At 43.8% G+C, this 72,089-nt stretch overlaps 3 protein-coding genes across 3 annotated transcripts; 1 reads left to right on the forward strand and 2 right to left on the reverse strand.

Annotated features, from left to right (window-relative positions):
- Positions 1-1,936: 1,936 nt before the first annotated feature.
- LOC128708605 (uncharacterized) lies at positions 1,937-37,648 on the reverse strand. Its single transcript, XM_053803585.1, has 6 exons — positions 37,499-37,648; positions 5,662-5,864; positions 5,185-5,590; positions 4,992-5,095; positions 2,136-2,580; positions 1,937-2,065 (listed from the first exon to the last, which is right to left on the reverse strand). Exons 1-6 carry the CDS (start codon positions 37,646-37,648, stop codon positions 1,937-1,939), a joined length of 1,437 nt encoding a protein of 478 aa, XP_053659560.1.
- On the forward strand, positions 16,144-31,709 carry LOC128708608 (pancreatic triacylglycerol lipase). The gene is made up of 4 exons (XM_053803587.1): positions 16,144-16,198; positions 27,908-28,007; positions 28,102-28,514; positions 31,198-31,709. Exons 1-4 carry the CDS (start codon positions 16,144-16,146, stop codon positions 31,707-31,709), a joined length of 1,080 nt encoding a protein of 359 aa, XP_053659562.1.
- Positions 37,649-53,534: 15,886 nt separating the features above from the next.
- LOC128710100 (NAD kinase-like) lies at positions 53,535-60,518 on the reverse strand. The gene is made up of 6 exons (XM_053805140.1): positions 59,875-60,518; positions 54,939-55,022; positions 54,305-54,848; positions 53,978-54,235; positions 53,820-53,902; positions 53,535-53,745 (listed from the first exon to the last, which is right to left on the reverse strand). The coding sequence occupies exons 1-6, from the start codon at positions 60,516-60,518 to the stop codon at positions 53,535-53,537; spliced, it is 1,824 nt and encodes a 607-aa protein (XP_053661115.1).
- Between the last annotated feature and the right edge of the window lie 11,571 nt (positions 60,519-72,089).

Genomic DNA, 72,089 nt, shown 5'->3' on the forward strand with positions numbered 1-72,089 from the left:
TCGCTACGCACTAACTTCAAGGATCGGAAAACATTATTGCTGTTATTGGGACGTTTGTATTCATCTATCACCTACTGGAAACATTTACTCTACTCGTGTACGTGTACGTGTACCTGAAGACTTTTTAGAACATTCTTAGTACCTTAGTATCCATTCCGCATCTGTCACAACTACTCCCACTAGCGGAGGAGTGGTAGAATGGATTTCTTTTACTCTTGTGGTAGCAAAATCTAAAATGCATTACATGCGGAAACGATCGGACCCCCATTTCCGGTCACACTAGATTGCGCGGTTTTTGTTAGTGGTTTTAAAATTCTATAACAACAATTTTCTTTTCTTTTCGCTCCGTTTCGGTTTTACATGCTTCAACTACGTTGCTGTTGTGTGTGTGTGTTTTTTTTTTTTATTGTTGTGTTCTTCTCTTTTGTTTTGCTTTTGTTTTGGCTACATAACAGACACCAACCAGCATTGCTTTAACATTCATGCATCGGTTTTACTCAACACGTTTAACTACTTACAGGTTTTTTTTTAACTTTTTTTTTGTTTTTTCTTTCTTATTTCTTTTTGTTTAACGATTATTACGAGATGCCTTTACGTTTCGTTAGGATTAGATCTTTTTTCTTCCATTTTTTTTCTCTTTTGTTGTTTTCAATCGTCTATCCGATCCTCCATCCGCGGACAAACTTCAACCTATCACAGTGAGCTTTGTGTATTCGCGAATGTGATCGTATGCGACGAGGAATCGGAATCCCGTGGGTGGTATAAAAAATGCTAGCGCGAGTGCAGTAAAAGTTCGCTGATTATGTACGTAGCGAGAGGGGGGAGGGGGTCACGGTTATGATTCGCATTACGCAGGACCCTCAGGACCGTGAGCCACAAGAAGGGAACGGTATAATTGAATTGGTGGAAGGGATTGCCTGAACCTAGCGAATGCCTCTGGAATGGTGGGAATCGTTCTACTGCGGGAAGAAACATGAGCTTAGGTAGAAAACAATAGATAAAAAAACAATAACTTCCTCAACGGCGCGATGTGTACCGACCGTTCCTGGTTGGGGTGCCACAGACTGGGTGACGATCGTTTATCGTTGTGTGTTGCTATGTACAATAACCTTTCCTTTTCTGGTATAGGAACATAGATTTTACCGCTTATTGCCATGAACAAAACCCACTACGGATGCTACGCGTTGCTGCTTACTGTTGCTACTAACGCTAAACAACGCCGTTGATAGTGAATAGTGAAAAGGAGCGAACTAATCATCTAACACCTGTCCTGGTTGATTGATAGCTTTGCTTTTTGACTGGTTTCTTTCCAGTGTTCTCTATGCCCTTCCGTTAGCTACTGTGGGATGAATGTGATATGTGGGTGTGTTTGTTTTGTTTTTGTCTACAGTTTTGCTCTTTCCAAAATGCCCATCGGTTTTGATGACTTTTGTTTGCTTTACCTTCCTTAACTTCACAGCAAAGTATTATTATCATTTACAGCTAGAGCTTACAATTTGCATTTTATACAGAAAAAAAAATCCCATAATCAAATTATATCGCTGTTATAACAATATGTACCACCGGTCGGTCACGTAAAATAGTTTTGCAAAATGAAAACTCCAACACAGCAGAAATTATTTCCACTAAATGAATCAATATGATCCAAACAGCTCTGAAAGTACGGAGTTAGTCAACAGGCAACGAACAGAGAACAAGGCCAGTCGATAAACCGATTGTTGCTGCGATGTTTAGATCGTTCACTAAAAGGTTCTTCTTACCCGCGCTAAGCAGCTCTAAACAAGCTGCTTGAATACCTTGAAACCACGTTTCACTTCTTTGCCGCTTGCTGCTTGACCGGCTCTCGTCGTTTCTCGTTTTTGATGCTTTGGAAGCTAGAATTATTGTGTGTTTGTATGTGTGTGGTTTTCGTTAATTATTTCACCACCATTTGCCTTTACTTGAGTCCACTGCCGCCTTCGTGCGCTAGCAGTGATTCCTTTGCCTCTCGCTTGCCACGCTTTTTCTCCTCCTTTGCCAGCATTTTCGCGAGCTTTTCCTCCTCTTTGGCAATGCGTTTTTCCTCCTAAAATAAATAACATTAGTTAGAGAAACAAAACACCCATTTCCGCTTTCCCACGATGAAGCTCACTCACCTTTCGGGCCTCCTTTTCCGCCTTCTGTTTGGCTTTCTCTTCCTTCTTTTTCTTCTCGATCGTTTCGTTCTTTTTATTGTCGTACTTTTCGTCCTGCTTGGTGGACAGCGAGCTACTGCTGCAGCCCATACCGCCGCTACTATCGCCACACCCTGCCCTACTGCCACCGCCCAGCCCGGATGGGCCGGCGGAACCGGCGGACGCGGCAGACAGCACGCGTGCCTTCGGTGTGGAACTGTTGACGGCCGTTATCAGCGACGTGGTGACCGGTTTGCCCGTTGCCATGTTCGTTTTGTTGATGGGTGACTTCGAGGCGACCGGTGCAATTTTTGCGTTCAGGCCGAGCTTCGAGGGGCCCGACTTGCCCGGGCCGCCTATCTTTTCCACCGTCATCAGCGGTATCGATTCGACCGGGTTCGCCGGTTTGCCTGGCTGGGTGTAGTATCTGCAATCAAGCATGGAGCATAGAATATTTTCCGTTAATTGGAGGTTTTTGATAGTCCATTAAACCCTCTTTTAATAAATACTTCTATGCATGAGTGTTTAGTACAAGGAGTACAAGAAGGACCCTGAACTCGAAACATTGAAGACACTGATATGGAAGATGCTGAGAAAAATGAAATCGAAGAACAACTCGTTGATGTATTTTTGACGTTGGTCACAAGTTTAGGACTAGGAGTTGAAACCTTTGATATTGAAGAGCTTCTGAAGAAAGAGCACCTCGAAGAATTCCTTCTTGAAGAGTTGCTGATGCCAAGAAAAAAGTGTCAGAAGCAGACGATGGAACTAATCCTCGTTCTGCCAAAGATATTCTAAAAGTGTCGTAGTCGTGGGGTGTTGTTTACTCGTAAGTTAGCCAACATCATATTAACGATGCAGTTGCTCTGTAAGAGAATATCGTTATTCCTCAGTGTATAGAAAACTCTCAGGGTCCTTTGCTACCTCCAGGAGTCTGCACGAAGAAGATGGGCTAATTAGTGTACTCTTCAACCTAGCCCTTGGTCGTCTAACCATCTGCGACATACATGTCCAACTTCTACAAGTCGCAAGCTGATGACATATACATCATTGTTTTACGACCCTTCTACCTAGCGAATTAATATCAGAGAATCGAGCAGGAGGCGAAAACCCTGGGATAGGAGATCTACGAAGTGATTCTTAAATTGATAGTGGCTCCCCCATGGAAAGATACGGTTACGAATGAAGCTGGGACTTCATACAACTTATATAGTTCCAGTACTCACATACGACTCTGCATCATGGACTTTGTTTAAAACTGATGAAACCCTCTAAGCCGTAGTCGAGAAAAAGATGCTCAGAAAGATTTTTGGACCATTATCTGTGATTATTTACGATCTCTGTGATCTCTCTTCTATATCTTGCAATATATTATATCTCTCTAGACTCTAGACTCTAGTTGGCTCTAGAAAGACTCTAGTTGGCTGGTTATGTCATGAGAGTGACACCGGACGACCCATTCCGTAAAATCCTTTCACTTCATCCATATGGACAGAAGAGGCGTACTAGGAACAAATAGAGATGGCGTGATGGCATTGGCCAGAAAAAAACCGGGGTATTTCAATGACAGACCGGAAGTGGTTTAGAGATCTCCTGTAGCAGACCAAGACCGCAAAGCAGTTGTAACACCCGGTTAAGCAAGCAAGTAATTATCAAAATTATACAGCAAAGGACCTCCCGGAGAAGAAGTTTTTCGTTTGACGGCTTAAACCCTCGAACGGAATAAACTTATTATAGGAGGATTGACTGTACATTTAGCATTCTTTGTGCTTCAATATGCATTATTTAGAGTCGATGAAGCTAACGAAAAAGATCTAAAATATTTACTCTAACGCTTTGCACTCATATTGCATACATTTGGGCTCAATATTGTCATTGTCACAGTGGGCAAATTAGGGTCATTTTATAATGTTTTTATTAAAATTTTTAATTTTAATAACACGCTTTTAATGTTCATAAAAAATCATAAAAAATCATAAAAGATTTATAAAAAAAATGTATAACTTAGGTTTCACTGAAATAGTATAGCAAATGAAGTAAAACAAACAAACAAAATAATCTTCACGATCACACACCAAACAAACCTAATTTCAAACCGTCACCGTACGGCATCGGGGCCATCAACGCTGTTTGGTCTAATAAGATTTAAAAATCATTCCCCATTTTCCGTATGCAAAATACACCGATTCGAGCTTTCCACATTGCTCCGCGGTGGTGAGGAAAAACAAAACTTACCACATGGTTGCCAAAGTGTTTTTTGCTTCAGCTCCACACAGAATTATGGCAAACTTTGTTGGCCACAGGCCAGGCGGGGGGAAACCGTTGGCCCTTGTTCCTTTAGACAACCACATTACCAGCTCCAACTGTCTACCGGCGTGCAGAAAGATGAACACAAATTGGTACAAAACAAATGTGCAGCCAACTGCCGCTGGAGAAGACCACTCTTGGTGGCGTCCCGGAAGAAAGGCTACCGCGCACCACAGCTTTACACTTTCTGGTCTTTTGTTCAAAAACCCAAACAAAGAAACCAGTACGCGAATGCAATGCCGAAAAGCTTCCAGCTTCAGGTGGAAGTAAAACAAGGAAGCTAAGGAGTGTTTCGGGTGATATTTTTGGCATTCAAAGTATGGAAGTTTTGGGAAGGCAAAACAACAAAAAAAAAAAGCAAAAAACTGGCGGATGGGACGGAAACACTTTGTAATACTCTTGTGCTTGGCCACTCGCCAACATCGCGTGATAATGCTACGTTGCATAATTTGTTGCCTTAAAAAATAAATTTTCCACGCCTAGAGCCTGGAAACCTGGAGTTTCCCCCTCCCATCTCCCAACCACACTTACTTGAACCGAGCGCCCGGATTGGCGGGAGAAGGTGTTCTGTGGCGTGTTGGACTTTTGAACTCAATGATCGGTGGCAACCGATTTGGCATCTCCGGAATACGATTCTGTTTTAGAGGGATGGGAAAGAAAACGAACGGTTTGCAGCGTGGTACACCAATGCCTTACAGGTGACACAGTTCCGCCGACGGCCTACCTTCATGTAGTATTGTCCCTTTTTGTGGTAATGCTGGTAGGATGGGTTGCGCGGTATGGCACCGAGGCAGCCGCTCGTGCTGCAACTGCTGGTGCATCCGCCCGCACCGTGCCGGTGACTGTGGCCGTGCAGCGAACCATCCGTCATACCGCTGGTCGACGACGTGGAAGACATACCGGACGTACCGGACGTGCCGGAGCAGCTGGACATGTTCGAGATGCCGGACACGCACGACGAACCCGAACTCATCGAGTACAGGCTGGCGGATTGGGTGACCCGGGCATCAACGCTGTACGAACTAGCCGACCCCGGCACGCTCCAACTCTTGCTTCCCATCGAGTACGTGCTGGCCGAACCTTGCAACCGCCACGAGGTGGAACCCGACGTAAGACGATTTATTCTTGCCCTGTGCAGAAGGAGGAAGGAGCCGTGAAGGTGTAGCAATTCCTTGGTGTGCACCGTAGAAAGTTTGCTTACCTGCAGATGACACACCGCAGCGGAAGCAACCGTTGCGCCACAGCACTTTGGATGGTTTTGACGAAGCACCGGCGGCATACGACCCGATGGCCGCACGGTGACGTCTGCATAGTTGCGCGTGCATTGATGCAGATGACGCACTCATCTTCCTGCGATGTCGGCGGTTCCAGTTCGCTTTCCTCCAGCTTGCTGAGCAGCTTTTCCTGCAAAGGAATCGATGGGGACACAAGTCGTCGATTAGTGAAAATAACGTCTCGTGAAGCGGTTTTACTCAGCAGAGCTTTATTGAGAAGAATTTTATGCTAGTGATGTAGCTTATTCCATTATTAATTTACAATCATTCTTTCAATGAATATCTGAGACCCTTAGGATAGTCTTAAATATAGTCTTAATATACATTGGCCATTTTAGCTAAGTTTCTAATGCTACTTTAAGTTAGTTTATTTCGACATGGATATGAGAATGGAGTTTAAAATCCCTAGACATTGCAGGTTAAGTCATCTCTAGATCCATAGCTAGTGTGACTCCAAGAAATTCCGACCAATGGACGAGATCTCAGGAGAATTGTTGGAGTGTATACATCAAGTCGTTATATTAAAAATGGACAATAGTTTTATGCTAGGTGGCCAAGGAAATAGTTGGCATGAGATGTCTTTGCTATGTAAACTCTAACCTATTCGTTCCAGTCGACAGAAATACGCGGACTTTAGTGAAATCGGATCTTTGAAGTCGTCATACATGTGTTCGGGCAAAACAGACTCCCCAGTAGTTTAATGCCCCGATTATTGAGATGTTTAATGTGCCATCGTGAACAAACAACCACATGTGCATGCCGTCTAGCGATAAAGGATTTGCCATCCAACATTGTTCGTCTATCGTGGGGGCTATCGCAGGAAATAAAACGCTTCCGCCACGACGATAAGCATTAAAGCCTACCAACATACACCAACACATTCTTCTAGTCTGTAAACACGAGCAAGTCTACATGCATCTGAATAACCTTCCACGGGCACGCCGGCAAGTCTAACAAACCCCCGACCAGAAGGCAATTGATTCTTCTACTTCACCGAACGACTAATTATGACCGTCGGCCAACCGCACATGAGCTTCCAACTACTTTCCTGCTGGGAAACTACTACTTCCGATTGGTGCAACACTCGACGTACACGTGGAGGATCTTTTTTTTTAGTCCCCCGTGCTGCGATTTGGCACCATGCGCCAACACCACACAGGACAGGTTGTGGGCTGGGTCAGGAAGTCGTCTGTCGTAAACTATCGTTCTTCGTACGGTCTTCGAGTGCAATAGCACTGACCCGGCCGGTTAGAAAGGTATGTCCGTTTACGTACGGTAGACCACAACGCTACGAGCGACTCCGGTTCTGGGGTTAAGACAAGACTCCCCGCCCCCGACAAACAATACGTCAAACCTAGACGGAAACAATTATTAGTGCATTTGCCACCTTTTCTCTGCAGCTCTTTGCTCAATGTTTTTTTTTTTTTAACGCACTTCACTTGTCGCAAAGTGGATACGGTTTCTAGCGTCTTTACGCGACCCACGTTGACCTATGACGGCTTACGCCGTGCGCTGCGCTGCACGCAAATATTAATTCCTTGGGGGTCGGGGGTTTTTTTTTTGGGCAATACATCTCCAACAGTGTATGGTACAACGGGGTTGAAGACCCTACAGTTCCACAAACAGCAGTTTCAAAGCCCCCCCCCCCCCCCCCTCGTTTATGCGCAACATTGTGAGACATTTGCAAAACCGTCCGGGCAGGTTCAAGGCAGAGCAAACCAGGGGCGTATGATGACATTCGTGTTTGCTGTTGGACGAATCCGTTGTAGCGGGCTTTAAGTGGATAAATGGCGGCAGAGATTAGACGTATGATTAGACGTGCCTGAAAGTGAGACGAAGTGAACAGGCAAATGTCAGGTGAAACCGTTGCACGTGCAGCAAAGAAGCGATCGGTACCGGTTTAACAGCCAGAGTCCGGAAGCTATGTGTGCAAGAGTTGACGTGCGGAATCGTGTTTTTGACTAATTGATTCCTCAATAGCGACCTTTTAATGTGACCTCCTTTAATGTCGCTTGCTAGAAATTTGAATTCTAGCTAGATCTTTAAGTACTTGTACGCAAGAGTTCGAGTTAATGATCACTTTGATAGAACATATACGGATATCAGGAACTAATTAAAAGTTACCTCCTTATTGGCCGTACCATACCAGGAGTTTCAAGACTCCTCAATAGAGACCTCAGCTAATACCTGATGTTCACCAACAAATTAATTGGGTTTGACTAATTAAGCTGTTACAGCAGATATTGAGGATCACTCACATCTTCACGGTACAATTTTCCTCGCACTTCCAACTGACCGTGAATTATTAATTCTTCACCTTTTGTATCGCCAACAGTTACAGATGATGGTGTTGAAAGTGATCCACCAACACCTCGCTCATTACCATCGCACGATACCGTTCGTTTTGAGAAAGGGTTTGAACCGGTTTTTCTTGCGATTTGAAGGAGCCGTAGGGCTGCGTAGGCTATTCGACCCTGAAGCAGTTCGTCTAACAAACGTCGATGCGGAGCATCGACTTGGACGAGCTGCAAGCGAGAAACCCTCCAAAGCAGCGGTAATTTGAAGCACAGCGTGACACGAGTGTGAAAAAGGGTGTATTGTGTGCCTCGTTTGAGAAGCCCTAAGGGACAAATAACTACAAAATGGAACAGCTTTTGCTGTGATCGTCAAAGTCGAAAGAAAACGAAGGTTTAATGTTGATAAATGAGCGGATCGTTTGTCTAAACAAATTTGTTGAATTGTCGTTCGAACATTAAAAGGAAATTCGGTGTTGGTCAATCGAAAACAAACGTTTTCTTTTGGGATCGCTTCCAGATCGTTCCATTGGAGCCTTAGCTGGTACAAAACAAAGAGTGACACAGAATGAAATAGGCGCACCTCGATTGCCTCGCAATGGCTTATTTATCGAAGCAGAGCTGTCAGTTTCTTTTACATCTAGTAATCATCCCCTTGAGAATTCTCGCTCACTCTCACTTTCTCACGTCGAACCGCACAGTGGTTCCAAAAAGCTTCCGTCAATAGCACTACTTATTTCGGTAATGGGAGATAACCTTCGGCCGCACCGTCCGAGTAACGAATCGTAGCGGACGCTGTTGCCGGCGATCGGCGATCTAATCCAATCCTTGGCTAAGGTCAAGTTCGATGGCACGGTAATTGAAATTGTTCCACAGTATCGTGTGACACAGCAGCTTGAAAGAGAGAAGCAAACGAACAAAACTATCTCGATCAAGCACCGTGTGTTGCCGGGCGGGCAAGTGCGCTTCGTGTTTTGGGTAAACGATAGACACACGGTGGTCCCAAACAGACGGTAGGAACGCCTCGATGCTCGACACATTACGCATAGCAAACGCAATGCATGCGGATGGGTATGCACACAGCCGTGTCATTGTGTGAGCCGTGTCGAGACTTTGAACAGTTCGAAACCTTCGAAACCATGTTGGATGCTAGCATGGACGTGTTGGAGGATATGGTAACGTGTACAAATATGCTGCTCATCTTACTACTCACCACAATTTATAGAATGTTAAGCGATTTGAAAGAAAAAAACATGATTAAATTCCAACAGCCTCGATTGTGAAACATTTTGTTCGATACATGTTACGCACCAATCATTCATACACCGAACTCAAACAGGAAGCAAACACCGTTATGGTTCTATTGTTCGATCGCTCATAAGTTTTTTTTGTTGTTCTTTTCCTGACGAAAATCAAATAAATCCTTTCGCAAATAAAAACAAAAACTTTTTCTGTAAATGAATATAAATGTGCTTTAATGTTTCTGCTTCGGCTTAAGCAATACCGAGCGAAACGGAAATAACGTTAGGTTTTAGTGGTTTCTAGTTCATTTGCATACTGAATGTTCGCAACTTGACAAATCAGAAGCTTCCAGAATGCGAGAGGCTCGTCTTGGATTCCACTGCGCTTTTGTGAAATCGTAGATCTTTTTTTTTTGCCACAATGTGACAACATTTTTGTCAAGGACGTCAGCGCAACTTTTGCGTTACGGAACCAGTTTCGGAGCAAGCTAAAGGAAGTATTTTATAGCCAAACCCGCCTGAAATAAAATATTCGTATCTTTGTTCTGTTACGTTACTAATATCCTATTCCGCTACTCGATTGAAAGCCAAACTCCTTCTCAAGAAAGGCAGTACTACGGGAAATAAAACCGTTATTGGATGATAATAAATCATCCCTTAGCAAAAAGGCACGTCCAAATCTTCAATCACGAAAATCACAACATAAAACCAGTTGCAATCGAATAATTGATAGTTAAACGGTTGCCTTTCCTTTCGACCCATCAGCAGTTGCATCATTTACCCATGTAAACATTGCCAAAACTCCTGCCCACTCCCACCCCCCCAAAAAAAAACATTGAACTACTACATCCACTACTCGGAAGTTCCTTGGACTTGCTCCTTGCGCTGACCGACCCAAACAGAAGGACTTAATTAGCTCATTTGCATGCGGCCCACTGATAGCATGCGACACCAACGCCCAACCATCAACGTCAACGTCTGCGTGCTCGTGCGCTGGGTAGCGTGCGTAAAGCGTGTGTCTCCGATCGATCGATTACGTCCTGTGCGTTTACCGATGTACCGATGGTTGGGGCACGTGCTGCTGGTAATGGCAATGAAGACATGAGCAAACGTTGCAAAAACACCTCGCCCTGGTCTCGGTTGGGTCGGTGTTGGTGGTTCGTCAGCATTTTGGCGTCAATTTCTTGAAGTTTCTGCTGACCAAAAATTGTATCCCTCAATCCTTTGCATCCAAAGCCTTGGCATCCGGCTTGGAGGGTTTCTTAAGGGCAAATCATGGGGATATCCTTTTACTGGATGAGTTTATGCGATGAGTCAGTAGAGCCATTGAGAGAGCAGATAAATGTCTTAATTAGAAGGCATAATGTTTGTGTTGCACATACTTGAAATTTAATTTATCGGAAGGCATTTACAGCAAACATTGAACCATATCTAACAGGGAACCGAAGGTTTTCGGTTCTTATACACTTCGAAACATAAATATAGGACCATCTGTCCTCAGTCATGTTTTACGAATAAAAATCCCCAAAGTAGAAACATATTTAGAATCCAAAAACAAAAATTGATTCCTAATAATTCAAGTTTTTTACACTTTAAAACTATTTGAAACTGTTAAAAATAAATAATTATTTATATTATATATTTACAACGGTTCTATTACAATTATTCATTTTGATACAAACAATTTTTCGTGAGAAATCTTTAAAAATGTTACATGGAGCTATGTTGTATTTAGCAAAAAATAAACCACTATGTATATGGAACACCGTATTGTTAAAATAATATTTATAGTTAAAATAATCATATAAAAATTGATAATAAACGAATAAAAACAAATATAAACAACGAAATTAATAAATGAATGCATACAGAAATAAATAAAATTATTATTCCTCTACACATTCCCTATCAAACTTAACTACTCTTGGTCGTGTAGTTAGTTAGCGTCGTATATATTACATGTAACAATACTTTTGAATTGCTCAAGGTCGTTTATTTTAACTTAGTTTTTGACCAATTTCTAAAATAACAAATGTTCCTCAAAATAAAAAAAAAAGTGTTTCTTTACTTATTTTCATGACTGTTTTCTACCTTTCCTTTGATCCGGTCTAACAAATGATCGTATAATTATACATGGCACTGTACAATAAGGAAATAAAAGTTCAATAAAAGGATATTACAGCTTTCTTGCTGTTTTTATAATTTGTCTTAAACTGACCACTGACCACCCAATGTCTAAACGTTCCAATACACACTCTCCAAGCAGCTCCAATGGGCACACCCCATTGCATACAGAATAAAACATGTATCATCGTCTAGACGGCAGCGTCATGATTGTCCCATCACAAAGCCAGCCTGCGGAAAGCATTGTTTTAAATTATGCTAATTGATATTAGTTCCAGCTAGTCGATCACCTATCGTTACGCCCGGCTATTGGCTGTAAAACGGTAGCGCCACATGGGAACTCCATGCCATGTCCTGTTTTTCGCCCCCATCAAATTTGTTGCACTACGAATCCTGCCCATTTGCCTAGTCATTGCCGCTTCCCTCCCGGTAATCTGTTCACTCTTTTCCGTTGAAATTGTTCCTGTTTTTTTTTTTCCTGTTGTAAAATATGATGCCTTTCATTCGTTCGTTCGGTTAGCTTTACATGCGGTCCTCCCTCGGGGGAGCCAACTGTTCCGTTGAATATGGATTTTTGCTACCCACGAAGCAGCACGGAGGAACGAACCGTCAGGGAATGAGTAAAACGCAAACCGACCGGAAGTGATTCACTGACTGGGTGGAACGAGAATCGCAACGGACTGCAAATTGGCCTGTGGCTGGCTGGGAGGGATGCTTAATAACGTTGCACACTACCGGCAATGATGATGGTGATGAGCTTTCGCGAAATGTACGTGCTAAATTAGACGGGATAACTTCGTTGCGGATGGTGGATGATATGCTTTCGCGCACCATTGTGCCACAGTGCGGGAAGCGAAGCTAGTGGAATTAAATTTGACACACCCTAATGATCGATTAGTTTTTGGGTAAGGATAAAGCTGTTTATGACTTTAATTGCATTTATTCAGACACAGTCTCTTCCCGAGTTAATAATGGTGCAACTTTTGATAAAGTTGCATTCCATTATTAATTTAAAACTTCTTCTAATTAAACAATAGTAGCAGGATAAACTTATAATATTGAATAATATTATTCAGCTGCCTTAATATTCTATTGGGCAAGTTTAAATTAATTCCCAGCAGACTCCTTTAGGCACTGATCAAACGATGATTAAGTTAAAGTCTTCTAATCGCAACCACGTTTAAATTAAGCCTTTTTGCTTCACACCAAAAACCGAACGAACCGTCCCGATAACCGCTGTAAATAATCGATTTATAACCGTTGACACATCGTTTTTTTTTTCACAATCGTAATCAAACAACCGTGAAAAAGCATCTGCCCTGAACGCAGCTGGCGCAGGGTCGACTGGGATGTGTCCCCTCCGTGCGTGGCTTATCGGTCAACAGTCACATTAGACGAGCTTTGCACAAGATTTAACAGGTTCCCTAATCCCACCGTTTAATCTGTGAGCCTAGATGCACAAACAGAGCACCACCACACTGCACCAGAAAGCCAGATTTAATTTGGGAGCGTTCGGTCACTTCCTCGCGCAGCGTACGCTTTCGAGAAGCGCAACGTTTATCACCGGTGACCGTGAAAATCTAGCGCTGGTTCGATCGGTGCTGCCACCACCATGATCGGTTCGATGAGCCGCGCGGCCACTGGGACCGTAGCGACTGCGCCGTTAGATGCCGTTCAGTTTCGCGTTGATCGTCGCGCGCTAATGATCGTTTGCATCGAACGCTTGGCGTAGTAGCGTGTTGCGGTGCGTAACGCGAAAACCCTCCCTCCGTGGAAGTGTTGTATTGTTGCGAGTTGTGGTGGTTGCAAGTGAGTGATCTGTGGCTAAACGAATTTACAATTTTGTGACCAGTGCAGAGCAGTTGAGAGATTATTATTTATAACGTACGATCACATTCAAACATTGTGCCGCTATATCGAACAAATCGCATCACTCCCGCAGAGGTTCGTCACTTGCCAAATCATACCGCCCGTTGAAGTCTTTCGTTTTCTTCTCGGTTATAAAACCAACAAAATCAATCCATTTCAAATGTAAACATAATCTTGATACTATGCTACCGCTGCTTACGACAGGTGTATCGCGGGTGTGTGTGGCGAAATAACGGCCGGGGCCGAAAATGGAACCGTATTTCGAATGTTAAAAATGTCGATCGCACGGAGAAGCTTCTCGGTTGCCCGAGCGTGGTGGGGTTGAATCGACGAACTTGGCACAGGTTCCGGCGATATTGAGCTAATTTCATCAGCTGTTGGTGGTGTTGAAAAATCGAAAAACAGAGACCCAAATGCAACGTAAAACATGCGTTGAAATTCTGCTGCTCTGTTGATTATGTTTAGTCGCTTCGTGGAGTGTGGATGTGAAATTGGTTGGAAATTTTTGGAACATCACAGCAACACCACGCACGCCACACCAAAACGGTGACCATAAAACACTGCAGTTAATGATTGTGCATCTGATTGGGCAGGGGTGCGCCAGTTTGTTGAAGTTCATTGTTTTGCCGTGCCGTGAGCGACCGAGATGCCGAACCTGACCCCAATGAGATCCATTTCTCAGCGGTGTGTTTCTAGCTGCAGCGGGTTGTTAAAAGAGCGCCAGCGACGAAACCAGTGTCAAGTGTGGTGCGCTCTTAACAAAGTGCACCAAACGCTACAAGATGCAAGTTCGATGTCAGACCTGTGGGGTCGAGGTTTGGTCGGAAAGATTGGTTTCATCCGTCCGGCTCAGAAACAGACAGCACCACAAGCAGTCGATTAGCGATGCACAAAAGTGTGGCCCACAAACAAAGCATGGGTCGTTGCGACAGGTACGAGCCCAAAAAAAAAGGCGTCCCCTAAGCCCCGCGAGGGATCGTCCGGATCGCGCTAATCGATGTCACACGATTGGGACGGCCGACATTGAATCTTCAGCAGCTGGTGGACACGGTGAAGAACAGTGCGCGCCGGCGTACAATGTGCGTACGGTCGTGACACTGACTGGTAAACGGTTTTGAGGGTTTTGTTTTTTGTGTTTTGTTTTTTTTTAACTCTTCTGCACGATGCGGCATAATGCTTGTGAACGATGTGTTGATTGGCTGGTTTCGGTTGCTTGCCTTCACGGTGACTCCACGACATTCAGTGTCACCGAAGTTAGCGGTTATTGTTTTGTTTTGATTTCTTTTTCTCCAAGTCCTGAGTTTTTTGCGCCGTTACCATTAGCTTTAAGCGTACTGGTAATGGAGTTGGATGGAAACGTTGCACCGTTTAAAGTGCCGTTGGAAATAATGAGGTACAGAACAAGTGATCAAGACTGAAGTTGAGTACAAATCTTTTGACGAATTACACGATCTAATTCATATCATCTCAGGCAAACAACAGAAAAGCAGAGCAATACCATTTCCTAGCAGATTTTGGCCAGAATACGCCAGCGAAATGATTGGTTTCGCCAGTAAAGCCAGGAAATGGATAACCATTTTGATAAAACATTGCGCTCCCCAATTAAAGTTCACCGCGTGCCATCAGCAAGGGTCAGGCATGCGTGACGTTTGATTCCGTTGTTCCGTAACGACCCATGTTTTTTTTGTTTTGTTTTGTTTGTTCAATTCTTGCGCAAAACATGTCCGAATCAATATCAGCAAGGTTCGCTATTTCCACTTGATAAATGGAGACCCTTGCAAACGCCATCCCCATAAATCCATTATTATCGCCCGCTATCAAAATAAAAGCACTTAATGCATCAAAAATTGGTCGATCATTTGCAAAACAGCGATCATTCCGGTAGATTAGGGTGGTGGATTACACAAAAAAAACACCCATAAAACGTTGTAAGTGAGCCTCGGGTATGTGTGTGAGCCATCTAATGCGGCTTTGTATTGTTTGGCTGATAAGCGAACCGAGTCCTGCCTTCCGGTTGAACTGGTGCATGGCAGACGGTTCATACCCATAAATCTCTTGCACAAAATCCACCTCACACATCCGGCTCATAATTTCGGTACGCTTCAAACGCTCGCGAAACAAGCGCTGTCAGAAGGAACGCGCAAAAACGCCCTGGGATTTATTGCGGAAAATATTTGAAATTGCACCCAAAGTGCACCAATGCAAGAGGGGGGAGCGGCAAGGGTCGATTGTTTTCTATTTTTTGAACTCCCTTTTTCTACGTTTGTTTGTTCGCGTGATCAGCTGTTCCGTGCAGTGCCATCGGTTCAGGTGCACTACTGTCTATCCACGTCCGTCGCAAAACTGACTGACGACCGGCTGATTGCAGTCAAAGGGGTTTGGATGGGCAACACACATTTGCTGCATTTGCTGCCACACAATGCCAGCCAAGCCCGTACGAAAGAAATTTATTGGCCCGACGCCGTAAAGACGCACCAGCGCCTGCCCGCGGGTGTATTGATTTTGGGAAGCTTCTGCTTCCCTCTCTGATGTTTAATTTTGTTTCTCCCCGTGTCCAAAACGCAGCAGTAAGGTAACGAACGCGAACGGGCGTACCGGTAACAAACTTGACCCCACCACCGGCCCGGAGCGGGCTTTGTGTGCAGGCGACATCAGCCAGTGCATCCTGCAAGTGAAGTGTCCTGAATTAGTTTTTCCCTTCCAAAAGCGGTCCGGTTGGTTTTGTATTTTTTTTTACTCGTTCGTTTGTTGAGCGGAAGCGGGAGTCAATCGAAACGACGTCCTTCAACGTACCAGGAATCGGGTGCGTTTCCGTGTTATCGTCAATTTTCCACGCCCGAAAAGCAGCTGGCACCAACAGCGGACCAACAGCAGGGCGACGATGGTGCTTAGCGAAGGACAGCTGGCACTGTGTACGGTGTTCACCCTCTGGTTGGGTAAGTTACAGCTTCGGTTCCATTTTCAAATTTATGTGTTTTCGTTTTCGTGATGGGCGTAAGTGTAAAGCGGAATTCAACCTTTACCAATCGAACGCCAAAAGGTTGAATCGTGACGGATGGCTATAAATGGTTCGCGTTCGAATGCATCATTGTGCATCGGGTTTTAGATACATTACTAAACAGAATCGATTTGTTGGTAAAACACATTCTTCATTTTTTGAGGTTGTTGAACTCCGGGAAGACATTTTCTTGTTAGACTCTTTTGCAATAAATCTTTTTCTGCTGGTTTTTTGTTTTTTGTTTCGCGACAATCGGAAACACCTATTCCCGGTACCACCGGTACACCATTGTCTCGTCCATCTCAAGAGGACGTCAAACGATCGTTGACCCAACCCTCCGGTTACGTTGGCGTTCGTTGACGTTGGATAGTCGGTGGCCTTAAGTTGGGCAAACATTACGTTACCTCGGCAGCACGACATGTACCGGCTAGCACCCGTATATCGATGGCTCGTACTTCTGCCGCCGTTACAACAGTGCGCGAAACACAGCCCCGGCCGATAAAACTGTGTCAACAGATATGTCAACGGGAAAGGGTGTCCTGCCAAAGGTGCGTTTTCGCGAATGAAAAATCGGTACCGTATGTTTGTGTTTACCTTCAACTACACAACTTGTCCACTCGTTCGTTTGAAGGTGGGCTAAGACGTTCAGGGTGTAGTTGTGTTAGTTGTGGTACAAATCTTCACCGTGCGGCAGACAGTGGACCAAGTGGTGAAGCAGTAATTCCAGCTCTACAACGATTTTTTAACGATGTAATAGTCAGTGTGCCATAATTTCCAGAAAAACTGTCCAGTATTTAATCTCTTAGTGAAAATCTTGATAAGAATTCAGTATTGCCTTATAAAACAACTAGCAAACAATTCAATACCGCCTCGTAGCTTTACCACAACTCTAAGATCATCAATTGTCTTTCGATTTATTGATGTTGTCTTCAGTAAAATATGTCTAAACATCGTGTTATAACTTACCAAGTTTGTAACTTACTAAGTTAACGTCAGTTGAATTTGATGAATTGCAGTCTCTCAGAGATCTTAAATATATCTAAATATCTTAGACATTGAGTGGGTTCGTATATCTCCTCTAAGTCTCACGCTAGAAAGAGTCTTCCGAGAATTGGGGACGGTAAGTATTGGCACAATCTGTACAATAATACAACGTTTATATAGAGATCTTCTATGTATTAAAGGCTCATTTTAGCAGTGAACTTCGAAACTTCTAGCGAACAAGATGGAGCCAAGGTTGTTCAGATTGATTTTCGGTCAGAATCGACCAAGAATTGGACTTAGTCTATTTGAGCGATGTTTTATTATGCGTGAAAGGTTTTTGCAACCAACAGGACATAAGAAAGCTCAACAGAAAGTTCTGGACGTTGAGGCTTTTCTATGTCATCACACACATTAACCTGGAATAGAACAAAATTAATGGAGTGACTAGAATGAGAGGAATAAGAGTTGTACGTTTATCGCACTATCGTTGGACGATTCAAATCGCTTTGTTTCGATAGGTTAGGTATGTCATTAGAACGATACCGGACAACCCACCCCTTATAGTCTTTTATAAGTCGTTTACAACATGTTGAGGGCGATTAATGTGACATTAATGACATTAATGTGTCTAAAGTTTCCTTTGCATAACCCCTTGGCAGAGTTGTAGACAAGATCTACTAGATAGATTTAAATAAAATGTAGAGTTCAAGGAAGACTAAAATGTGCAAAGAATTGCGATTGAACTGAAGCATTGTTAATCACCACAAGTCCTTTCATTGCAACCACGGTTTGATCTCTAACGTTTCTCTCGTTCATCATTCAAACGCCACAACCTTGATAGCGTTGGCTTGCCGTGTTCCGACTTCGTTCGCTCACATAAAGCACGGCACAGACGCGATCTTGACCATCGCCAATTGCCCAGTCACGAATGTACGAAAGCCATTCCCCGTGCGACCCTGATCGTCGGAAAATCGCTCTTCCAAACGCGCGATCGGTGCATCCGACTTCCTGCCTGTTTTGTACCGGGTACGGTACCAAAGCATCTTTGGACCCACGGTGAAAAGCGGTGCGAACACAATTTGCTCACCGTCATGCACACGCACACGTAAAGGGGTAAAGCCTGGTAAACAAACGCGACCCTGACCCCTTTATGCCGAGTGCGGCGTACCGGGCGCCCGTGTTGGAGTGCTGTCAATCTGTGCACCCAGCTGACTCCAGCGTCCGCAAACGAGAAACGATGCGGTGAAAAGTTGCGGCAAAAACCGGACTGTGGAGAAGCACTATTACGTTAGCGCCTTCTCAAACGACACAACCACACACACTCACACCCATCTTCACACGCAGACGCAGCCACGGCAGACGACCGAAATTCCCTCCGCTCACATCTTACGCCGGCCGGCGGAAGACACTAATTGGTGATTATCAAATTACTAATTCAATAAGTAGTACGGTGCCACTCCGGGGCCGGTGCCTGGAAATGGATGGATGGTAAGCATTTTGCGCATAACACGTTATGCCGATGCCCAACCTACCGCATTGGCCGAGCGGTGCTTGATGATTGTGGTCTTTTCGGCCTGTCTGGCAGTGAGGACGTACGATAACCCTCGCAAAAGTATAATAATTTCGAGCGCATCTGAAAGGTTAACTGTTTTTATGCAAAATCATCTAACCGCCAAAGCAGTAAGCCGGCTGGAGAGACATACAGATGATAGTGTGCTATTAAGTCTTTTAGTTTTGATGATAATTTAATAGCTGTCGCGTATTCCCATGAGAAAGATTGCATTGATTTAATAACAATTAGACAGCATAAGAAAAGAACGGCTATTAAATAAAATTTCCCTTGCACCACCTTTGCTGACATTGAAGACTCCCAGGTGCCTCACCAGCCAGGGTTCCCATCCCGACACCTCAACAACCTGTAGCATCTGCTGGGTGTGATTTAAACGGGCTAATTAACAAACAACAAAACCTCAACAATTCCCACTATTTCACGGCGATAACGGGGCAACATGTGTCATTACTGTCCTTACTCGATCACCCCGCAGACGCAGAGGAGTCGTGAACCTTAACTGATTAGCCAAACACTGCCAAAACTTCAGCTTCTATTAAAGAGCGAAATAAAATATAACTAGACCTAGACCCCACGGGTAAAAAAAAAAACTACTTCGGTTCGGCTTGGCAAAATCACGCCATTGCTACGCACGCCATTCCTTCGAGCGATAGCACCCATTTGGCACCCGCGACCGTTCGGGCGAAAAGGCTACTCTCCGCCTTGTTTATGGTGCCATTTTTACCTCGCAGGAATCCTCCTTCGCTCGCTTCGGAAAATGTTTCGTCGGCACGCGACATACCGAGCAGGGAGCAGAGCAGGTGTTACGGCACCTCCGGTGGCCGACCAGGAGACCGACTGTGGTGGTTGTAATTACTTACGGGTACGGGTGTGTTGTAGTAGGGCTAAATATGTTATCGTTTTTCGATTTCATGCCGGCTTGCGTTGGTGGGTTAGCGTAAAGCAGTCTGCCTAACAGTGCGGCTTAGGGGTAGGCGCGTTACTTGGCAAGTGTGTGAAAGTGTGTACAAAGTGATGACATCGGTAATGTTCGCATGTCACTTGTCAGTTTAACCGATGGACAGCGTGTTAACGAAACACACATACACACACACACCGGATTGTGTGTGAAGCTGTTGGTTAAGCTTCCCCTTACACTGTGCTACAATGGTGATCTATTCTCATGTAATGCAATTAGCGAGAGATTTGGCAACGAGCAAGCAACGAAACTGGCTCAATATCAGTGGACCATTGAAATCACTGCTAACTCACCTTATTAAACTTAATTAAAAAATAGAACAATCCAAAACTAAATAAAAAACCCTCATTTAGATCATCTCATCCTTTACGAAATCGTGCTGTGCTTTATGAAGCACACTTGGCAACAACCCTCCCCAGTTAGCGAAACAGTGATTTCATGATGAAATGCCATGCCCGCCGGTTAGCATGAAGTTCAATGTCAAGTACCGAGTCCCTGATCGCGTTAGTGCAACCGGCCAGCACCAGCTGAGACAAAAGACCGCTTCCGATTAAGCGAGAGCGCGAACTGCGCACCGCAAATGCATGCTCACCGACCTTCGCGGGCCTACCGGGGGCCTGCTTATGCTGCACGCTTCAAGCACATTCACACTTTACTAGGTCGTTGTATATATTTCCCCATACCGGTCCATTCGCTGCCCCGTCATGGGGTAGCACAACGAAGCCTACCAACGGAAACACGTGTTGGAGGAGGATTAAAATAAGTGCTAACAAGCATGTTGAAATGAATGCTGTGCCTTTAATTGATTGTACAGCAATTCTTATGCTAAGTAGCAGAATGACACGGACCAAAATAGAAACCTTTAGAGGCAGATACCAATCAGCGGTCTCGATGATGCATGACTCACATCACGGGAATAGAGGTCGCGTTCGGGTTGGGATTCCGAGATGAAGTCGTTCGATACAATTAACAACTATTGAGCACAGAAAACATGACTTAATAAGTGTTTAAAGGCAGTGATAAATCATATCGTACAGATAGAGCCTTCAAGCTAGCTGTCTATCACTCGTAGGTCAGTAGGACTGATCAATCGATTCCGCATTAACTACGCACTGAGTCATTAGTAATGGATCAACCCACAATCGAATCAGTGCACAGGCTGTTAGATACTTAACAATTTGTTCTTGAAATTCGTCCAATTTGCAATGCAATTTTTAAGGTTCACTCTAAAAATAGACCCGCTTTTAGCATTCCAACACCGTGTCTGTGATTAGTGTTTTGTGCCAGCAACGAGCTCACACTGCAAACGTGGCCGGTGCCGGAAAGCCATTACGGTTGTCTAACGCACCCAACGCAGAAGGACATCCAAGCCTCAATCAGCGTACACCGATAGGAAAGGTTCAGCGCCCTGCTGTACTGTTTAGTGCCAACTGTCAACCACATTTAACCTGCCTTGCCTTGCCGTTCCACTCCGGTCAAGTAGCAGTCAAACGGTTTTTCTTCTGCCAGCGTCACCACGTCTATTAGCAACGGCACGTGTGCATACGCGTGATGGACTGTCGGTTAAATAACTTGATTGATTACATTAATTGAACGCCAAACTAATGGTGTGACGGTGGCGTTTGTCGATGACTGGTGTTCGTTAGCGCACGAGATTCCTCCACAGAAGGCAGGACAATATGGTGTTCCTAAGGTTTTGTTGTTGTTTTGGTTCGAGGCCCGTTATGATGATGGAATTGAAAAATGCTACGACAAGCCAAGTTCTCAAGGACGTACAAGGAACTTTAATCAATCAGACTTATAGTTTATGAAGAAGTAAGAATTACTGTACTTCCTTGAGTTTTGTTATTTCCCCAAACAGAATTTAGTTAATGTAAAAATGCCTCAGATATTGAACGAAAACATAAAGAACCTCTGACATTTGACAACTTCTAAAAGTCAAATCAAGTTCCCAACGACATGCGGGAATCTTTATCAACCTAACTAATATTTTATGAAGAAGTTAAAATTACTATAAATTCTTGAATTCTGTTGTTTTGTTATGAATGAGTTAAGTTGATACAAAACTGCCAAAAAAAAGGTCAAGATATTTGACCTTTGGCAGCCGTTCTCGTAAACTTTTCAAATTCAAACCAAATTTTCAAGGACATAAGGGCATCTTTATTAAATATGGTTAATAGTTTGTGAAGAAGTTACAATTACTACCAATTTTTGAATTTTGTTATATCCTTAAAATGAATCAAGTTGATAGAAATCTACCACCGATATTGAGAGTCGAAATATTGTACCTTGGACATTTGTTTTCGTAAACACCTCAACTTAGCAAAGAAGCAACAGTACTACCAGCGCCATAATTCATCCTAGACGTAGACTTAATTTCCATTTGTAAAGAGATGTAATCTCGATTATTTCACCCCTATTCTGAGCACTGCCTTCCACCATCTTGATTACTTATCGACTTTAAGACGGGTCAGCTCGACATTAGTTTTGCTCCAAACACTGCCATAGACGCTGTGTGTGCGTGTGTTTGTGTGAGTATGTGAATGTACCTATGCACACTAAAAATGCTCATTGTAATGCTAAAGAAATCGATCGGCCTCATTCTCGGTTACCTAATGCTTTATATAATACATCCAACATCCCATGCTGGAAGGAAGAGCGCCAAAAATCCGGCAACTTCGTTTACCTTTAGTTTAGTCAACCATTTACCATCCGTTTGCCCACCAAGGGGGACTGACTAAGGAAACTGATACGTTGCTTTTTGCTTTCCCTGCTTTTTTATCATTATCATCTTTCTTGAAGAAGCCAGTTCCAAGGTCGTCCGGATTGGAGGAAATTCGACGGTATGTTTTTCCGTGCGGTTTTCCTTCAGTCAGCTACAACTACCATCAACCTCCTGTGGGAATATTTTGGCCCGGGGGCTTTCCTTTTGCGATCAAACCTTGAACGTATCGATTGACGGATACGACGGAGTGTCGTAATTTTTCTTATCGTAAATCTTCGCCAAAGTTGACCTTTGGCAGTGTACGGTCCCCATGAACGGTATCCTTCATTACTGATTAGAACTGAGGTTTTGCCCCTGCTGATTAGCTTCTGCTCTCTCGGCCCGTGGCACGAAATTGCCGGCCCTTTGTCCGAAAATTTTCACCGACCAGCACAGTCGCAGAGCAGCAGCAGAGCATGATTGCGACATGGCGTGTTTGATAAACATTTCGCCACTGGGCAGTGGAATGTACCGGAAAAAAATGTACCCACAAAGACACTCTCGTTTTGGAGGCACCGGTCGGTCCTTCAAGAAGCTTTTGCCTTTTAGAAGAGCTGTTTGACTGATGCCGAAAAATGGTACGAATGAGCTTACATTTCTGACCCCTCGTTTGCTTGGGCATCAAAACTTTCTACCACAACCGCGAAGCCCAAAACCAGACTTCAAATTAATGATCAAACTTTCCAGCCATTCCAAAGCAGTGGCCGGAAGGGATCATTCACCACACGTGCGGAAGTAATTTGGAAATGGACGTGAAAGTGTCCATTTCCTGGTATGTCCCAGTTCGTACACTGGCCAAATGGACTATTGGCAGTACAGTTTTCTTGCGTAGTGTTGTCCGAAAGAATCGGGTTAACTGTCACCGTGACACTCAATCCAACGACACCCATTTCTAAAGCTTTAAATGGCGATAATGGACCATTGAATTTCCGTGCCGATCGTACGGATCGGAGGGGAAAAAGGACGGGAACACGTACCCGGCGACGGGAAGATGGGACACGGTTAACGTCATAATGTCATAATTAGCGGTAAATCCTGAACACTAGACCCAGAAGAAGCTACCCACGGGATGGGACGTGCACGTCCGTGAAAAGAACGGGTTTCGCCAACATCGATGACTAAACCCGTCCGACCGTTCGGTAGATTGCGGTTGGGTTGAAATTGAAGACGATTACTCTAAATTGCGTCCAACACACAAACGAATGTGCAAAACGTGCCCAAGGAAGGTGGGTTTAGCAAATATTTGCACACGGTGCAACTTGCTTGTTTGCTTTCGAAATGGATCAACCGGTCAAATGACAGTAAGCCAGCGTTGCTTTTATATGTGTAAGCAACCATTTAGATACGATACTAACTTCATTGACTAATTCCATCCGGTGAGCGGTTAGCTTACAATGATAAACTAAATGCTTTTTACAAAAAAAAAAATGTAGATTTCTTACATATGAGGCGTTACAACAGCTTAGTAGTCTTGACCTTGTACAGGAATTCCTTGAATCACTCGCGGTTCTAGTTCGTCTCTCTGCGATTCATTAATCCTGGACAACTTATTGGACGTATCAACATCATGGTTTCATTTCAATTGTTACCTGATGCCCATGTACAAATCTTAAAAAGATTTCACTTAGTTGAGACTCTAAGTCTAAGTGGTTCATATCATAAGACATGCTCAGCGGACCTGTCAGATTTAATACATTGCAGAATCGTTGTGAATCGTTTAAGAAACAGAGCTAATTTTTAAAAGTCCAATGCCATTTAACATACATTGCTTACCATATTTATCTCACTACTTTCTGGTCTTCCAACGAACGGACCGGACCAAAATCCCAACCAGACCAATCCCCCGTACGCAGGACTGACTATCCAGCTAAGGGTAAATAAAGTTAAAAAAAAGTCAGAACTGACAGGTTTGGACCTCTTGAGATTGTTGTGCCGTTAAAGAAGAAGACTTACTGCTAACTGCCGGCCACGTAGGACAATCTACTCTGTGTTTGGGATGGACAATTGAAGAGCTTTTTGCTGCAATCAATTCTTATACATTATTATTATGCAGAGATAGACAGGTCTGAAATATGGTTGATATTCCGACACTGGGATGTTCTTTGACAGAACTAACAGAACTATCTCTTTTGGCACATGTCGGACTTAAAGTAGTAGTATTTAAACCCTCTCTTAAACCTCTCTCTTTAAAACTTTCTCGAATAAATTACGTCAAGACGCAAGACATCTATTTGTTCTCCAAAATTGCAATAACAATTTAATTTAATTCTAATGTTTGAATGTTACACCTCCATTATGATGAGTGCCACAACATAGTCAATACTATGTTGGACTTAAATATCTTGTTCCTCTTCAATGAGGAACGGTCTGTATTGCCAACATAGCTGCTTACTGTAATTGACTCTTATTCACTTTAGTGTTTTGAGCTAATTTAAAACCATTTGGAAACCCTTTAGATGTTTACTTGCAGAAAATTGCCAACCACAATTTGGCAACACTGCTCTAAGGAATCATCATCACGCTTTATTATGCACAATTTCGAACTGGTACTGCAGTTCGCCAGCGATTTTATCGACGAAGGACGATTTCCGTCGCAATACATTACTGTAAAAATGGCATATCCCACGGTTGACGGCACCCCTGCCCATTCACAACGAACCTCCCCCCGTGTACATGGTACAGTGTTGCCAGCAAACGGTGCCAGCATTGGCGTCGGCCGTCCGGCCAGACAGCCGAAAAATATGGTCCGACACAAAAAGTATACACGGGAGACACGTGATTTCCGGTTGTGCAGTTCGTGCCAACTCGTGATTGAGGATGTCCGTAACCGGTTTACCGGTCCGGTGTTGTCCATCCAATGCCACCCGGTGCTTTCTTTTTCACGTGTTTTCCCCCATCCGGGGCAGAGTAAACGTTTGTCCGAACGCAATGAACCGAACCGAGCGAGAAAATTGACCACCGAAGCCACCCAACCCCAGGCGCGACCGGCTCGGCTTTCGGCGGACCAGGGCTGGGCTTGGAGCGGGTTACAAAATGACTAATTTCAAACGGCCGACAAAACGGTACGAGATTCACCTTGACGCTCCGGTCGGTTCCCGGCCGCCACGACGGGGATGAACGACGGTGTAAAATTAATTTGCATATCGGAAATCGTTAAGCTTCACGCCAAAACGCTACCTCGCTCGCGTTTGGTGGTGCAAGCAGACTGGAAGGACGGCGAAGGAAATGCGCCTCTTTCCGAGGAAATGCGCTAGTTGTTTTTCATGAGCTGTGCATTTAGTGACAGACGAGTATATTGAACTCGTTTCGTGTAGCGTAGCGAATGCGAATAGTATTTGCTTTATATTTAGAACCACTTACAGCACAAATAGAATGGTTCGCTGGTGAATGGTGCTAGAAGTTATTCAAACTGTCCCAACAGGAACAGTAAAAATTGGAACGAAACTAGAATTCTATTTGACCAATACGACCTAATTGTGCTATTTGTTCACACAAAAAAAACATCACAAAGGACGAATAAAATAAAGACATAAAAACGATTTCTGCATCACCGAACCAAAAGACAAACGAACAAATGCTCGTTCGCCGGTATGCACTAATGCACAAAGCTAACTGAAAATCCAACAAAAAAAATCATACATCCAAAGGCAAACAGAACATCCAAACATGATCTATCTATCGCTCCCTTTGGTTCCCGTTTTTTTTCTCTTCCACGTACCACGAAACTAATGAAATGCAGCGACGCCAAACGACAGAATTCACTCCGGTTTTGCAAGAACCTCGGTTGCGCTCTATTTGCTTCGGTGCTTCCTACCGAGCGGCCGAGGAACATTGTCGAGAAGCTGAGTAAAATCTAGGTTAAGAATTCATCTCTGTGGGGCAGAACAAAAACCACCGTACCTTCAAAACCCGACGACTTCCATCTGGCAGCAAGCCACACGTACGGGCGGGGGGTGTTCTCTCTCCTTTGTCCCGGTGACTTTCAAGTACCGCAAGCACCTCAAACTGCATATTCTATACATCCGCCCCTCCCAAAACACCCTTCTTCTGGGCACCTCACCTCACGAAAAATGGATGTCCCCCTGTTGTTATTATGACAAGTCTTTGACAGCCATTTCGTGTCCGTGGGGTTTTGTTTTCCTCTCTCTTTCTCTTTCGCCTATCCCTTTATTAAGCATATTTTTCGTGATGGCTGCTTTTGCATCACTTCACTCTAAACCGTCACTGTGCAGAGAGTACCCTCGGGAGACGTTCGGTTGTCCACATATTTCCGTAATGCATTTTCCATCAGGCAACTCGAACACAAAAAAAACCACCAACAGTGCCCTGTCGGTTGTGGTGTTTTCTTTTGCCCGGGGTGTCTACCTGGGACGATCCCCATTTCCGTCCGGTGGCACACTTCCGGTGACAAACAAAACGATGTCACCTACCGAGGGGGGGGGGGGGGGGACGGTTTGGTTGGTGTCACGTTGGTGACATGTTTTCGATAGATTGTGACGTTTCGACAATTGCTGTCAAAAATGGAGGGGATAGTTGCCACTGTAGCATGGAGTTGCATTTAGTGATGAATACGCAAGCTTTCAATCGATCAATTAATTATGTTACACCATCCCGCAGTATGCCATGGAGTTTTTAAAGCTTACGTTTGTTTGCATCCCATCCGATGAGCACGATATCATTAGAAAGGTTATTTTTAGCCGAATGCCTGATTACTAAGCATTTTATGATAAGAAAACGAAATTAAAGGTCACGTAATTACTTTATCGCATCAATTGAAAACATAATAAGAAAAGCTTTCGTACACACCGGACGGAATCATATTTCCACACCGGGCAAGATTCTTCGCTCCAGTTTTCCCAACTCCAGGTGGAAACGAATGACAAAAAAAAACGGGTCCGTAACTCATCGCTTGCGTTTCGGACGCGTTCATTCTCATTAGCTAATGGAACAGAATGATATTTTGCCTTTTTTGTCCCGTCATAAATGAGATGGGCGTGGGGACGGGACCATAAAAATCGGCAAAAACAGACCTTCCCGAAAGGAAAAAAAACATAAACTAAGAGAAAAACACAGACGAAACGGTTTAAAAAATTACCCAAAATCACACAGCACAACACAGCACAAAACAACTGATTTAGCAATGATTTTGTGAACGATTTCACGCACATCTGATTCGCTAATGATGAGACTGTATGGAGGTATTGAGGAAAATCTACTCCAGCCAAATGTTTGTTTGTAATTGCACCACAGGAATGAGAGCAGACAATCATTATATTATTATAAGTCCATTACAATCTTGAATTTAAACAGAAACCAAATTTTGGACTAATTAAAGACACTTTTTTTATAATTCACTGTTTCCCTGTTTCAGGTGGTCTACCTTTGATGTACTCACCGGCTCCCAGAGGTGACTGTGATAATTGCTGTCCCATAAGAGAACCAAAGGATATACAGTTTTTCCTTTTCACAAGGTAGGTGACTCGGGCCGAAATTCGCCTGCACCGCTGTCCAGTAAGATTTTAAGCCGACAGTAATAACCATTAAACCGTGCGGTTTCGCTTGCAGAGAAAATCCGGACAACGGTGACACTTTGTTCGTGTCGGACAAGAAGCACCTCCGTGCGTCCCACCTGAACCGTACCAATCCGCTCGTGATCTATCTGCATGGATTTTCCGAGCGTGCACCGGGCGGTACCGGCGAGAGCAGCAAACAGATGAAGGATGCACTGCTCGAAGCGGACGACTACAATGTGGTGCTGGTTGACTGGAGCCCGCTCACAGCCCTGCCGTGGTACGTCAACTCCGTCCAGAATGGTCCCCGTGTTGGGCGGTATATTGCGCGTTTCGTGCGGTTTCTGGTGCTGTCCGAGTTTCCGCTCGAGAAGATTCATCTGATCGGGTTCAGTCTGGGTGCCGAGGTGGCCGGTTTTGCCGGCAAAACGCTGAACGAGTGGGGTCTGAAGCTGCCACGCATTACCGGTAAGTAGCAGGAGGGACGGGATCAACGACAAAGGGACCAACTTCACCAAAGTCCGCTACACCGGGTGGAAATGGTTCTGTGCACAAACGCTCAAACAATGAAATCCAGCAGACATGCACGGAAAGAAAGGAAATATAAAGCCACTATGCTTTGGGACCGGGGTTCATTATGCAAAAGTTCCGACAGTGGGCAAACTTTAGAGGTTGCCACAAAAAATAGGGGAAAAAAAACTTTAAATCTTCTGCTTCGGTGTTACAGCTTGTTAAACAAAGTTCATCCGGTTCGCAATATTGCAGCAAACCGGAGCAAACAAGAGGGTTTAGTGATGGGGTGTTTTCCCCACTGCGGACCATAGAAAACTTGTTGTACATAAATAGGCCCGCTTAATAAAGTAGAAGAGCGCCCCTCCCCCAAAGATAATTCTTTCATCAATGTTACAAGGAAGAGAATGAAGATGGTTCGTTAGTATATTAATGCTTTTTAAATGCAAAAACTTTAAAAACGACAAATTAAACTAAACATGTTGCTAACAAGCATTTATCACAATTATAATTTTATTACAGTAAATAAGACGTCGAGATAAAAATAATAGTGCGTAACATAACTATACGAGTAGGGGATTTTCTCTTTAGATTGCATTTGACACAATTTAATCTCTATGTTTATTATATTACTTTAAATAATTTAAAAAAAATCATGATGTATTCTTCTGCTTTTTGGATAAACAATCTCATAAGCCATGTATGCCATACAATAAGTTATTAGACTTATTTTAACGACGTAACCGGATAGTAAGTCCATCATATATGCGAACAGTTTAAATGACTTTAATTCTTTTCTGTTCTGTGGGCTATCATGAAGGAACCTTTGTGGAGTAAATGTCATTAATACTAAACTTTACAAGTAATGTTCAAGTAATACATTTTTATTCTAATTTTTATATTACGTTTCTGACAAATACTACAATATTATAAAAAATATTGTAAATACACGAAATATCCTACATAAGCCTCTACGAGGATCAATAAGGATTAATGAACTTTCTTAAAAGTAATCCAATATTGAATTTATTTAACTTCAAATTATTTTTAAGTTACTTATGCCATATGTAGGATATTAAAATCCACAAAAAACGATATTTATTTATATTTTAAATACACGAAAAATCCTACAGAAGCCGCAACGAGGATCAATAAGGATTATTGAACTTTCATAAAAGTAATCCAATATTACATTTATTGAACTTCGAATTACTTTAAGGCTACTTATGTCATATGTAGAAAATTAAAATACATAAAAATCGATATTTGTAGTGTTATATCAAATGGAGAGAATCGCTCTATGATGATTAAAAATGAGTAGTGGGTTTTTTTGGACAATCGCATTTCAGTTTAAATTTCTCACAAGTTGCTAAAACATTCTTTAAACAGATCTCTTAAGTATCTACATCTAGCGTGTTAATTTTCGTATAAAATTTTGTAAAGTTATGTTACTCACTGTAGATTTCAGTAATTCTCATTTTCATATTTAAATAATTAAAGACATAATAAAATATATCAAAACGCTTACGGCTGCAGCGAACGAATAGTTCCACATTTTGCGTGAAACGCATTTAGAAGGACGCCCAAACATGCTCCTATCAATATCATGTTAAATCGATCAATCATTAGAATATTCAAACTATTCCCATTCGTATCATGCCCAGGCCTGTTCATCAGAACCAAAATAGTTGCTATCGTTGGACAAAAAAGCAAGCCCAGAGACTGTTCTAGCAAAGGGTCCCGACCACAGACCAACCACACTATATCATTGCTCTTTCCGTGGCCTGTGTTTCCCTGAGACTATGCCACCGTCCCGCCGAACGAAGGAATGAACATTCATTTCCTGCGAGGGAAATGACGATAAAAATTTATACGCTATTTATTTATTGCTCGCATTTCTGCTTCTGCTCCGGTTGGAGAGCTCGTCAGTAGAGCGACATTTAGTAATTCTTATCCTCCAAGCCCAAACTAACGCCACCGCAGTCCATCACGAACGAAAATTCGATTGGTTCGTCGGCCAAGTGGCGTCGACGTCGTCGGTGGCACTTGGCTATAGTTTTCTTCTGATGTGGTTGACCATTTTTCTCCTCCCCTAGTCGGGCACCTTTTTCGGAACCTTCCCGGGCAGAGTTGCGGCTTAAGTTGATTCTACTCGATATTGATTCTACGCGCTTTACTCCTGCCGAGGCAATAAAAATACCAAAGCTCTCAAAGAGTCGGCATGCAGCCCATAAAAGTGAGCTTCTTCATCATTGGACGCAAGAAAAAAAAAATCATTTGGCGCGGCTCTCCCGGTGGAAGACGCTTTGCGGGCGATGGTTGGCGCTATTCCGATCAGGGAAAAACCCCGTTTGGCCCATCAAAACTTTTGCCGGAGCAATAAATCAATGCAAAGCATGACGGGGGAAGATCCTTGGAACATGTGTCCCTCGCCGGGTCACTCGCCAAACTATAACCATAAGCTTACCGGATAAAACAATAATGGGCCGGTACCGGGTGGCGGGCGTTGCTCACATGGTACCCAGGCCCCGGTGCCCTATGAAGGTTTGATTAATTGCATTACGACCGATTGTCCTTGAAGAACACCGCTCGACACGTCCTTGAGGCACGTGGAATAATTCTCTCTCTTCTCGCTCCACAGGTCTGGATCCGGCATTCCCACTGTACGTCTTCGAGAAAGCTTCCCAGCGTCTCAGCCCGAAGGATGCGGAGTTCGTGGACGTCATCCACACGGACGGTGGTTTGCTGGGCTACCCGTGGCCGCTCGGACACGTGGACTTTTATCCGAACGGGGGTGTCCCGTTGCAGCCCGGCTGTGCACAGCAGGAGCTGGCCAAGAACCGTTGGCTGGGTGTATTCATCGGCTGTAGCCATGCCCGGGCCTGGCAATACTTTGCCGAGTCGCTGACGCGTCCCCAAGCTTTCCTGTGCGAGCGTTGCGAACCGCGCGAAACGACCGGCGGTACGGGACGATCATCTCGCGACACCGGCAACTGCACCATGACCGGGGACGTATTCATGGGCATGTACACCGACCGAACGATGCGGGGCAAATTCTACCTGAGCACGAACCCGCAGCCACCGTTCGGCCGGAATCGTACGCCCCAAGAGATGCAGCAACAGAAGCGACAGTTGCAGCAACGAAAATCCTAAAATGCCAAACCTGCGCCCAGCTTCCCGGGGAGGGGGGTACATGTGGTGGAAGCCGGCGCGCACGATAGTGTGTAGGTAGGTTTTATGCAAATTAATAATAAATTCAAATTTTAAAACAACCTCAACAACCACCCGGTCCCCGGGCGAACAAAGGTCTATTTATCGCGCGGAAGAACGAAACACAAATCAGGCGGTAACCTTCTTTTTTATCAGCTTCCTTGCATCTATTAAAAATGTATCGTGCCCCGCAGACGGTGGTACCTCGGAAAAGACGAAAAAGAACGGAAAATGGTTTCGAAAACCTCAAGCAACACCACATAACCACATCATAATGTACGCGAGCACGATGGGCATTTTCCCCTTCGCGAAACATTAACAAGGTGCTCGACAGTTTTCCTCGACGTTTCTTCCTGCGTACGACTCCGGCTGCTGATCATTAAATTCTCAACGAGTTCTGTCTGCTGCCCGTAGTTTGTAGTTTTGGGGTTGTTTTTCTCCCTTATTTTGAGAACAATTTTCAGCACCATCTTTACCGAAGTACCGAAGCACCTTTCCGTTGAATGGTTTGCTTCTTAGCGTGGAACATGTCCTCGTTACAGCCCTGTTAACCCGTTTGTTTCATTATTTATTACCAACCAATCAGTGGGATGGCACATGTGCCATACAAGCGAACGTCTATTGCCGGAATACGGAAATGAGGTGTTGATAGGCGTTCAAGTTATTTTTTTTCCCCGTCGACTAATAGGAAATTTATGGAAACATTACAAGTCGGTTTGATCGTTACAGATACGAACCTGAAGTATTAGCATGAAATTGAGGAAATTGAGATGCTTTATTGTCTATTTTCTTCACGATGATCAATGGCGCAAGAAAACATTTTATTCTTTATTTTGCTATTCGCCGTGTAAAATTTATAGCTTCTAAATGAAGAGCCAATCATTTCGTCGAAAGATGCTGATAAGTCGTGCAACAAAGGGGTAGATCATACCTTCCGCTAGTTTAGAAAGGAAAGAAATGTTTCGATCATTTTACAGCATCGGGTTGAATCCTTGATTTGACGTTAGCCAATGATTAAACCTTAAATCAAACACTTGTTCAAACTTTTAAAATAAATATTTTTTAAAGTTTTAGTTACAAATGCTCAGTGATGAGATTGTCTAACATTTAGATCTTCGCTTCTCTACAATCTCTTTGTATCTTTTAAGAAGAAAAAACATTTTATAACAAGCTTTGGATAATCTTTTATAATGCTTTAAGTACTACATGAGATCAAAATACTCTAGAATATTTTTAAACATACTTTGCACATGTCTTTGTGTTTCAGATGGCTTTAATGATAATATTATAATTGAAGATCCATATTATATTTACATATTATAATACATGGATTGAATTGAACTTCAATTGAATTGAATTGAAGGTTAAGTTTACTTTGTCAATTAGTTTTTATCAAACTATGTTTCCGCTAAAATGATATCTAATGTCTTTTTAATGTGAAAAAGCTATGCCCTTTTTTGTAGATTTCTTTAGACATTACAGCTTGGAAATGGTATTTGAATTATTTAAGAGATGCGTTAGATTCACGTTTTCTAACTTAAGTTATGATCCAACCCATGTTCTGCTGATATGTCGCACATGTTTTAATCATCATCAAATATTTCATTTCAAATCTTTCATATTTTTTAAATTTATAAACAAATATTTGAACCTCCCCACCTCTTAACCTTTCTTCACACTCCACCAAACATCTGAATTAGTTGCAAAAACATACAAATTAAGACAGCAAACACCCTCTGAGCAATGATAAAAACAAACCAAACAAATACACAAGCTGAAAACCAAAAAAAAGCTTACCTATACCAACCGAAAGCACCGCCGAGACCGTTCTATATTTGCAAACAAGAAAATTTATGTCTCCCGATGGACGGGCGGAATAAAGAAAAGACACGCTGCCTGCCAACACGAGACACTGTTTTGCTTTTATTGCTGACGGATATCACGCCGCGTTCCGAATCGAGCAGGAAAAATGAAGACCTGGAAGAGTTTTCACCCTATTTGTTTGCCTGTCCGGAGGATTATTTGTCCGGGCGATGGGATTATTGCTTCGTAGTATGTACGGTCCTGTTTTGGTGTTGGATTTCCTGCTGCCAATGTTTTGCCAATGTCCGGAAATTGCCTGTTTTGCTGTAGCAAACGGGAATAGGATACGAGAAAATGGCTAGTATGGAAATTAAAAATCAAGTGTGACACTAAAATGACACTAAAATGACACAATGGTATTTATTGTGTTGTCAGTGTGGAAGGCTGCATCTGTCGAGAATGGAACATTTTATACTTCTAATAATGCTCCTTGAAATTTCCGATCCATCCCGGGGATTTGGTTTGCATTCTCAAACCTCTGCCAGTAAAGCACCCCGATAGACGACTGATTGTCCTTACAAGGAAGACAAATTGCCTCATTAGAATAAATGAATCGCTTCTCCAGTGCATTCCACACAAATACACTTCACTTCTTCTTCGTATCTTCTAACCGTCGTCGCAGTCAATTTGCTGTGACGATCCAACCGTTTGCAATGTTGCGCAACATGCCTTATAAATCTGCCACGCGCAACCATTATTCTGGGAACTCAATTTCGCAATGGAAAGTTATTCCTTCCCTCCTGCCCAAGGTCACCGCGCTACATCATGTGTAATGGTAGATCATTCAATATGTTCTTTCTTTCGTCCACCAACTCAAAGGTACGGCACCGAAACGAATGATTCTGCGAGCTGGTGTGACAAAGAAAGAAATTATTTATGGCCCAGTGTTTCACGCTTGTGCACCAAAAACTTTGCCTCCGCTTGGAACAACTTCCGATCGGTTAGAGTTATCGATGCATTTTACTCTACGACCACACATCAATGCAGAAGGTTTTCATTTTTCCCAACTGGATTGTCTGTTTTCCCTTTGGGCGTACAAACATTGTAGTATGTAGATGTGTCAATCTGGAGAACACACGCTGTAATTGAGGGCAAATAGAGACTCCATAAAGCAACTAGGAACACAGTGGAGCTAGCGAGCACTATGTGCAAAACATTGGTTACAATATTCCGGACTCTAAAATCTATAAAGTTTGCTAACATGCAAGTAAGTAATAACATATTGTAACGTAACTATTAACAAGATATAGTAATATCTGAAAAAATATGATCAACAGACAAACAAAGAAGTTTCATCTCGAATAACAGACTCATCGCCATGCGAATACCTCAATAATGCCCAAAAGTGTTTTTGTTAAAAACTAAATTTGACTTTATAACCTCAAAAATCCAAAAGAAAGGCAGAAATTCTTCATAAATCATAAATAAAGAAAGCTCATTAATCTGTTTGATTTCATTTATTTAAAGATCATTTTTGCACCATTTTCTGGTATAAGACAAAAGCTTCTCATTGAAAAATAAATGACAACAATGAGTAGAAATAACATTTTCGATACAAAAAAATATCCTTTAAAAAAAATAATTAAAATGAAAAATTTAATGTCCCGAATTTTATATAATCTCATTAGCAAAGTAGTTGCTTTCGCTACATATTAAAATGTACTGTTTCTGATGATTTCTGTACGAAAATGCAGGCGGAATCTTTAAGCAATTCCTTAAAATTATTATTTCATAAGCTTTTTCATTAATTTTATTACACTTTCTTAAGTATGCAACACCATTTTAATATTTAAAGTGGTTTCCGGTGATGCAAACCCCCAAAAGACCCAAATCTCTTCTGAGATCCTCTGAGCAATCGTCCCCTCCAGCACAGTGACACTTAATGAAACGATTATAAATGAACCGCAATACGCTACACGTTAATGTTCCCAATTCTAAAAACCACCAATTTTAAAAACCACATCCTGCGGGAGTAATAATTCACATTCATCACACCTCATCACTGTCGTACCGTAGCGCCATGTAGGTCTTCCACCACCCGATGGGAACGAACAATAAAATTACAAATGCAAAGTTTATCATCTTCCCCAAGCGGCACGGGACATTTCGCTGCGACACAACGTCTAGTAGTGCCGTCGAAACTATTCCTGCGCTTATTTACGGGACCTCCTATTGATAGGCGCACCCGCTACTTAACCATACCCGACCAATGGTCCCGACCCTACCCGGTCCGTAATCTTCATCCACCATGCGGATAAAGGAAAAGCAGCGAGCAACAGCACCCGGGACCGATGTATACAAATGGCAAATATTTACCAAACGTGATTTTTCCCTCAATCCCAAACCCGGCCCCGGTCGGTAGCGGCACCGGAAAGCTTCAGTAGGTTTCCACCCACACGCGCTCGTGGGGTTGAGTAGGTAGGTTTCGATCCCGCCGGAAAGAAGCGGACCGCTCGAACGCAACGGGCGAACGATCGCAACAACGACATCGATGGCGTGGGAAGTTTACCCCGTAACGCCACGTAACCGTGTGCGCTCTCTTTCGCAGGATTGCAGGAGGTTTTTCCATCCCACAGCCGGAGCTGTTTTCCCATGCGTCTCGTATTACAGCCACAGCACGGAGCAAAATGTGCCGTTGCGAGAACTATTTTTACAATTTCCTTTCGCCCCGACAACAGCGTGCGGGCGCGCGAACCGTTGGCTCATTGGTTGGCAATTGGTTGTACTTATGCTAGGGCCTTGGGTTGTTTCCGGGGCTACCGATGCGGATGCTGTCGTTCCCGGTATTCTATGGCTTTTCTTAGCTGCTGCCGATGTGGGTGACGTGAGTGAGAAATTGATTTATCAACAACCATCGTCAATCTTGGGCGGTGCAAAAGACTGTACACGTCAGCCAGCCGTTCGCATGTCAGTCGCGATGGGGCATCCCACGGCAGGGATCGGATAAATAACGCTTCAATCACGATACGCCTGACGGTGCATTCGGAATGAGCCGAATGAAGTGTTGTCCACCATTAAACAACCGTAACAGGGGTGGAATAGAGTTGCTTTATCCACTGTTCGACGGTCAGATTTTGATGCGTTATGGACGTCTTCTAACTTGACTTGGTATTTGAGTTTGTCACAAGGAGGGGTTTTTTATGGAGTTCAAACTATTGGAAGTTGAAACATTGATTCCTTGATTGTTTTCAAATTAAACTGTAATCTGTTGCGATGTGGTCAGTTTGACAATGGAAATGATTTCGCACAATGTTTGCCCGAATACCTTACAGAGTTGGCTAGTTCTAGTGGTTCGGGGTTTTCGGAGTACAAAGAAGCAAAAGTTGGAACTATTTTTGAATTCTTCACAAGTAGAACTAGAGTGTCCGGTGTTTACTCTAGAATCTCTCCCTCTTGTAGGATCTTTCAAAAAAAATCTAATTTATTCTGAACAAAGCTTTCCAGAGCAAATCTAGTACAGTATCATTTCCACCTTTCAAAAGCTTGACAGAAGTGGAAAGATTCCACACCTACCTCAGGATATCCAGATCGGGTGGTAAAGTTAAAGCCATTTCTGGACTAGCTAAAGGAAGAACTAAACTTTTCTCGAGAATTTTTCAAAGTGGGGTTGAATATGTTCAAAGCTTTCTGACATGACAGACGCTTGTGCCATGACGTTTGGCACAAGAATCATAAAGAAGTAACAATTTCTTTTCTTCCTGCATTTGGTTTCAATTTAACTTCAAAAAACTAGCAAATAGTTAGACTCATAACCCCGGGAATTCCAAAACATGTAAGCTTGCATTAAAATCAGGAAAATCCCTCAAAATGTCCTGTTCCTCATTTCCCTAAAATTATCAACGCAAATCCGTTGTATGACGAGTACTTACGATTTTCGTGTGCAACGCAGACAGCTCCCGTTCCGTCACGCGGCGATTAGCTGCCTCCCGGCGTCGCTGCCGGAACTGGCTGTATTTGTACGCAATAATGGCACCCGGCATAGCCAGCGCCTCCAGTGGTGACTTCCGGCCGAAGGGCATGTTTGATTAGGTGCTGTTGCTGATTCCCGGTCCCTCGCCAGGAGCCTGCTGACGTATTTCCTTCGTTGGGTGTGTTTTTCTTTTAATTTAAACTTACGCCCGCACGGAAGGGAAATCCCCACCACCGCAACACACACTCAACGCTCGCTTGCCGGAGCGGAAATTTGGCTACACGGAGGAAAATTAACATACACACACACACACACGAGCGGCCTCGTTCGTCAATTGGAGGGAAAGGTATGATTGGGGTTTTTCCCCGTTGCTTAGACTAATTCAATTTAACCTGCCCCTTCCCGGAAGCACTGGATTTTGTTGGTAGCTGCTTTGTTGAGCCCGGTTTTGCCACCTTTGCTGTGTTGCTCATATTCACTACGAAACGAGTTTATTCACGGATGCACACACAAAAAAAGACACAATGCGATAAAGACGCTGAACACTACACAAGAATTTGCTTTATATTTTCTTCATTTTTTTTGCTTCTTTCCACACTAAACACCTACTTCACTTGCATGCTCGGAGGAGCTTTATATTACACAGCGTACACACACAAACGCGCGCGCGATCAACAATACACACAACTATTTAGGTCATGTTCACTTGGAATGGATTAAAACTATCACTGGGAATTGCTTGTGATTTGTCATGAACACGGGGCTTAATACGGCGATTACGACAGTTGCAACTACACACTAATTGACGCCGCCATTATTTGCTTGAGCTTGCTTTGGAATACTTTTACCGCAGGTTTGCCGCAACACCACTATTTAGCATTAATTTCTATTATAGCGCAAAAGAGAACAGAATGGAAGATATTGTTTAATTGTGTAGATATTATTCACTTTGCAATGAATTACATTCGAATTTTTTATACAACCAAACTAGTAATGCCTACGTGCGAAGGTTTAATTCATCCGCTAGTTTTGGAGCTTTAAAAAAATGCAAAACAAGAGTTTTAAATATATTTTCACACACATAGTTTACATAGTCCATTAAAGTGTTTATAGTGGACATATTAAGTATAGCAAACAAACAAGCTCTAAAATAAGAACATCCGAACTATAACCATAATTTTTGCTCCCAAAAGATGGCCTCTTGTTGATATCCACTACCAACCTAATGATCTAAACCCCCTTTCACTACATCCGAAAAAGGCTTTCTTGAAGATTCCTAAATGTTCATCGTAATTCTAAATACAGTGCCCAATATAACTATACGGCCGCTTGTGTGATTTTGGGAATAAAAAACAGGAAAAATAAAGAGAAAGACGAAAATAATATTCCACAAGGCTATATAAAACATGATTTTAATGTGTAAATCTCTTTTTGAAAACATTTTTCCATGATTTGTTGCCATATTTTTACGTATATTAAGTGCGGCCAGTGGTGTATGACAGGACCGGTGCAGGACCCTGTCAGAAATGGCAGAAGAATGGCCAAGAAGAGAGACGTATATTATCGACCAGACGTAGTTCTGGTTTCATTAGGTCATCTGATCTAAAATGCCACCTATGAATAATTACTTTGTGGATTAATTTGCGTATACAAGCAGCCTTAAGGTACTTCAATTAGCAAAAACGTATATTTCACCTGTTAACTGTCTGTTACTTACTGCCCTGAATTTGTTTTCGAACACACAACATATTAAGAATTTCAACCTCATTTTTACTGGCAAAAATAAAAAAAGAGCACATTAAAATAGTACTACAAAACTATTGGAAAAGAATTAAAATGTTTCTGCTTCTCAAAGTTTCAATCGAAAACATAAAAATGCTGTTAATAGCAGTGCCGGTAGCGGCTAGATGGATTACACTGCTGCCCACTGCAGTACACACGCCACAATCGGAAGGACTTCGCTACATTCCAAAGTCCTCTGGTATAAATCGTAAAATCACAATCGCCGAGGGTCACATTAAAAGCACAAAGTAGAAACACTGTTGTAGCTTGTTTCGGTGTCTTTGTGCGCTCGTCTGTACCATTGTCGACGACACTGTTTCGTTGTTGACCACCGACGGACAACGACACAGGGGACGCAGTCCCTCGAGGTTGGTTTGGAAAATTTCCTCCCGTTTCTTCCACTCATGTTCGACCCTTCAGCCCACCCTCCGATGGCATCTTATCTACCAATCGATCTCAATCACCGAAGGGCACCACTAGAATGTATCGTGTACGCAACGAGACGCCATTAAATGGGCAACATAAACGCTAACTTTGACTCCCTCCCTGTTCGGTTTTTGGTTTTTTTTTTCAGACCCCCGCATTAGCTTCGGGTCCGTTATTGCGCTGGGAATATGGCTTATGCTGACCAGCCAACCAACCGATTGTGGTCGGGTCGCGTTCCGTATTGACCTTTACCCGGTTCCAAAAACCCGGATGATGGCGTTGGCACATTTGGATAATGTATCAATCGGAACAAACGGTAGCCTTACATTACGCAGCACGACCATAAACTTGCACCTGCAACGGTTTGGACTGGGCGCTAGCAGCTCGTACACATTACCCACTAAATAAGTTTAATCCCTTGTGACTAATGTTGCAGCGTAATTCGCTAGCATTTTGTTTAATGTCAGTAGTGTAGTGCAAAGCGAGGCGGTTTTGTCCTACGAAAGCACACGTCCTCCGCTGGTGTCCAACTTGGTCCCGATAATGGAATTATCTAGCTGACATTTACCAAAGCAATAAAATAAAATGCTTGGTAAATTCATGACCATCACAAGGAATGTGAAAAACTGTGATAACACATTACTACAGTGCCTAACAAAACTATATGGGTGTTTGATTTTTGAAAAACATCAGAAACATAAATGTTATTCGTTCAAGTTATGCTCAGTACAATTTTTAGCAATTTGTACCTAATTGACCGAATTTTAGGAAACAAACCCTAAACCAACCCATTTTTTGTCTGCTCCATATTATTGACTGTGGTAATTTAATTTTTGAAATATTTTTTTAAATGTAAAGAAAACAAATATAATCGAATGATAAATTCTCGATGATATTCGCTTCAGATTTGTGGGACATATTGCAAAAAATGCATCAGTAATCTATCAAGATGAGATATGTGAGGAGAAATATTAAGGCCATTTTTTGACATTTCTCCTCTTTATTTTATATAACTTCACAGAACATTAGGTTCAATTACCTATTTACATTTTTTTTTACTCTAAATAAACACTTTTATAGTTATGCTATCAACTGTAATGACTTTTGCACGGTACATATGTCTGCTATATGCTGCACTATAATTTCTTACTTTGTTTAAAGGTGCAATAGTTCCATTTGCCTTAAATCACCTTCCTTAAATGCATTTGACATTTTACCATGTACACGAGTACAATTTGTATGTTCACGCAGGGCGGGGAACGTACGATATCGATAAAATCATTTGTTAACTCACTGTGTGCTACACCGCATACGATCGTAAGTCATTGTGCAGAATACATACTCACCCATCAAACCAAGGTAATCTCGAATGTTTTATACTTTTGCCCCCCGTCCCCCTCCCTCTCACACCCACACACACATACACGTGACACAGCACATAAAATCATGCACTATTTGACTTTGCCGACCGATATTTTCCGCGACACACACCCGCGACACACACCCGCGACACAATCGATACCGAGCCGTACCAGGCGTCTCCATCGTCGAGAAATTGGCTCCGTGTGTGTAGCAAACTGGGAGCAAAGGGGCCCGGCGCGGATAACACAACGAACGGCTCGATAGCCCGCTTGACACCTGCGACGGTGTGGTTGTGTGATATCCTTGGGCTTCATACGTTTCCATGCGCTTCCGTAGACGATCAGGGTGGGGTGAAAAATGCCAAACCCGTCCCGGCCAACACCGCATGTGGATTAATAGTTATTTCTTTTTACTGCCATTTTCCACACCTGCCATTGCCCCCGTATGGGGGGGGGGGGGGGGAGTGATGAAAGGTGCGAGGAAAATCAGCACCATCCGGTTCAAGGAGATCGGACGATGGCAACGTACCATTGCTTCAAGTGGCATTTCTCGGCCCGAATGGTGCCACTACCGTTCAAGTGGCCGTGTACTGTGTTCAATATGTCATGAATATGAATATCGCAAAGGACGGCGACGGTGGTGTTTTAATACATCAGAAGCATACATTGCAAATCATGACATAACAGCACACGAAAGGGATTAAATTAGCTTCCGTTTGTCAACTCTTTTGGCTTTTCGTGTGTGTATTTGTAAAGACGGAAAAATTCCTGCAGTTTTGTCAAGAATTTTACAAACAATTCTGCTCTGTTGGTAGCAATATTTGAACACAACACTTTGAGTTAAAACGTAGCTTCACTCAGCATTATTTCGTAACATGGTCTAGCTCCCATCGGTGCCCATTTCCCAACCAAACCAGCCCGGGCTAGGTTTATCCACACGCAGAATTCAGTAACTCTATGCCAGTGCCACTGCTCGTGAATTCGTGATCCGGTACGATGCAAATCAGATCCAATGCCAATAAAATATCGGCCTCGTGAGGTGGTTCACCACCGTCGGTTGGTGACATTTCCCACCGGGACTCGAAACCAATAGCACTGACGCGCTGAAAATACTGGCCGACTCACGTCGCCCAACCGATGACCCCTTGTCGGCCGCTCCCACCACCTCATCACCACCACGACGAACTGGCAACGAAAATGTTCGAATTTCATTATGTAAAGTGACTACGGACTACATTGTGGCTGGCAAACGGCAGCTTACCGCCCGGGTTGTGGTGCTGCTTTGTCGACGGTTTTTGGAAGGATTCCTGTTTCATATTTCGTATTGATAAAACACCGATATCGGATAGCACGGTTTCGGGTAGCGTCGGTCTAAGCCGGTAAGTTAGTTGTACTGTCAGATTTTTTCCCAAATCCAATTGATCTCTGACCGGTTTGGATGGGGAATTCGTGCATTTATTGTAGGAACCTGATACCGAATGCAGCTCGTAGTGAAAATACTGCTAACCTATACTAAAAACAATCCACCCAACCCATTATGTGAGCATAAAGAGTGTCTGGGAATACAGTTCCTAACGTAATTATAGGATTGATTAACTTCTAATAATGAAAGACAACGTTGAAAAGAATGATATTTCCATAATATATGAAAAATACGTATAAGAGGATGGATGTGCAGTAGCCGCCGTTTGGAGAAGCAAAAACTAAATAAAGAATATTTTTTTAAGAAACAAATTTTAAAACGATGTTACAAATGTGTATTTATACACTCGTTTTGTTTGGTGTTCGAATATCACGGTGGATCTAACGAAATGTGCCTCAAACGTAGGCTAAATTCTCATCAAGCTCGTATAACTTTTTTCCACATCGATGACTGAGGTTTTAATACCTCCAAATTATGATGAAGATCCAAATTACTTACACTGATTATTTTACTGAAAAATTCCAAGTCTTTGGTATTTTGCATCGGGAGCCTAATAATCGGGTAGTCTAATAACATCCAGGCAGTATTTATCAGAGATTAGAAAGTTTCCCATTATTCTAGGAAAAATATAATATATTTGTATTCTTGACCAAGTTTTTAAATATTTAACGACCAAAACCAAAAATCGCTAATGACAAAGTGAAACAGCTTTCGATCTGACAAAAAAGTAGATATTCTGCGCTAAAACTGGATGAAGTTTAATATATTTTTAAATTTGATGAGTATGGATTATGTAATTTGTATTAGCATTTTGTTTCATATAAAAATGCATGTTATTGTTATGCAAAACACTGTATTATTTAATTCTGTCTTCGATTTTAATTTCTGACATTTTGCTCTGCTTATCCTGATTTTTCTGCTTTTGTTTTTGTTTGTTTTTATTTGTGCACACTCTTTCCTTTAATTAATTACCAAAAAAAAATATGTTAACAATAAAAACTGAAATTACCAATAAATTGATCCGCAAAATACACTCTGTGTCAACTGTTCGTTAACATGCGGTTTTTTCTTCAACAGCAGAAATATTATTACACCAAAATGTACTGAATTATTGGCCATATTGACTGCTGATGTTCCATCCTCAAAGCGACAAGGTGACTTTCGTGTACCGTTCACACAAACGATGCCCACAGTTTGCGCTACCGGTACCGATCCCAGCACCGAAAGGAAATCATCCCAGACCAGTCATGCGGCACTCATTTGGTAGTCTAATTCTGCTCAGCTCACGGACTGGTAAGATCAGTCCGCAGTCCGCCAGTTGAAGGGCTTCAATCGTGGCCTTTACCAACCGAGACCGGTTGCAAATTAGTGCGATGAGCGTTTTGAATTAGCCACCGAAGGGGGGCCATATATTCTGCCTGAAAGCCAGCTTTATTTGGCAGGAAGGTCCCGTCCAAAAGAATAAAGTCCTCACCATAAAAAAAACCCAAAACGAAGGTGAATGGCTTCGGTCTTGGCGAATTGTGGACATAATGAAACACGGGCCATTTTTGCACGTTTTTGGAAGATGAAATACACCTTCTTGTGTGGGGCTTCACATGGCGTAACATATTTCTATAAATCGATCCACAAATAGACGTTGGGATGAACGAACATTTACGGAAAGAAGTCTACTTCATCACACATCACAATTCTTAACATGAAAAAAAAGATAAAGATACGCTCATCTTTCATACAGCTGTCACAATAGTGCGATTAAACTTTTTCCTTCCAGATACTTCCGTCGTGGTAAAACTACTCTCCCGCCTGTTGATGATTTAAGACACATCATAAATCAAACCGTCCCTTTCGCATCAGCCAGCGCGAGAGAAGACTGATGAAACATTTTATCCAACATTTAACGTTATCCTCCCGGGGCCTAAAATGATTATAAATAGTAGTGGGACAGCAAAAACAAACAAAGAATACGCGCCTCTTGGTGTTGGGGAATTGGAGAACGCCTGGGAAGTGCCCAACAACAGGTTCTCACTTGCTTTTGTCTTTTCTCTAGTGCGCCAAGAGTGAAAAAAGGAAACAAAAAAAGCAACAATAAAAACTATGCATAACAAGTGGTCCCAACGAAGAGGAAACTATTCTGCGCGGTTCTAACAAATCTACATCTTCTACCCAAGAGAGAGAGAGAAAGAGAGAAAGAGCGTAATATCCACCCAGCGCAGTCGGAACTGAGGAAAAAAAAACCCCTTCGTCGGTTGTCAATCCAACAGAAACTATCCCATTCCAATACGTCTTTGCCTCGAAGGATGTGTTTATGATTTGTGAAACACAACACCAAACAAGAAAAAGGACGAAAACAAATCTAGCTCAAGTGCACAAGGACAAGGTTTAGGCCCGCTGTTGGGGCGCGTGAAGAAGCTTACCAAAGACGTTTTTTTGTTGCCACCGTCTCCTTTTGACGGCAAGCGAGGCATAACGGCAGCAGCAAAGAAAGTGGGTACCACAGCTCTCAAGGATACGGAGTGGAGAACGATTGTCTCCAGCGAGCCATTGTTGCAGAACAAAAACTTCCCGAGACAGCTTCCGGTGGCACACTGATGTGGGGAATGTGGGGTGGAGATTTTTTTTGTTACGCTCTTTGCATCACAGATTTGCTTCTCCAACAAATATTTGAATCATTTGACTCATTTATTCGCTTCCAGGGTTTTGATTTTTGCTGTCCATTTCCTTCGGCCATAAGTGGGCGTCTTTTCTTTTCTACTAATAAACATGTACCACAGTTTGAGCTTGAAGGATGTGTACGGTGGGTTTGTGATTCCTGGAACGTTGTTCCCATGCACAATTCAAGAAAAATCTTAGAAATCATCCCGCTGAGAACGGAATGGTTCAATTTCTGTGCTCAGCAACGCGTGAAGCTATTGCTTTCTGCACGCAACGCAACCACTGTGCACCGACACACAGCTTCCATACAGTTTCCTTGGACGACCTTCGGAAATGGACCAGGGGCGGGGGGGGGGGGGGTGCGCACACTACAACCACGGTGCCGTGATAGAGATGTACGTACGGCTGCCAAACCAATGGGAATTTATTTTCCGTTCATCCGTCACCAAAACATCACAGAACATCGAATGATGGCGAAGGAAAAGGGAAGAAGGGAAGAAGGGGAGGTAGGTAGGAGGACGAGAATATTGGAAGCAGTTTCGCTTCTGGTCCGTGTGCGAGTGTTTACCCAGCAGCATCGTTTCCATCGCGGTTTGCGCTTAATAAGCACTACGTGTAACACACATTGCCTACATTCGGGCGCTTTATGAGCCTGCAGCGTAAGCGATTCCGCAGCATCCAACCGTTTTTGTCATTAGCACTACACTGCGATACATAAATACTCGATGAGTGGTACAGTACTATAAAGGCAGGACAGCATCGCACCGAAGCGTTTGCAGCCTTTCGCTCGGGTGAGCTTTGTAGGATTTGCACGATTTTCCCACGCTTCCCGGGTTGGGCACGGTGTCCGCACGGTTGGAAACACATTCGGTCGGTTCGAGCTGGCCCTTTGCCCAAGTTCACTGCAGTCGGGCCACCCAATAAGGGCCACAGCCTTCGACGCTTCATCGAGCCACAACAAGCTTGCTTATTCGCGTACGCTCACACACTAATACACACACACACATACACGGTGGGAAACTTTTTGCACAGCAGTATACCGTTTGGCGAATGCCCGGGCCTCAAAATTCAAGGCCCGGCAGGATTATTACAAGTATCCTTCCATCTTTTTTCCTTGTGGGAAGCTTTCACTATGAAAATTTCCCCCCATTTATACGAACCAAAGCGCTACGCTATGCTTACGGGACTAGCAAAATAGGCCCTCGCCACACCGGGCCACACTAGCGCGGGCAGTTGCGGGTTTTTGCTGCTTATTATGTGACAAAAACACACAACGGTAACGGAAGCAAAAATTGACACCGATGATGATCCTCACCGAGGGAACACACTGCGTAAACTGAACACGGTCAAAACACCTTCCAGTGGGCAAACCACTGGGAGACCACCTTGTTTTCCGGGAGCAACTCACTTACAACGTTTCACTCGGGTTTTTTCTTACTCCTTGCTATTTCTTCACCACCAAACAAACTCAGCAGCAGCGATAGGATTTTTTTTCTCCGCGACTCTCAATCGTCTGTGGCGATGTGATGTGAAAATAAGGGAAAAGCTTCTCTTACAGAAGGGAAAGATTGTGCGAGAGCTTTCTCACACAATGGGCACTCACGGAACGGGGGAACTCACGTATGGCATTCATCTGAGAAAAAAAACGCCCGAACCTACTGTAGGATTGCTTTAAGGGATAATCCCTTGATATCCGCACTGGACAGAAACGGTTCGTCACGGCAACGGCTGCACCGAAGCCTACTGCGTAAGGTAACAACAGCCTCTCTCTCTCACACACTCTCCCACACGCACTGTCTCTCTGCGTGCTAGTAACTCACCGCGAAGTAGAGCCGCGAGTGTTCCAGTGCAGTACTAGAATTGCCTGCTCCGATGGCATCGAGCGCCCTCTCTTCTGGTAGTAGATCGCAGTTCGCTGTATACACCATCACTGCTAATCTACGCAATAACATACACTAACACTGTAAAAGAAACATGTGCAAAACACACACACCAATCCGAGGAACGGTGTGCGAAAATAATAATACAACCGCCACGTGATTGAGCGCTTGGATGACACAAAAAGGGGCACCCAAGCATGGGAAATGGGGGTTTTTTTTTCGTCCTCTGGCATGATAACTATGACGACAGCGGTAGTCGTAGTAGTATTGAGCAGTTGTGAACTCATGTGTGCGAAAAGAAGATGTTTTAGGGATAGAATAGTAGAATGCAGTACCGGATAGGATGTACTGCTAATGACACTGCATTTCAATAACCTTTCCTGATTAAAGATATATTTAGATAATAAATATTAGTGCAAAGAATTCTAACTTTAAATTGTTAATATTAAATGTTTAATATAAAATCCATGTAGTTTTTGAGCATTTAAAAAAAAATTTCTTTATAAAACTCACATATTGTTCGACAAAGTCCTCCGCACCATCATCTCACATCGCCCGGAGCTCGCCATTCTCAGAACTCCTTCTACGCTCTGTTATGATAGGGCACGTCATGGAATAAAATTATGCTCCAACAAGCAAAATTCAATAGCAAAAAAAAACAAAAACGAGAAAGAGAGAGAGAGGGATAGAAATTTGTGAGAGACAATGCAGAACCAAACTGTGACGTCAGCAACACGGTGAAACGTTTGTTATTTCAGTTTCAGTGCCGTTCTTCACCTCCAGTAAAACATCCTTTCCCTCCTTTGCACACTGTTGAATCATTATGCTTTGCAGTGCATGATGTGCAGGTGGCATGGTTTGTGGACAACAAAGCCAAAAACTAAAGCTTATTATATTCAACCCGGTGCTTGCTAATGAGTGCACGTTGCTAGAAGTGATGCTTGCTATTTAAAGTTTATCGGGCGTCACATAATGATCTTAGCTCGTGTACAATAATACTAGGTAGCATAATGAGCGAACTCTACCGTACCGGTCTTTATACGTTATTTTTATTCTTCAAATTCTTCACCTCCGCGCTTAGTTATGTCATGCAGTTGCGAAATTAAGACCTCCCGAAAGCTTCCAGTGAAATAACTCTTCTGCTTCAATTTCCCCGAAATCCATCACAAAACAACAGCCGGAAGATAAATGAATGTCTAAATTTCACAACACGGGGCTGATGATGTCCAACTTTCATCCCGAATGCCCGAGCATAAGAATAGCGTACCCCCGTCACCGGGTAACGAGAGTGTCTAAAAATAGTGAATGCTGTACTTTCGCTTCCTCCTTCGCCCGTACTGTCCCTTCCCCGATTAGGAAATGGAAAAGCTTAACGAACAACCACCATCCAATCCAGCATGTACACCGCCGCCCGGTAAATGTCCGCTGTTGCTTGCTCGTTAAGCTTTTTTTTTCCTACCCCCTTTATGGGATCCGTTGCTCTGCACCGAATGCTGAACCGGTAGTTCGTTCCGATTCATTTGCTACATAATTTAATGCTGCTATGATGAAACAGGCATCCATTGTCCGCGCGTGGTGGCTGTGGTTTAGAGATCTCAATCAACGGTCGGGGCGCTGTTTTCTCCATCGAATAAAATGTTAATTACTATGTCATGAGATTATTGGAAGGTAGTTGTAGTTACTGCTTAATGATGGTACAGTAGATCGTCCTTCTTTTATTATTATTTTGATTTATTAATTAAATTCTTTTCTATAATGCTGATTCTAATGGAGACGCCTAGTGGTTCATCGTGGCAAGCAAACTATTTATTATTTTATTTATTATTAACCTATTTCGGACCTATTATTAACTTTTTCACATTAATAACTAATTGGTTAAAATTATTTCATTTTATTAGAAACGCAAGCGCTTGAAGAATAGTATTTCAGATTTATTCCTTCGCACAAACCGGCAGCTAATTAAGAAAACAAACATTTCCTGCTTGCTGTTGTTTTAACTCCCGTCCCGTGTTTTGCTTTGTCTGAAATGCCAAGAATTAGTTTAATGCTTCAGTGCCCCTAACATGGCCAGGCAAAGCGTACCTTTCTATCAGCGGCGCTCGGAACAGCTCAGCTTCGTTTGCTCAGCAGTTAATTAGTATGAAATACGTACAGAAATTAATGACGAAAGCTTTTCCGCACGAGTGGCAGTGGGGGTGAGGCGTAATCCTTTCGCATTCACAAATTACTACTTCTGGTATAAACTTTTCCATTTAATCGCCTTCGGATTGGGCTCGGATAAAACATCTCCTTAAAGCGCTCCACTTCAAGCTTGTGTGGGGTTTTTTTTTGCCGTGTGTTTCATTGCGTAAAGCCGTGCAGTTCGAACTGCAGCAAATCGAAAATCCGCAAAACCGGACCGGTAACCCTCTTTTCGGCCGTCACCCATTACGGGGCAGCCCGGTGGACGCTCCGTACCGGCATATGTGTTGCGCTTCATCTGCAGAAGTCGTTTTGCCATGAAATATTATCTGCATCACCTTCGCACCTGCTCCCTGACGGCCGGCTCGGCATCGGTGTTGGTGCATCCGTATCCACCTAAGCGCATTGGAACGCTGTTCCATCAGGTCTGTTCTGCTTGTTGAACGGCCATAGATGCGTTTGCGTGTAAATTATTAGAACATCTGTTTAGAGCAAATTTAAATCATTATAATCCGTTGTCTGTTTTCCCCCACAATTTCCCTCACAACACGAGATCCTACACACATAAAAGCACTCAACGTCATACACAAAACCTGGCCTGGTGCATACGGAAATGGCCACCAGGCATTGGAAGCAAAACACACACACTTTGCCGACAAGATGTGACTGGTGACGTCAATTCAATCTCGGAAAAAAGTCAACGGTAGCTTCCACTGATGACTGTTTTCATTAAATTTCGTGCGATAGTCTCCGGTGTTGGAAGATTCGGTTGCAAAACGGCTTCGATTAGAGGAAACTCCTTGCATTAGCAATATGCTGCATGACGGTGGTTCATTCAGCACGAGGCTTGGTTCAACTGCTTTCGTTTGAAATTGGACGCTGGGACTTGCATCAACGTAAGCTTACAATACGGGCACATGCCAATTAATTATTTAGATTTCCTAATTGTCAGCATCAACAATTCCTGGGGGTTTCCTTTCAACAGCTTACAATTAAGGTTAATGAATTTGAGAGCATCACTTCATGCATCATTCGGCATAAAGCTTGAGGAAGCGAAAAATACTTTTCGAACATCTCATTGCATACCTTTCGGCGTACAAATCGTTGCTCGACGACTGCTCGAAATAATTATTTTTGGGGGTTTACCCTTATTTACCGATCTTTAATCTTTACTTTTAGCCTGTTTTTATCTAGTTTTAACAAATATTCCCTTTACAAAAATACACTCTCTGATATAATCCATATCTCGCACTGTTTAAAACTTGGAAGGAATTGAGAACCGGGGGAACACAAAAAAAAACACTCATTAATGCAATTAACGACACAATTTGTTCTCCCATTGTAAGGAGAAGACCGATAAAACCGAAAATCTAATTAAAGCTTTACAACTTCCGAAATGAGCCGTACTGGGTGTTCCGCATGTTGGTGGTGTGACCGAAGATATCGCAGTGCCAGAGAGAAAGCCGCCGGAGGGATCCGTGCGCCATCGAGCTTAATCAAATTATTTCAATTTAGATTCCCGACCACTTTTTCACTTACCACCGCGATCGACAAAACGGGCCCGTGTTTGCTGATACTAAAATATAAATAATGAATGAATTTATTTACTAACTACGAATTTAATCCCTTTCGGTAGAAAAAAACGTTCCCCCTTATAATGAAATGTCCGCATTATCTTTCCGCAGGTTCACGTGTGCCTGTAAAGCCCATCACTCACACGCCCAGGTATGCCCGAGGAGTGGTAGAAACCCCAAACGATTTACATCCGCAGCATCGCAGGAGGAGGTTAAACGACCGTGGGAAAAAGTCGAGCAGTAAGTGCTTCCCTTTCATCGATTTTCAACCCCCAAAAACACCCCCCGGGGTGCAACCGGTTGCCGGTTCACCGTCGCTCGGCCAAAAAGGCAAACACGCACAACAAAGATTCTGTGAGTGCCTTTTCCTGCAGCTTGCGATAAAATGTTAGTCGTCTGTGTGTATGGTTTTACGCATCTGGAATGTATTGTTTTTGGGATGCGGGTGTGCATCCCCCTTTACGCATTCCTACCCCACATTATCGTTCTGCTTCGCACTCGCTCACTCTGTACGCAGTCTCGGTTAGGGTATAACAAAAGCAAGCCTCCTTTTTCTTAACAGATGCCTCCCTCACCTTCCCTATCTACCGTATGTCACCAATACAATCGTGCACGGTAAGTTCAGAGGACACGTTCGACAACAGAGAGTCGACACGCAGATGGTACGTGCTCGGCAGCGTTCAAAAAGCTGTGACGTCATTCGGCAAAGCCTTCAAATCTCGCACCGCACTATTCCGGGGTGGCGAATGCGTATCAGCTTATCCGTCGAAAAGCCAACACTTTGGCCAACACCCGCATCAAAAAGAAAAAAAGCACATCAGACTGTTAGATTTTGCTCGAAATGATTTGTTTTCGCACAAGCGCTGGTGCGGGAAAACGGAGTTTATCCTGGCCACAGTCACGCTAACGATGATGCGGTGAAAACCTTCACCCTAACGTACCGAAATGGCCACAAAATAGCACATCGGCAGGAGGTGTATAATTCATGCAATTGTTTATTCCATTACTAGCCCGAAACGAAACGTGCTTAGCATAAAACGCATCACCGTAAAACCGTAGATGAACAAATTACATACCATTGATTGGAATGTCTTTTTTGCATCCTTTATTTGTGTGGTTAAAACGAATCAAAATACCGATATAAAAATTGAATGATTTTATATCATGTATCTCATAAAACTATAAGCCGTACAAAGGGACATTCTAGCAAAATGTACCATTTTTACCTAATGCTATCGATTTGCACGAAAGAAAACGTATCACGCTAAACGGTAGGCGTACATTAAAACATAATTAAATAATATTATACATGCATTCGGATTGTATCACGCAGCTATTATTCGAAACGAAGCTTGTTTGCGATTGTACACATTATGCTCGCATTTATTTAAATAGTATACTTATATATTTTCTTCATTCGTTCACCTTTTTTTGTCTTTTTTTGTCATCTACGATTTTTTATATAAATTCTCTAGGGATCAACACGAATTTCATTCCACCCTCCCTCCCCCACAACCCTTCCATCGCACTTGATCGATCTTACATTTGCATGCTTCGCCTAACTCACACACGTCACCACTCATCAGTGTAATGTTACATTCTTTCGAGCATTCTTTCTTCTGGCCATTGCCCTCGTTACAATGGTTAGCAATATCAAAAGGTATATTATAAAAAAAACACAGGAATCCACCAAACAAAACAAAGAACTGAGGCGCTTTAAAGTTTGGTTTTATCACTACGAAACGTATCTAACCAACACATCATGCGCCCACCACACCACGTTTGCTCTGCTTATCTGTTGTCCGTTCTTTTGCTGGACGTCGGTAACTTTGCTTTTACCTTAGTGTATTGTCTCCCCTCCCCCATTTGTGCCTCCCGACCGACCGGTCAAACATTATGCAGTTTCGAGCGAAATTTGAGCTGGTTTGATGAACAATTACGAAAGGGAACAACTACGGATGTTGAAAAAACTTTGACTTTGACTGTGGGATTTTTTCGTTTTTGTATTACTTTTCATTACCCATTTTTGTTTTGTTTCTGTATCATTTTTTAACACACAGCGTTCCAAAACTCTTATACACTATTGTAGCATGTATCGTTCTTGTTGCGCTCTCCTTGAGAACCATCACATCTAAACTTAACAAAAACAAACGGACCCACAATAAACAAGCTGGAGTTACACTTCATCGCTTCGCTCATCTCATAGATCTCGCTTCATCGTTCACCGAATACCACTCGTTTCACTATCGAAACAATCACTTTCCCCTGGTGTGAACACGCCATGGTGTAGAACGCAAATTTTTTTTAAAATGTTAAACCTTCGGGTTGGTTACTCCTTCCTCCCAGCAACAGCAGCAATCCCGTCCACATGCAAACTGGACTACACATTGCATTCCAATAAAAAAGCAGCCTTGAGTTACTCAAAGCTGTCCGTGCTTGCACTGTAACTAAAAGGAATCTGGACCAAAACATACCTTGCGCGCTTTGCTACAACACTGCATGAGATCCGCATCGTTCCTGTTTCGCTATTGCTTCTTCCTAAAATTCCTGAAGGATCCACCCACACACATATAACACACGTATAACACTCCCAAAACGATTGCTTTTACGTTCTGATCACTTTGTACGCTTGCTTCCTGTTGTCGCAGAGCACGCTAGCTTCGATTTGATCTTTTGTAGCTCTGTTGTTTCGTACACTATTTTCGACAGGCGATCAATTCTCGAGGTTCTCCATACCGCGTACGATGTCATCGATAGCGCTGTCTTCCGTGCCGGAACCGGTCAGGTCGGACAGCTCGTCCAGACACTTCTGCCGCTTGCGCACATTCCAGTGTAGACATTCGGCCAACGAATCAAACCAATCGGCGATCTGGTCCTGCGCGCATATACTTGGCACCGGGTAAATAGAGGTGGTGACGTGCAGACTGAAATATAAACCCGGCGCAGATATTAACAAATGGAAGGCTTGTACGCTGATGGCGTTATTTCCGACAGTTACCTGTCACCGTGCAGTAGCTCCTGGCGATTCCGACCATCAAACGACACCCAAGAACTGTTTCTACTGTCCGGCGATATTGCAATCTAAAAACAAACGGAAAGGATCAGTTGCAGATGCAGAAGGAACAAGTAACATTGTTCTCTGGTAAGAATTTATACCTTCAGTTCTACTCCTGCTGGCAGTACGATGGGTCGGAAGCTGAGGGAATGAGGACATATGGGCGTTACGAGAATAGCGGGCACTGATGGATGTATCATCGAGGCACCAGCGGCAGCCGAATAGGCCGTACTGCCGGTCGGTGTCGACACGATCAATCCGTCACCCTGTACCGATGTGATGTGCTTGCCGTCCAGAAACAGATCAATGTTGCTTAGGTAGGACGATAGTCCCCGATCGATGACAACTTCATTTAGCACCTGCAACGAAACATCAGCGTGGTGGTGTCAACGTTCCATCAAAGTGAGAAGGTTTCTGTCAGCTCTTACCAGTATGTTAGTCGACGGATCCTGAGACGATTTGAAGGTGGAGATCTCCTGCTCCGTTTTGTCCTTGCGCACGATAATACACCGCAGCCGGCTGCGCAACGTCAGTGCCGCATGGCCCTCGAGCACGTTCGTCACCTGCTCCTGGAAGTTGTCGAACTGGAACGGTGTGAGGAATCCAAGCGACCCCAGATGGAATGCCATTACGGGCGGGACGGACTTCTGGAACAGGAGCGACGCGTACAGCAGCGTACCATCGCCCCCGAGACAGATGATGAAATCGATCTTATCGGTCAGATCGTCACGCCCGTCCTTGAACGTGATCAGCTTGTCCTGCAGCTTGGTGAAGCGCTTGTCACCGGTCAGCAGCGCATCGTCCAGTATCGCGGCCTCCACCCACACGACCATGTGCTTCTCGTGGATTAACCACTCCACCAGCTGGACGAACGGTTGTAGCACCTTCGAGTCACGAACCTTCTTAATGACCAGCACCGCCAGGGGTGGTTTGTACCATGTTAACCGCTGGCTAGCCGGATCCTGAATTTGCCTGTAAATGGGAGAACAAGGAAAGAAACAGAAAAGATATTAGAAAGGTGATAATCTTTTGAGGTTTTGCGGATGGTAGGAGATTACTTACATCACCATCGCCGAGTTTTTCATAATCCGACCGCATGGTCCAAATTGTTGAAACGGTGACGGTGCATTCAAACTTCGTGTTCGCCTGAAAATATATTAAAGAACAAAATTTTAGATGAAAAGTGTTATATTACTGTTCATCTTTAAACAAGTTTATGAAATGCCAAAATGAAAATAGCAACATCTTAACAATTTTTAGAATGAAACGTATTTCTCTGAAGGAAGAATACTGTTTAAACAGATGGTTAACAGATAGCTCGACGCAAAATATTATTACTAGACAACAGTTCATCCAACCAAGATGCCTTATCGCGCCACCAACGCAAACTCATATCAGTTTGATTAATTGCGTGCTTCCTGTTCCTGTTTGGCAAACCGAACGAAGCCCTTTGTTACATTGTGCGGCAACTCCAAACATTGCTCTTATGTTGTTCACGGACACACGAACGCCAGGTGTAATAAAGAACCACCTTCACAACATCCATTCCCCTACTGGGAGCGTACGAATTACGCCAACATCAACGAAAATTACCAGAATTTAATTTCATTGCTAGAACATAAAAACAATGATGGGATCTCTCACATAGTTTATGAAACATAACATAATTATGAATTGTAATTTAACGAAACAAAAATACAAACATCGTAAAAAATAATATTCACAATCAACGTACGTATGAAAAGATTCAATTAAGACAACCATAATTGCAAAAGACAGCAAGACGGTAAATTAAATCAAAGAAACTTTAATTGAAGTTAATTATAATTGTTGTTGTGCCCCTTATCGTTGCAAACAACCCTGACCAACCGCAAACACATCGAACAGCTCATGCTCTCTCGCTCTCCTTCCTCCTTTGTCTTGCTCGCTACCCACAGCAAAAATAACCTCTCACCACTGCTGGCCCATCGCACACTCACGCAACTTTGGTCGTATCCGCAACTCTAAAGCACCCACATTGGTGCACAACACAACTCCGGGCCACCTTCAGACCGAGGGGTCATTATTTTACCTCATATCGAAACGATTAGTGAAATTGTCAGGGCGGACAAGTTTTGCCTTACCCATCGCTCGCTCGCTCGTTCACTCTCGTACGATCACACCCAGCCCCCATTACTATCAGCTTTTTACACGTTATGAACCATCCTCTTCACTCGTATCCTTTCACGCTAGTGGTACGATCAGCTCACGATCATCTTCTCGCATCTTTCTACCCATTCATGCAGAGGAGGATAGAAAAAAAAAACGGGGCGAATCACGAATAAACCTTCCGGCCACATCTGGCCAAGTTTTTCCCCCTCTTCTTCAATTCTCTCGTTATCGTTTCCTCGTTTCACCGCTGTGAGACGGACAGGTCAGACGTTTATACGGATGGGAAATCAGAATAAAACAAAAAATAAAAATCCGTCCCTCAATCCGTTTAAGCGCCTCAACTCTTGGAACGTCAACGAACGACACGTTAACGCGTTTTTTTTCTCTTCTCTCCCTCTTCGTAGTACGCTGAGGATACGAACACTCCAGCATAAAGTCGTGTGTGACTCCACACGGTTTTGCGTCATAGCCTTGTAAGCAGCACCTTGTCGCGTTTCGCGTGCCCTTAGACGCACACCTCACCGTAACAGGCACGGGTTCTTTAGAACGTACGCCTGACGTAATAGCGACACCTTCCTGATCTTCGATCTTCGCACAGCCACCAAAAAAGGCATCTACTCGAGAGTTACAGAGCCCTGAGAAGCCATCCTTGGAAAAGGGTCATCATCATACACTGACGACTGTGTGTGTGTGTGTTGTTTGTTGAAGCTCGGACAAACTCCATCGAACTGACCTCTTGGGGCGCCAAAGGAGTAACTGATCCTCATCCGCTTGAATGTCGTCCTCGGTCGATGGTGAATAACCAGTGGCACTACCATTAGCGTAGCTAGCAGTACCGGTAGCACCTTCCTTGGACGAAAAGCCATTATGCTGGCGATGATTGTATTGCTGCTGGCCACTGTACACATGGTGGTGATTGTGATGATTCGGATGATGATGAAGAGCCGCCAGTGGATGGTTGAACCGCACCAAATCGGCCATAAAGTCATCATTTTCGTGCATCTCAGCCATAGTGTAGCAGGCACGTTCCTTTCTTCCGCACTACTGCAACAACCGGGGTGTTTGTATGTGGACGGAACACGATCAATACTATATTCGCACACCCGATCTAGCGACGGCCGTTATCCATCGGATGTAAAAACCAATAAAATCTACCGAAATCACTCACTAGCTCGACATGCGTTTTGTGGCACAAACCGGACAAAACTGAACCCCCAGCTAAGAGAACCCATGCACTTCGACACCTCAACTCGCGTGTCTCCTCGCGCGACTACTGACGCACGATCGCACATGCGCTCGTTCGAAGCACCATTCGGTGAAGGATCAAAAAACGCTGAAACAAGTAATCAGCACACGGTCAACACACTAGCGACAGGGGTGTACGATCGCACACGCACACCAATGGACGGCGAGATGATGCTGGGACCTGTGCTCTGTTGCTTTCCAGCAGGTGTGTCACGGATGGACACTGTCGGCCGGTACTATATGTACCCTCCTCGGGTGTTCAAATATTGTTGCCAATTTTTTCCGCAACGTCACTCTCTTGAGTGGTGTCAATAAATATAAAATGTTTGCCTTATAATAAATGACGTTCTACGTCGAAAAAGTTATAATGATTGGCTAGCGTAGGCGTTAGTACAATACATTTACCATCGTTTTGTAAAACAAAATACACAAACAGCGGCCCGCCGTCGTGCCGTCTGGAAGAGCAGGGCCCCGACAACTGGACAGGTTAATTTAATTGTAGACGTGACTGCATCTGTGTTCGTACGGCGAACGATCGATCGTACATAATTTAATCGGACCCGTGTCGCGCGTGTACCACCGGACGACGAGAAGACGACGATCGGGTAAAGGGGTGGCGGGGGGGGGCACACTACTGTCAGGGACGACCGGACTCGAAAAGATGCTGTGCCGCACACTACAGGGTGGTTCTTATCTCCGTTAAAGAAATTAAAGAACACACCTAATTTAATAACAAAACCCTGTTTTTCCTTCAAACTGTTTTAAACACATTTTTGTTGCTTTGTTTATCTATAAATTGAAAAAAATGTTTTACAAAAATTTCTCACTTTTCTATCGACCTCCCTGTAATTTATATACACATTTATCGATGCGAATCATTACTTGTCTTAGTATGGACGAGCGAACGAGGCTACGGACCAACCTCCACAGACAACGTACCGAGGGACAGACTTTCCCTTTTTTTTGCGTTTTGAAGTACATTCGCACAAGAAGTTCACCACCTTGAACAACCCGACAGAATAAGCTTTATTCTGTGTTTGGATAGGAGAAGTTTTCAATAGTACAACTGTTTTATCAAGCTTAACTTACAGCACAATAACTCACTAACACTGTACACTTCATATTCCATACATCAACAATGCGTGTTGAAGTTGTGCTGATAAATTAACCATTATTTACAACCATTACCAGCAATAACGATTGTCCATTACCAAACACGCAACACATTCCATTACGCTACGGTAGGCAAGAAGAAACCAAAAAACAACACTTCACATCGCACAAACTGATCGTTGAGAGAGTGTCAAGTCATGCCCTCTGCCTACCGTTGGGCGAATGTCATACGAATTAAATTAGGGTTCGTGGCAAGGCGATGAGACATTTTTTTCGAAAGTAAACAAGGCAGAGCTTTGAATGCACCTTGATTTTTTTTCCATTAAAGAAAGTCCACGATCGAATAAAATCTGTTAATGTTACCTAAAATGATTCCATGTTGTATCGAGGAATAGCTTTACGCACTAGGCAGTAATTCAACACATCATCTACACAACGAGCACCAACTAGAACTATTACTAAAGTACAGCCGGAACCTTCTATTTGTACCTGTAACAGATTTAGCGAACATCTCCAGAAGAAAATACAAAAACCCCGCCTGACAATGCAGGAAAATCCTCACCACACAGCATGACGCCGCTTGTAAACTGTCATGGTAAGATAAGATTTCGCATTTCGATATCGCGTTTTGATGAGAACTGGTTGCTCATTGTTTCAAATCATTTCAGCTACGCACGTCTACAGATGCTAGTCATCTCTTGCTTTGACGGCATGGAAAATGGAAACTTCCTGACGAATCACAGATAAACCCAGAACCTGAGTAAACCTCACGAAAAATCCTTGCCGCCGTAAAGAAAACAAAAAAAACGGTCGCAATAACACTCACTCTGGAATGGTGGTCAAATGTGGAACTGGCACAACTCGGGCACGGAGTTGGCACCAACCTTATCGATACGATAAACCGTGCGCGACTAAACCGATAGGTGGTGGACGTCAGTTTGGAATTGGCCTTAAAAAAAAAGACGTTACATACAGTACCGTAAACATGCGTCGGTACCATCGATCTCATTATCAATTCCCCCCTCTTTGTTGTGATCGCTACCTTTCCAGAATTTGCTGGGTACATCCACCTTCAGCGTAGAGCGGTAGTGGCGAAACGACACCAACGAAATCACAACCCTTCTGTGTTTACTTCTGTCCGAACTGGAATTAATCCATAGACCTAGAGGCTCCTTAGGTCAAACATGCGGTTGGAACTATCTAGTTGATAAGATTGCGCAACAGGATGGGCTCTTTCGATGTGACAAATGACACATTCGGAATATCCGAGCATCTGCTGGAAGCGATCAAGTTCCAGGAAGCGAAGGGTAACAAGCGTTTGAATAGAAAGCTTTACGGAACTGTTGTGCAGCGTTCAGATGTCTAGACATCTTCGCCATTCGTCGTTCAACGTAACGATCTTCCTAGCAAGTGTGTTGTATGCAACATCACTACTGAACGATCGTCAAGTCGGGTGTAAGATTAGGTTGAGTAGTGCGCAACCACTTACGGCCATGTACCGGACCTTCTTCGGCGAGTGTCGGACGAGAAGTAGCCATCGTCGTGCAGGTGGTCGTCATCACTCCACTCGACGTGCTTGCCGCCTCCTCCGGCACTGCTGCTGCTGCCGCCTCCATGTTGCTGATGATGGTGATAGTTGGATGCCGTCGAGCTGCTGCTGGACATGCTGTTGCTACTTCTTATCCTAGGGCGTATCACATGACCGTTAAAGTTGTACTGCTGCTGCAGTAACTGTTGTTGATGGAACGGTCGTTCCATCGCGGTAGGCTGCGGCTCCAACGAAGCTCCCTTCTTATGCGAGGCGCCAGTAGACGAAACGCTGGATTCTTGCGCAGTACGTTCCACCACGTTATTGTTCACCATATCACTAGTTCTTGGGTGCGTTTCGAGACGTGGCACCGTACCGTCCACAGTGTTGCGGCCTGTAGACGCCCTGGCGGCTCGGACGTTTGCCCGTTCACGATCACCAAACATTGCCGGTGACGGCGATGCGGTTGATGACGGCACTGGTAGCGATTGTTCCCGACGCTGTTCCGCACCGTGCGTCCACATTGCCGAGAGCCGATATTGTACGCGCTCTTCGAGGCGTGACTTGTGTAACGTTGCGAGATCCACATCGGAAAGGTAGGCCATAACTGTGTTGGAGCCTCTGTGTTTTTTTTTGTTGTTGCTCTCGTCTTGTTTTGGCAAAGCAGAGGTTACTACAGATAGCACCGCACACCACACACCGGCAACTAAGTTAAGCACCACCACAAAAGCTCCCTTTCACGCAATAGCTGCTTCGATTCTAGTCGATCACTTTGATTCGCGCTTACGGCACCACTCACACTTCATATCGGCAAATGCGCAAGCACACACACACACACACGAACACGCCTAAACCGTGGCCTTTGGTTTGGGGCATAATAGCGGCGGGATTAACCTGTGCCGTGCGTTTGTAAATAGAATTCGCAAACAAAAGAACGCACACTCACACACACACACCGTCAGTGTCCAGGCCGCTGCCTTTATAAAGGGCAACCAAATGCCTTATTAATTCTTGGAGTGTTTTTTACCACAGGGAGGAACACCACCGCCAAAGGTACGCTCACTGAAATCGGAATGAGATACACCTGGAGTTAGGCAAGAGTGCACTGGGAAACTTCAACGCCACCGCTGAACACACACAAGCAATCTTCCGAATGTTAAGTTATTGGCACAATAAGATCACGTCGGCCACGACAGATTAGTGCATCTTGCCCAGTGATGAGCTGATTGCCAACTGAACAGAACACTCGCTAAACAAAGCAATCGTATTGCACGCGTTACGTCACCAAGTCAGAAGTTGTTATCACCTCTGTCCCCTCCATTTTGCCCACAGCGCAATACGTCCAGGGAAATAACCCCAGCTCACTACAAAGCAAAGCACTGATAAGAGTGACGTTGTCTACGTAGTGCCTCTGGGGTGACGGAAATCGCTTGCCTGTGTGTCTGATTGACGACACACTGTCAAGCACCACTCGTCTCGTCAGTGTCTCATCGTTTATCTTGAGAGTTTACAACCGACTCGGAACCTTTCTCCAATTTTCACCACTCATTAAAAACAGATCCCCCTCGTCACGCTGACTTTTAGGATTGCGGTGCAAGGTGTAACCTTCCTATCGGTTAATCAAATCACGCGCACATGGCGCACAACGGGGAAGATAACCTACAACTGCAAGACCTGGAGTGTGTACCGGTATTACACGATCCAGGATCCTTCACGATCCTAACCTTGCGTGACATTCCGCTGTTATGTTTTCGTGGCGGTGGCAGCACACGATCGTACGGCATGCAAAACGGGTCGATGAGTCGTGTGGCCCTGGCATACACCTTGACGTGACTCTCCAGCACTATCTCCCCAGCGTTACATCAGCACACCCGCTTCGCCGTACGAGTTTCGGTACGAAAAGATTACAAATCGTCAAATCGTGATCGGGTGATCGGTGTGTGAAGTGGATGCCCGTAGATCATCCGGGAGGTTACGAAGGGTTTGTGGTGTTACGAACGGTTTGCAAACACCCGAACAAACGGTGGCCATCAAAACTCCCTACTCCGGTTTACTATGTTACGCAGAAATTTCGCGATTCGTGGCCCACGCAACGGCCGAAGGTCAACCGATTTCGGCATCGGTTTGGCACCTTCACAGCACAATGACCTCTGTTTGCGGCGGCAAATGCAATCCGGTAGTACACACCGGACACTCACCACTATCGAATTTCTGAAGGTCCCCCGCTATGACCGTTGGGAATTCATTAACACGCGCAACTGCAAGTTTGGGGAGTTTGTGTCAAAAGTGCTTTCCATTAAAAAAAACACTCCGTTGCCCAGTCCTTTTAACTTTTATAGCCGATTAATTCTAACCAGCACCAAAGTACCTTCCGGATATGTAACCATCACCATCACGACTAATGATCTTTGGCGTGTTGCACCACTCACCAAAGTGGACATTAAGCAAACAGCCAGATAGACAACCACAAACTCTACCATAAAAACAAGAATAGTAACACGACCACAATTCGAAAATTTTGGCCACCGTCTGTCCGCTCGGTGATTTGTCAGAATGATAAGTCAGATTTAATAGTGACTCCATAGTACACCAGCGAGCAATTTGGAACGACTCCAACGATGACATTAATGACCATCTGTTAGGCAAACAAACTATTGTGGTCTGTGGACACTCAGAATTTATCTTGTCCAAACAGCCAGCTGTGCCTTGCAAGGCAAGTTCTGGTTTTGCTGTTTGCTCGTAACCAAAAGTACCGCAACAAAAAAATGCTAAATACTAATTGCCCAGGTAAATGTTTACCCATCCATAACGTGGAAACGTACGTAGTTAGCGTCTGCTAATATGATGTAAATCTGTAAACAGGTCCATAACACCACTGCCCGATTGCTCTCCACAATCCCTATTACCAAAGCGATCGGAAGACAGCGACAGGCACCGTGCGATCAAAGGTCACAGCAGTGGCGTTTCGAAGGCAACTTTCTACGGCAACAAAGATGCTCCACAGGGCACTCGGTTGGTGGCGCAGTTTCTTTGTCACCTCGTCCATTCATTTGCGCCTTGCAGCGTGGGGGCTCTCACAACGAGCCTTAGCCAAGGGCAGACCGTGGATTACGTAAAGCTCTAACACAATCCTCCCCGGCGTGGCACGATTAGCAGCCACGGAAGGGTGCGGGGTGTGAAACGCCGGCTGCCTTCTTCACACGAATACATCTTCCGTTGCTCGATTCCGTCAACCACAAACCGATAGAAACCGTGCCTCTTCCGCTGCGGCTTCACTCTTCTCGCTCTCACCTTCGGGCGCTCCGGCACACCCCTAACGGACAAACCTTGCCAAACCGACGATCGGAACGGCAATCGACCGCAAGATTCTATTAGCCACTCGAGCAGTCTCGGGCGCTCTCAAGGATGGACAAACGGCGGAATGGATACAGCCGGGTACAGCGTGATGCGCACGGCTAGCGATCGGACGATGGTTGGATGACGATCAATCAACGGCGCTGCAAAGCAAACGGTCGGTGTGGCCTTGAGGCGTCGGGCATGAGTCCGTGGCCCAGCCATTCGCTTAACCGTGACATCGAGCGCCACATTGACACCCGAAAGATCCGATGGTCCAACACGGTGCCGGAAGAGTTGGATGGCTTTAGCTCGTTATTGTTGCAAGTTTTGCGATGGAACGCGGTACGCTGAAGGTTGTACGCAACGATTCCTTCACTCCTGCTCCAAAAATAGATTTGAAAACTAAACTCAAAACGAATCGACGTCTAATTAACGCAACGCAACACCAAAAATATTAACTATCCAACGTGTCTGACATCCAGAGAGGCATAAATTGAAGCAATTATTTCTCATTTAATGATACAGCAGCGCTAAACAACTCCTACAACTTCATGTAGCTTCTAATGAAACATGTCGTTGGCTAGGTTTAAAGTACAAATGCTAACTCCATCTCGTTACGTGTACAAGCAGAAGTACACCACATTAGTCGAGACAATTTGAGCTAATTCCAGGTGTTTAAGTAGCACCAGAAGAACTCGCACAGCTCGCGGTAGAGCAAATGGGTTGCAGTGTGGCACAAGTTCGTAGAACAATTCGCAAACTAATTGCACGGCACACAATTGTAATTTAGAAACATCTCGACACAAATTGTTACTGAATTGTGACAAACGAATGTCTTTGTTACATCACGCAGCGAGGTGAGATGAGTTGGCAAAAGATGTAAGGTTAAGATAGTTTCACAACAACAGAGCTATGTCCAGAAATTCTTCATTGGTATCTCTGGATGGTTAATTGAGAGTCATCGTTTGTCAACTGCTACAACAAGCCGGAACAAAGGGAGAAAATCGGAAAACATTCACCAAGGATAGATGAACCGATTACGAGAAAGTCCTGTTTTGCTCCAACCTGAACACACTGGAGTCACTAGAATACTGGAGTCTGATGCACTTTGTAGTACAACGGTAGTATTCTTTTAGACACGGAATTACATGTCATAAATAGGTTCTTGGAACTATAATTTTCAGCATTCCAAAACGAGTCTATTGAAGTCTTACGACTCTGACAAATTATCAACGTTCACTTAAAATAGCAATAAAACGTTTCATTAATGCAAAATGCTTTTAAATGATAATCTTCCCACTCGAAATTCTGATCTTTCATCATCACTCGACGCACAAGTGCAACGATTTTGTTTGTAAATACCCGACACCAATGACGCGGTGGCGCAAAACATCTACGGCGCCCGGTCCTTCCCCCGTTCAACAACGAATTCTCCCTTCCTGTTGGGTCAACCAATCCCTTCAATTGCAAGAACAAGCGGAAAAAACAGGCGTTACGGTTTCATCTCACACCACCTCAAACCCCAAATGGTTTTGTTGAAGACGCAAAAAACAGACAGACGCCACCAACGGGGCCAAAAGCCGCTCTCACTCTCGTCCGTGTGGTTTTGTTGTGTATTTTTTGCGTAACCACGTGCAATAAACCACCGCAGCCGGCAATGCATACCCTACTACCCCGTACCGTGAAACCGCACGCTCGTGGCCTTTCTATTGAAAGAAAAAGTCAAACTGTCCAGACCGACCCCATTAAAATATCTTAATGCCGCGCCATCGCGAGCGCGCAAAACCCTTGCCAGCTCCGCCGCAACAGCCAGAAATGATGAACGATTGCCATTTGTTGAGGCCGGTTTGGACGAGGTGTAGTACAGTCCAGACCCAGCCCAACCGGGCGGGGACGTCATCGTCTGGAAAGCGTGCAGGAATGTGGAATGCGCGCGTATTAAAACCCGTCTTCGGAAGGGACGCGCACATTCCACAACCAACGCACAGGTAAAACCCGGTAGGTGTTGGGTCGCTCCAGGAATTTGACGCCTCGTCCATGACATCATTAAAGCGCTCCGAGCTGAAGTGACAATCGTCAATTAACGAAATGGAAACCACCCATCGTTCGAGTTCTAATGTCCACACGAAACACCGCTCTCTATAAATAGAGCCCAAGTGTCTGGTCTAAGGCGTCGGTGGAGTCCCTAACCCACATTTTTTTATCGATCGATGTACTAAAAAACATTGGTCGTTGGCGTCATCGGTGTGCAAGCAGCTCCGTCACGCCACTCCACATGTGAAGACGGTCGGGATGCAGGGCGTGCTCCCCTTCCGTGTGTCAACGAACTCAGTAGCCCCCGCCGAATTCGCTGGTATGAGAACGAGTGGCTATGGTAGTACCTCCACAGATATCACAGAAGGCAAGGTCTGTTTGGTTGGAATTTTCAGCATCTAGGCCAACACGGTATAACGCCATGTCGGCTTACATAAACGGAGTTCGAAGTTGTTTGTTGTTTTGCTAGCTGACTGGGTCAGGCATTTTGGCAACGGTTCGCATTGCGCTGTTCGGAAGTCGCAAACCTTATCAGTGTGGTTTAATGTTTATCAAATTGCAGCTGGATGATGTTACAAGGTTGGTAAGTAGACTGAATTCACCCTCTCAACAAGTAAACACACTTAAATGTATTATGAAATACACGTGACAAAGCCTCATTTTTGCACAACTCAACAGAAATCTCTCCCCAACCGCACCACTTGGACACTAATTATGTACTAAAACACGTTTAATCATTGATTGTTCTAGTGGAAGCGCCTATTTAGAGTTTCTTTGTGCCACTAACGCACGCACTGTTTGTCACAAAAGCCTCACGCGTACCACTTGATCGTATGCTTGTGTGTTACTACATACTGCCATTGAGCACTCTGGACGCACTTCACACGCAATATCATCCCCCAAAAACCGAAGCGAGAAAATGCACAAACACGCCCGTGTACTAAAAACCGCCCGAAACTCCCGCGTGCAAAACGGTGGCGGTGGCGTGCGCACCCTTTCCGTGGAACGATCACACGATGACTGCGACGATCGGCTGACTGCGTTCGCCTGACTCGGTGTGTCAGGCTGACGGGAGGGCCAGAAATGAAAGAAAAAGCGCGCGCGCGCGGGCGAAAAAAAAACAAACAACCAGACACTCACAACCCCATAACGCCGCATAACGATCCTTCTCGTTCGCACCGCAGATCTAAAAAACCCCCCGGGGTACCGCCGTGTGTCAGAGTGAGTGCGTACTAAGTTCCAACCCGGCTCCAGCACGGTTGGTGGCTCCAAGCGCACCTTGCATACGGTCTGCTGCCTTTCCCTATCCCCCCTCCCCCCACCCCCCAACCCCTCCCCTCCCTCGCCGTACACCGTCCCACAATTAATGGTATCAATCACGCAGTCACCTCCACCGCAAATCATACCCATTAGCTCTCCCTTTCTTGCGCGCTCCACGGGCGTTACACTATTGTTCAACTACGATACAGCGACCGGGCACTGTGGTCCAACGGTAGGACGGAAAGTGAAAATAAAATTTCCGCAATTAAAACAAACGGTCGAATACAATACAATTTCGATCGGATGTCGGAAATAAGAATATTTGCAAACTTAATAATTATGGGGCCGTGGATTTGTTGCAGTAGTTTCTATTTTATAATTAAATGCTTCGTTTGAGGTGATCGCGAATTATCGGACTAAATAGGAGAAACAAACAAGGAGAGAACTAAACAGGAGAACGTTTATTATTCGAGAATTTGTGGACTGATCGCGCGTTGGCTAAATTATTCAGCTGATTGTTGATATTGAACACTTTCAAAATGACACTTTTACTAATGACAGTTTGAAAGGAAATTTGACATATTCACTGTACTACCGATGGCGTAAAAAATGAGAGGTTCAAAAGTATACAAAAGATAAGATTTTATCAGACTCAGGATTTTGAAAAAGATTTGATATAGTGAGCCCAACTAACTGAATCACGTTACCGAATAAAATAATCGGGTAGATTGATAATGAAACATAAAAAACCTTTAATGAATATCAAAAATTAGATATCGAATCACGTGCACAATTTAGTTAATGTCAAATCGGCCAGGCGGCAGGATTACGAATGAGTGTATTTAGGAGTTGCGATATGAAAATTATGTAATGAATAGGAGTTACAAAGTAGGTTTAATAGTAACAAATACTTGTACTTAGTGTCCAATTAATTTAATTCTCAAAAATGTCATTGTACATCTCAACTCTTGAGCTCGTCTACATGTAAAAAATCACAACCACAACATTTAAATAAATTATACACTTCAAAAACGTCCTACCAAGCATACATTATTCACATATGTTTATTACAAAATGGAGATTTGCTTCTTATCAATGTTGCACGATCACCCAGGCCTGGCCGAGTCCTGATAAGCACAGATACTCGACGATCCTCTGTATAAGATTTATAGAAAAAAACTAATTTTATATAAAACTTTTCATAGTTTTCTTTATATAAACCTTTTCACGTATATGGAAACTGATCAACACTCCAAAACACCCAAACCACTTGTAGGTAGTGGTTTTTAGCGGTCAATCTGGCCGTTCCATACAGACGAGTGTGGTTAAACACTGTTGAATCATCATACCCATCCATACGGCAGCAGCACATTGCTTTGCCCAACGCACGTTAAGCCTTGCAGTGTCAGGCGATAAGAGGCCTACAGCACAACAGATGGCTAAAATGTGCAAAAACCTTCAGCCAACAGTAGAAACAGCTGTCCAAACATAATGTTTACAATGCACTCAATCTCGCTCTGGCATGTATTTTTTGTAAAAAAAGGGGTGTATAGTGAATTTTATCTAAGCTTCTTACATGTTTGGCCTGTAATATGCGACATACGAATGGCTTGTAACACAAAATTATTTGCGATCCAAAAATAAAGTTGATGTAAAATGACAATATTTATTATTTGGTCACTTATGCAACTAAACCGTGCCATAGTTATAGGCACAGGTTGGAGCAAATAAAAAATGCATCTCCAACACACGAAATTGCCATGTAGCCCATTTTCCAAATCACTATTCTCCGCCGTAAAAATCGACATGACAGACTACGAAATAGAGCACGGAATAATTGGCACGGGAATACATCAACTTCACTATCGATTGACCCATTTAATCCATCCAATCGGTCTTAGGTGGATGAGTTCGCATAATTCATTATTAATACAACCCACAGGTACATTACAGTGCACACGTGTACACAGTTCTTTACCATGCACAATGAAAAGGACAGTAATGATAAGCGAATGATATACAAATTTGTATACTACCACTTCTGTGAATTCCTTCAATTTGTACTAAATTGTTAAATGAAATTCGTCACAATTCGCTGATGTTTAATGATTCGCAAATCAATTACAATTAGTACAAAAGTGTAATTTATTTTCAACACCACTGCTTCATAATATGCCGGTTACGTACACCATCGGTACCATGGACGCGGTGTTAAGCAACGTTACAAACCGTGCCCAATTTATTCTGCACCGGTGAACGATTTGGACGAAAGGCACTTGAAAACAATAACAAACCAGGCTAATGTAAAGCACCGGTTTTGAAGTTTATTGTGGAACGGTTTGCCTCTTCGTCATCGCCAACTACCTCTCTATTCATCTGCCGAGCGTTCGATACATTCGACTGGGCATTAATCTATCCGAGCACACGCGGATAACAGCGCGGATACGACACGCGGGATTGCATCACACACGGTTGTTATACACGCGATACGCAGGTTGAAAGCATCGCGCGTCATCGCATCAACCCCAATTCCCATCGCTGGTGTAGCGAGCAGTGCAGCAAACGCGATCAACATCATCCGGAACTGCATCATACCAGTGCAGCACCGGATGTAGGCGAAGCGAAGATGAACAAAAGCATGGCGGACGCTGCACGGCGAGCGCCAGCGAAGTGTTACCGAATGGTCGAGCAGGGTTTGCAAGTTTTGTATTGAAAATCGGAACGCCCGGAACTCGAAATTTACTCGTACGCGGATACAAAACCGCTGCGGAAATGGCCGGAGGGAAGCGTAATGTTATCTCGGATAGTATGCGGGACAATTTGACCATTATCATACCGATGAAACGATCCACCGGTGCATTATGGAGCAAAAAGTGCACACTGAAGGAAGGGGTGTATATATAGCTTTTTTAGAATTACAATTAAATGTACAATATTTTACTTATTACAAGAATAGTAATTTCTAAACTCACAGCAGCCATTTAAAAAAACTAGAAAGAGGCGAGGTAAGAGTGCCAAAACAAGTGTTATTCGAATGGCGCCAGTTCTATGGTATAAGGCATTTAAGCCACAGGTAGATACCCCCATCCACTATTCTCGCATTCGTCAAGCGGCCCGGTGGTGTATTGACAGTGGCAAGACAGGACCGGTTCAAAATCCCATTCGGACCAAACCTCTGTACGCAAGACAGACTATCTGGTTTAGGGGTAAATAAAATCAAAGAAGGCTAAAATTGACAGACCTAGACCACTTGAGGTTGTTGTACCGATAAAGAAGAAGAAGTCCATCTTTTCCAGCTGCTTCTTCACTGTTTGGTCTAATGCTTCAACCTCTAAGGTGAAGGCGAAGATATCACTTTGCCTTCGATTATCATCTCTAGATTCTGCAGTACTTTACGGTAAAGCCTGCAGTCTGGGGGTCATAACAAGGTTATCTCTCAGCACTCTGAAATTTCTTCGGATTGCAGAAATTCCAGATCGACTATCGATCGAAACAAACCGTTAGGTGCCGAGAAACTCTTATGAAAAATTGATTAGATGATGCATATATTAGAACAGTTGATATAGCCACACGTCTAGACACAATACTTGAATGGATCGTTTGTTTGTTTGGACACAAGATCGACAATGACTCTTCTGCCAACTAAAAAGAAAGATTATACGGTCAGTAAATTACAAAATTAAATAAAAACATTGCGTTTCTAATTTTTTTCCTTCAAACCTATTTCACGGGCATTTCTTTTGCTAATAAATTCTATAGTTTACTTTTGGTATGAGCTCACCATTCATGCAGTGCTTCGCGCGTTTCGGCCGTCTCCTCCGGAGTGGTACACGCTCCGTTACCGTTCATTATTCCGCCTATTGCCACCGTCGATGTGGCACACCAGAAGCAGAACCGAATCCAAGCAAAACAAATTGCCGTGCAGGGGGCGGTTGTCCAACTGACCACCCAACCTCCCTTTTTCGGGAAAATCAATCACGACGACGATGACGACGTTCTAGAAAACACGAACACAATCACAGCCGTTGCATCTTGTTTACCGCTCGAAAGTGTGTTTCGCAAGGGCCTCTGATGCTGTGCCCGGTGGAGCAAAAGTTTGTTTTTGTTTTGTTTTGGCAGCAGTCAGCCAACCATGACGTCGCTGTCAGTACTGTCAGCTGTGCGCGTACGACGAGCCAACTTTCTCCCGCTTGCTGCGATGGTGTGTGAGCAGAAGAAAAGCGATAAGAATTGTGCTGCACCACTCGAACTCTTCAGCATAGCTCCTTCGGATGGATGATAGTTTTAGCTGCACCGGATGGGATACAGAGAGCCTGGACCATGAACACACCGTACTTCTGACGATCCATGCCCGGCATCGGACCAAATCTTAGCACTCGCTTGAACTAATATCGTCGTACTATCCTCATATTATCTAATACCGTATGTTGCACTTGCACTTGAGCCGATACGCGTGTATCTTTTTCTGCTTTCTGCGCACTAAGCTGATTGCGTTGCGGTTTACAGTGTTGTACGTGATCGATTCTCACACGATCAACGATAGAATGTGGATTTTCCTTCGAAGAAATGCCGATACACAGCATGCACTGGGGATGCAAATGAATTGTCACAAACCTACACACACACACGCACACCAATTGCCAAACGCACCACACACAATAGAATGCGGATGCGGTGAAAGTTTTAGCAGCCGAACAGCGTACACACCAACACAATGACGATGACGATGAAAATGATCAGATGTTGCACTATTGCTACGGGCCGAAAATTGTCTCCACAGCACGCGGCGTACACATTATGTGCTGCTTTTGGGGGGATGATTTTAGCGCCCACCGGCCCGTTGGCGGTGCACGCGGTGGCTAACAACCGATCAACATCCACCCTACCTGGGAAAGTTAATGATGTGCAGCTGCATTTCTGTTTAATGCCACGTTTTCGTCTCGTATTTGCTAAATTGCTAAAACCGATCCACAGCAAGCAGTCAGCAACGCGGACCCGTTATTTGCGTTTGCCAAAACACATATCTACGCAATGTTTTTTTCTTTTCTTTTGCAACCCTCCGGTTTGACAGTTTGATGGAAACCAAATCACAACCAACGTTGCTAGAGCTGGGGTGGGCTTCGTTTTACATTTTATTATGTTATTTTTTATACCGCGAACAAACTTCATTTATGACTGCGAATGATTTTTTATTGAGAAACTAATATTATTGTAATAGGTACATATACGGTCTGTATTATATTAACACATTCTTTTTTACTTTATGTAGAATCATAACCAACTGTCAAATTGACGAGCGAAATTTTGAAATTAATTTTAAAGATGGCCGCCTCGATGTGGTGTCGACGAATTCTTTTTTCCATTTATTCCACGCTGGACGAAAACAACGTGTTTCAAATCAGCTTAAAAGGTAACAAATCAATTGAACGCTGAAACAGGTGTGTAAAATAAAAATGTAACGTATGTAAATGATTGCGAATGAAATTCTAAACCGTCAGTAATACATGGATTAGTAATGATTTTTTTATTTAACGGTTTTGTAAACG

This window comes from Anopheles marshallii, chromosome 2 (assembly GCF_943734725.1).
Source record: "Anopheles marshallii chromosome 2, idAnoMarsDA_429_01, whole genome shotgun sequence".
Lineage (NCBI taxonomy): Eukaryota > Metazoa > Arthropoda > Insecta > Diptera > Culicidae > Anopheles > Anopheles marshallii.

Excerpts from the sequence above, each read along its gene's own strand:
- LOC128708608 (XM_053803587.1), top strand. The coding sequence starts at position 16,144 with ATGGTGCTTAGCGAAGGACAGCTGGCACTGTGTACGGTGTTCACCCTC. Across the intron at positions 16,199-27,907 it reads GGTGTTCACCCTCTGGTTGG|GTGGTCTACCTTTGATGTAC; the intron begins GTAAGTTACAGC and ends TCCCTGTTTCAG. Across the intron at positions 28,008-28,101 it reads CAGTTTTTCCTTTTCACAAG|AGAAAATCCGGACAACGGTG; the intron begins GTAGGTGACTCG and ends TTTCGCTTGCAG.
- LOC128708605 (XM_053803585.1), bottom strand. The coding sequence starts at position 37,648 with ATGCCCTTCGGCCGGAAGTCACCACTGGAGGCGCTGGCTATGCCGGGT. Across the intron at positions 5,865-37,498 it reads CTGCGTTGCACACGAAAATC|GAAAAGCTGCTCAGCAAGCT; the intron begins GTAAGTACTCGT and ends ATTCCTTTGCAG. Across the intron at positions 2,581-4,991 it reads AATCCGGGCGCTCGGTTCAA|ATACTACACCCAGCCAGGCA; the intron begins GTAAGTGTGGTT and ends GCTTGATTGCAG.
- LOC128710100 (XM_053805140.1), bottom strand. The coding sequence starts at position 60,518 with ATGGCCTACCTTTCCGATGTGGATCTCGCAACGTTACACAAGTCACGC. Across the intron at positions 54,236-54,304 it reads ATCCGTCGACTAACATACTG|GTGCTAAATGAAGTTGTCAT; the intron begins GTAAGAGCTGAC and ends GTTTCGTTGCAG. Across the intron at positions 53,903-53,977 it reads CAGCAGGAGTAGAACTGAAG|ATTGCAATATCGCCGGACAG; the intron begins GTATAAATTCTT and ends GTTTGTTTTTAG.